Below are 60948 nucleotides of genomic sequence, written 5' to 3'. Positions count from 1 at the left end.
AGAGCATCTGTTCTCTCTACCAGAACAAAACTGTGATTGAGGAGGTGAATGTTCATTTATCTGTTCTTCCAGGTAAGAGTAGAGGGTGGGGAAGGAGAACATGGGAGCCTGGGCAGGAGAGGGTCAGAGCTGCATCTACAGAGAGACACCAGTTTGTAGTTACTCTGATAATGTATTAGTTTCCCAGGGCTGCTCTAATAAAGTACCACAGACTGGGTGGCTTAAACAACATACATTTATTGTCTTACAGTTTTGGTGGCTAGAAGTCTAAAGTCAAGGTGTCAGCAGAGCCAGTTCCTTCTGAGGACTCTCTCTTTGACGTGTAGATGGCCATCTTCTCTCTCTGTCTCTTCAGATCATCTTTCTGTATTCATGTCTGTGTTCAGATTTCCTCTTCTTATGAGGACACCAGCCATATTGATTAGTGACCACCCTAACAACCTCATTTTAACTTGATCACCTCTGCAGTAACCACATCTCCATATAAGGCCTCGTTCTGAGGTACTGAAGGTTAGGACTCCAACATATGAATTTTGGAGGGGACACAATTCAGACCACAGCAGATGGGTTATCGTGCTGGGCTTTAGTGCTTTTCAAGACCCACCCTGTGCCAGTATGCCCACTCACCAACTGCGTCTGCCAAAATGTAGGCTCCTTAAAGAAATGCAAGCGCTAAAAATCATGTGTGGTGATTGCCATTTATCCTCTTATTGACAACCTAGTTCATTTCCCCGACAGAGTGTTTTGTGTGGTCTGAAGCACCTGCCAGTCTATCTCTGCTGTACCCTCCCAAGACAAAAACACAGGAAGCCGAGCCATAGGTGACTACTGGCATCCACTGCCTTTGTGATTTTCTCTTTGGTTTCTTCTATTTTGTTCCCTTCCTTCACTCTGTGGCTTTTCTGGACATTCACTCTTTGACCCTTGTGGATAGTCCCTCCCCTTCTTCTTTATTGCCCTGAGTTATCTCCCTATTCCCATAACTCTAATCACATTTTTCACGTTCTCCTTCAGTGAAGGATGAGGAAATTGAAAGCAGAGTATGCCCCTTTTATTAGGAGATTCAAACTGCATCCTACTGGATTAGCCTCAAAAGTCCTAAAATATAAAGACATCCGTCTGACAGATCACTGAGGGGAGGACTTGTTTTTTTGTTTTAGAATAGTTTCTGATTAAACTTATTAGCTCAAGAAGAAAAGAAGCTAGTTGTTTCTCACCTAGGAGTGGATTTGTGGTTTGGCTTCACCATGGCTTCCTGCCGTGCCTGGAACTTTAGGGTGCTGGTGGCTGTCGTGTGTGGACTACTGACTGGCATCATTTTGGGACTGGGCATCTGGAGGATTGTGGTCAGGATCCAAAGAGGTAATGTTGTCCTGCTATGTTTAACTCAGAGTAAGAGAAGGTGTGGGACCTCTGTCCCTGCCACCTGATGCACGAGTACTGGGAGGTACCTTGTCCAGTCTGAGGCATTCCACCAAGATGCCATTTATGGGATATAAAAGACCAAGTCAGTTAAGCCTAGCAGATGGTTGAATAGAAATGAATGGGTGTGGGTGTGAGTGGGCAGGGGGAAGAGTGATCTAATTGAATTGGCCTCTTTATGCTCTTTTAACTCCAGACTGAATTGGTAGAAGAGTAATAATTAAAACAATTAGTAACACATGTTTAGGTCTGTTTGGCTAAATTCAGGAAAGGGTAAATTGTTATGAACAAGGACACACACATGCATCAAACACATACACACACATGCATAACACACACACACAATCAAACATACACAGAATGGAATTTCGTTTTAAGAGAGAAGTTAAAGAAACTCATCACTAAGGTTTAAGTGAAATGATCTCATGGTTGCACACAAATTTCCCACTTTCCAGATGTAGGAAACTAATCAAAACTTTAAAAACCATTTTTAAATGACTTTCCCGATTATTCAACAAACATTTGTTAGTCCCCTGCTGTGTGCCAGAGCTGGCCTGGAAAAGGAGGACGTGGGAGGGGAAGTAGTGAGTAAAACAATGATGTTAAAGAAAAGCCCGCTGGAACTCAGAACGCAAAATTTCAATGATCCTAATGTGGGATCCCTTGGGTTGTAGAGCTTCTCCATAAAAGAATTCAATGCTGGATGGGCTACATACTCCCTTTCGTGAAAACCAGAGAAAGCTTCTAATGAAACAATAAATAAGGGTAAATAATGCTGATCGGGAAAGGCAGCAGGAGAGGCAGTATGCCCTCTGAGCAGGTAACTGGGGGAGGACCGAAGGTTGGGGAGCTAGCAGGAGCATGGAGCATGGCTGCAAAGATCCCCTGTTGAAGACCAACAGAGGGATCTGACATACTGGCTGCTGATGGAGTGGTAGCTGGGGATGGATCTGTCCTCCCCCTACCCCATTGCCCTAACCAGTATTTAGAGAATACTGTATCAATAGTATTTAGAGAACTAGAATGAGAAAATTTACCAGAACAAAAATAGTAAAATTTAAACTTGGAGCAAATGTGTTTTTGTTTGTTTGTTTAAGGTTGTAAAATAGTTTCATTCAGGTTAAAAAATTATGAACTATGGATTTTACCCCATTAAGGCTGTCAAATTTATAAGACCTCATTTAAAGGGCATACTTCACGAAGTTTTGTTTGTCCGTCCTTCCTTCCTTCCTTCCTTCCTTCCTTCCTTCCTTCCTTCCTTCCTTCCTTCCTTCCCTCCCTCCTTCCTTCCTTCCTTCCCTCCCTCCCTTTTTTCTTTATGTAAGCGACATCTATTTTTAAAGGGAAATTTATGGTGACTTATAAAGGACACAGTTGTAGCAAAACCATTAGGAACAAGGATCAAAGTACAAAAACAACATGAGAAAGAGTGCAGGGTGGGGGACAAAATATGAAAGTTCAAGGCTTGGGGGGAATTGCTTAAAATAAATACAAAATATATTCCTGAACTTTCTGAGTACTAAAATCCAAAAGGAGGTGTAATAAACAATAAAGATCCCATGTCTAACAGTAGAGGTATACCAGCTCCTCAAAAAGACAAACTTTTCTCTTGTTCTGAGCAGCATTTTTCAATTGGCTGTTTATATAAGGGATATCTCTTAGCTTTGGGGTAAACCCAATGGGAAAGGAGAAGGTTCTCACTATCATTTAAAGAAAAAGAGTGAAAGACTGGTACCGTTTGCTGTTACTATTTTGCCTTGTACATTTTATTGAGAGTGCATTTGAGTTGGTAAATTCTGTTTCTTTTCACTTCACTCCACTCCACTCTACTCCATTTCTTTTTATCCTATCCCATCCCATTCTATGTAATTGTTGAATATCCTTGCTTGGGGTCCTTTATTCAGGTATAGACATAAATTGTTTTTACATTTTTTAAGGGGGAGAGAGATCATACATATCTCTGAGAAACTGATGAAAGCTATAAATGTCTTAGTAGGGAAAATACATATAAACACAAAATTTTGCATAAATTAATTTTATTGCATTCAAAATTTATTTTGAATAATTACTCCAGGCTGGAGTAACATATATATAAATTAAGAGAACATATAATTAAGTCTCTTTCACTTTTATTTTTCTTCAAAAAGTATTGGCCTCGTTGTGAAAAATAAAAAAAAAATTCAAATTCTTCTCTGAGTAAATTTCAATAGGAAGTTACTCTGATTTGGCAGTAAACACTGATGTACAACAATATTTATGCTATTTATGCATTTAATTATTATAATGCCTATAGTTTTAAAAATTCTTACTATGTTCTAGGTACTATGCTAAAAACTTAGAGCAAATCCCAGTTTTGCCAGAACTCAAGCCTTTTCACATTGGGCATTCTTCATAGAAAAACACAAGAAGCAGTGTAGCTTTTGGGCCCCTTCACGCTTGATGATGAAAGTAAAATGAAAACATAATTAAGCTTTATTATATTTCTTCCCATTGGCATTTTCCAACTTGTGCTAAGCCTGATATAATCACAGACGGATGTCCACAATCATAATGGTAGAAAATGTTTTCTTTAACTCCTCTCAAAGGGAGAGTATCTTAAACTCAAAACACATGAGTAGTGCCTTACTTGACCATATGCTACACCTCTCCTGGTTCATAGAATTTCCTGCTCTTTGCCACTAGGACTGTTTTTTTTCTTTATCCCCACTTATCTCCAGATATTCTAGCCTTCATTCTCTACCACAGGATACACCTGTTCTTCAGTCCTGCAAGAGATTTCAGGATGTTGAAATATTCCCAATCCCCAAGGTCCGACTTCATAGCATTGATAATTTTTGTTGTTGTTGTTTTGTTTTTGTTCTGAGATGGAGTCTCATTCTGTCTCCAGGCAAGAGTGTGGTGGCGTGATCTCGGCTCACTGCAACCTCTGCCTCCTGAGTTCAAGCAATTCTCCTGCCTCAGCCTCCCGAGTAGCTGGGACTACAGGCACCCGCCACCATGATTGGCTAATGTTTGTATTTTTAGTAGAGATGGGGTTTCACCATGCTGACCATGCTGGTCTCGAACTCCTGACCTCAAGTGATCTGCTCACCTCGGCCTCCCAATGTGCTGGGATTACAGGCGTGAGCCACCGCACCCGGCTTGATGATTCTTACACTGTGGAAAATACGGTTGTTGTGAAAGGTCAATGAGAGTTTATTGTTTGTCAAAAAATAATCTGACCATAGATACTTGGCTTTAATTTCACTCAATTGTGGTAATTCTTTCAGAGGCAAACTCAATAAATCTAACTCATGTGACTGTTTCTGGAGGATATTTGCATTTGGGGGTTAAAAAAAAAAAAAGAGTCCAGAGTAGTGTTTTCTGGAGGGAGAAAGTTGGTTTTAGGCAGCTATAGTGTCCTTTTGTCTTAATCCTGGTGTTGTAAATCTTTCTTCTGCCCCTTAACCAGTCTTCCTTCTTGCTTCCTCACATAACCACCCCTAAATTAAAAAAACAAATGTCTGTTAAAGGGAAGGGATTTGAAAAATAAATTTATTCCAGTTTGGCTATGTAATTGGCCGAGGGGCATGGATTATTTTAACATCGGAATCAGTGATGTTTAAAGTGTTGATTCCATTTTAAAAGTTACTTTCTTAAACTAAGGGGCCAGAATCTTGGCTTAGTGGATTATTCCTGGATTTCCAGGTATTAGATATTTTTACTCGAAATTCTGGGTATGTCTGCCACTTGTTGTTCTTTGATGACACAAATGTTGATGATCTAACATGGAATATAGTGGTTAAAAAGGATACTTGAGAGTATCGGGGAAAAATGTACAAGAGTAGGGGGAAAGAAAACTCTGGGGCCAAACTGCCTGAGTTTAGATCCCAATAATGCCCCTCACTAGCTTTGAGCAAATTATTAACTTTGAGCAAATTATTCAACATTTTTGAGTCTCAGTTTTCCTACCTATTATGTGCATAGCAGTAAACCCATGAGGCTTAAATGAGTCAATGCATTAAAAAGTTTCAGATGATGTCTAGGACATTGTAAGTACTCAATAATTGTTGGCTGCTCTCCTCTGGGTATTTTTAGATAAGTCAGTGCAGAGCACAGTTTTCTCCACTCCCTGGTTTATACCTTGAATAGATACCATTGACCTAGATTGGACCTTTGGATTGAGACTCAAATTACCAATCCAAAAGTTTACAATAGGTTTAATCATTAAGTTCAATTGACTAGCTCAAAACAGAAACAGAAACAGTTGTAAGAACTGGCACATCTTCCTGCATTTGCCTTTCAATACTTATGCTACCCTGTACCATCAGGAAAAATGTTTATTAAAATATTTAGCCATGCATACCAAAGTATAATAAGAATTAAAAAAGGAAAAATTATTTAACCAGCTTATTGAAATATTTAAACAGGTAGTTAATACCGGACAAACTTTACCTTAAATAAAGACTGTATGTATTTTATTTGCATAAATCTTTCAGGGTTTTTTCTTTACAACCAGAATAAACTATCCTAAACATTGTCCTCTCATTTAAGAGTTAACTTTATTGTCACCAAACTATTTCAAATTAGGACAAATGAGAGATGCCTGGATTTTAAACCCCAAAAGACTAAGCTAGGCACTAGAAAGGATCTGCAGATGAAATTTCTTAGACTAAGGAAATATATTTTTATTTCCCTACTTATTAAAATCAAACTTTTCAAAACAGACTCTAATTTTGTCTAGGAGAAGAAATTAACATTTTTTATTTGGAATCTTTAATATTATTTTATGCTACTTTCTCAAGCAGCATGTGTGTGTTGTATATGTTCTGTACTTAAACTTCCAAGATGTGTATTAAAAGCATTGAAAATGTGTAGTAAAAGCATTGAAAATAGGGCTAATAATTCTAGAAATACTACTTTGTACAATTTAAAAGAATATAGGAAAATTATTGTTATCATACTGGTGTTATAAAAGAAAAATATTGCTATTTAATATATATTTCAAAATATGGAGCCTCAAATAAAAGGAAGCTGATGCTGCCTGTTGCAATCAATGGTAAAGGCAGGCACTGTGAGGAAGCAGCAGAAGCACTTGATCAGTTACATGGAGATCTGGGTCTAGTACCTGCTCTGCTACCACTTAATTACTGATCTGGAACTAATCACTCAGCCTTTATGTAGCATGAGGGGGTTGGGTTGATGAATAATTAATGTCACTTTTTTTCAAGATCATAATTCTAAAACTGGTTAGATGATATGAACAAGCCACTTCATCTTTCTGAGTCTGACTTTCTTTACGTAAAAATACAGTCTTAAAGATACCAGTACTATTTTTGCTGTATTTTGTGGGTAATTTAGGTATTTCAGAGACTAGTGTCTTGAAGGGCGTAGCACAAGGTGTTAAACAGGTGATTGTGACAGAGGAATTGTTAGTTCAGCTTGGACTAGATATCCTCAACCAAGATGCAAATGGCAAAGAAGCCAGTCAGCAAATGTTTGTTGGGTACCTTCTATTCAGTGGCATTGTGCTAGGATTTGAAGATATGGACCAAGACCCTTGTTCTAAAAATTGGCAAATTACTCCTTAACTTTAAGAAATGACTCTTGACTTACAGCAAAAAGACAGAAGGAGTAGACATGGATGGATCTCCTTCTTGTTTACAAACATAGAAATTATAAATAAAATATGACAATAATTCAAATATGCAAGCAGGCTTTCTTTCTTGAAGAAAAATCACAAGTGGCAGAAATAAAGAGTAAAGTCAATACTATGAGGGGGAGCAAGCACTGGTGCAATTTCAGTGCATTCAGGCAGACAGGAGGCATGATTTCTATGCTGTGTGAAGCAAGGGAGCTGGACCTGAGCCACCAGCATAATATCTAAGCTAGTAGGATCAACCAAGAAAAGAAGATTAGAAAAATTTTACTCACTAGCCCAAAGAAGCATTAAATAACACTGTCACCTGTTCAGAGCCATAAGTAAGGAAAAAAAAGTCACTACCAGTAATTGAAACTCCAGGCTTTACAATCTAAATCTGTCCTACCAGTACAGTATTGAAATCTCCAAAAATAATCCTAATACTAGTTCAAGACTACTACTGATGGTGCCCCAGGATCATAAAAGAAGTAATCATGAAATTTTCCTGTAGAAATATTTCCACAAACAAGACCCATAAAACTCTCATGGAAGAATAATAAATAAGATAAAGATGAGTTTACAATACAAAGTTACATGCGAACCATGATGCTGGAGAGACATCAGATGTCATCAAAAGGATTAACCCTCCCAGAATTGGATATAACCAAACAATCTGAGAGAGAATATAAAATATGTTTAACAAGATTAAACCTTTAAAATATAGGAGAAAAATAAAAAAAGAAAAATACAGTATTTTAAAAAGAATAGGAGAATTTGAAAAAGAACCAAATAATACTTTTAAAATGGAAAATATAGTAATGATAAAAATATTAATGAGTGATTTAAAAGGAGGTTAGAAATCATTAGGTGCTGAGCATGGTGATTCATGCCTGTATTCCCAGCATTTGGGGGCTCAGGCTGGAGTGCCACTTGAAGCCAAGAGTTTGAGAGCAGCCTTGGCAATGTAGCAAGACCTCATCTCTGCAAAACACAAAATATTATTTAAAAAATAGCCAGGCATGGTGGCGCCTGCCTGTAGTCTCAGCTACTCGGGAGACTGTGGCAGGAGGATTCCTTGAGCCCAGGAGATGGAGGCTGCAGTGAGCTATGATTACACCTCTGCACTCCAGCCTGGGTGACAGAGGGAGATCCCGTCTCTACAAAACAAACAAATAAAGTCCCCCCTCCACACCCTAATAATTAAAGAGAAAACTAGGGAATGGAAAAGAAAGCTAGGAAACTCTAATTCAACATAGTAATATAAAGAGATGTTAACAATAATGAGATTAAAAAATTTGATGTATAGAAGGCTAAAGTTCAACAGGGTCTATGAGACATTTCAGAAGAGAATAGAAAATATGGGAGAAACAACTCTTTTTTTTTTTTTTTTTTTAGACGGAGTCTTACTATGTCACCCAGGCTGGAGTGCAGTGGTGTGATCTCATCTCACTGCAACCTCCGCCTCCCAGGTTCAAGTGATTCTCGTGCCTCAGCCTCCCGAGTAACTGGGACTACAGGCAGGCACCACCACATCAGGCTAATTGTTGTATTTTAGTAGAGATGGGGTTTCACCATATTGCTCAGGCTGGTCTCGAACTCCTGACCTCAAGTGATCCGCCCACCTTGGCCTCCCAAAGTGTCGGGATTAGAGGTGTGAGCCACTGCACACAACCCTGTATTCTTCCACTTAATTTGTTCACATTTCACTCTGTTTTACAATTTAGAAACCCTGCTATCCCCAACTCAAAATAACTAGCCATTAGATCCTAACAATTCTTTCTCAGTTATGCTTCCTGAATCTAGTGACACCTAACTTTCTTAGAGTCACTGCTTGAGTTCTAGTTCTCATTTAACTGGTTTTCCTTGCCCCTTAGCCTCAGTCATTTCCCATACTCCTTCACTTATCCTCCTAAAAAAAATTCCTTAATATGTTACTCCTTTGTTTTATGACCCCTCTAAGGTTCCTTCAAGATTAAATCTTCTTGGTTTGGTTTATAAAGTCCCTTCCAATCGAATCTATGTCCTGATGTTGTTCCACACAGAACCAATGCTAGATGTTAAATTCTTCTCTGTTCCTTAGACACATCAGAACTTTCCATGTTTTTGTGAATTTTGCACTTTGTATCCTGCCTACTTGGGTCACCCATTTTCATCTGGTTTTTCAAGATGTAATTTTAAAATCCAGTCCACATACTATCTCTTCCCGGGTCTTCTTGGCTAGGTAACCTCTGTTGTCAACCTTTCTCCTATGTGTTTTTACTGTACTTATAAGTCTCCATGTTGACTCTGTCTGTCTGTCTATCTATCTATCTATCTATCTATCTATCTATCTATCTATCTATCTACTATCTATCTATCTATCTATCTATCTATCTATCTATCTATCTATCTACTTACCATCTATATAATTTCTGATTTCTCAGGGGATTCTAATCTCCTTGGTCAAAACATTATGTCTTTCAACTATGTCTTTTTGGTATCCATAGCATCTAGTAAGCATTGTACATCTGGTGTAGATTCTCAGTGTATATTTTATTAATGATGATATTACAAAGAATATTTATCAGCAATGATACTCAAAGCAGTGGTTTTACGTGTAGAAATTAAGTGGCCACAGGCATGAAAGGAGAAATGAATCAGCCAGTTCATGACTATTCTGTTATTTATTGTTTCTTTAGGAAAATCTTCTTCCTCATCAAGCACCCCTACAGAGTTCTGCAGGAATGGTGGAACCTGGGAAGATGGCAGATGTATTTGTACAGAAGAGTGGAAAGGACTGAGATGTACAATTGGTAAATTACTTGGGATAATGGTAAAGTGTAAGGTTTACGTCACTCTTGTGTTAATAAGAATAGCAATAAAGCTTCTAGAAGCTTCAGTTAATGGTTACAGAAACAATGGACATAATGATGATGGCTTTAGGATGTATTTATCAGCTCAATAGTAAAAGTTGAGTTTTCTTCTTGGGCAATTTATCAGTATATTCAATGCACCTTATCTGTTTCCTGACTGCTAAGTTTTTCTGCAAACTCACGGTTGTGTTTCCTGGCTGCAATGACTAATCTAGGGCAATGAATGACATGATTCTCTCAGGTCCTTTCAATTGGTAATATGCCATAATACCCCATTTCAAATATCACCACTCTAATATATTTAACTTTTCTGAAATCAAGATGCATCTTCTTAAGTACATACTTATATTAAATTTTTATCTTTTCTTCCTTTACCTTGAAGAGTTGTTATTAAGTTAGTGGTTTGATTTCAATCGTGTCTCAGAATCAAAGTTCAAGGCCATTTTAAAATTTGAGGTGTGCTTCCCAACACTGCACACTTCATGCTGTCTGCTTAGGGTTCAGAGCCCTAGATATCCACTGCCATCATTTCCTATACTCCTACCCATCAACATATCCCACAGACCCCATGAATTTGCCTTTTTGCTTTGCCCACATCCTCATGATACCGTTGGCCACTATAGGCTCTATATTTTTAGTTCTGAAGATTCCAACTAATCTGTTGCAGTATCCTAGCTCGCATTCCCTCTCTACCCAGGTTTATATTGTGCACATTTTAACTGGAAGCTGTTATCTAACATACTAGTTATTCTAATGGCAGTAACTTAACCAGATAGGGAAGTATAGAAGTTCCTCACAGGCCAGTGGGTTCTATAAGCCTTCTATTGCCTTTCAAATTTCACTGCATAGGTTCTGACCTTTGACTTTCATCTGGTTTCAATTTTTTTAAAGTATGATTTACAATAAAGAATTTTTTCTCTTTATTACAGCTAATTTTTGTGAAAATAGTACCTATATGGGTTTTACTTTTGCCAGAATCCCAGTGGGCAGATATGGACCATCCTTGCAAACATGTGGCAAAGATACTCCAAATGGTATGTGTTTTCCCAAACATTTACTCTGTTTACGCATAAGAATTACTATGCTGAGTCATACCTCTCATACCTCCTACTAGTGTTAGGTCCCTGAAGGGCATCAGGAAAGGTTTTGTGGAAGGACTTAACTCCCTTTCATGATGCTGACTTTCAAAACTTAAGGTAGTATCTCACGAAATCTTAAATTTCCCCACAGTTTCGTATGAATCAGTTGTTTGTGAATTTCTCTGAATATTTCCTTAATTGGTTTATTTTTCCAGCTTTTGCTTTCTCCTGGAGTTCAATTAAATTGACATTTGCTCCTTTAGTTATATAATTTTAAAAAAAGTTCTAATCAGCCAAAATTATGGACTTGTATCGTATCTATTTTCAGATTTCATCTTTCCAGGTAGAGACACATGGTTAAGTCTGTTCGTAGTTGGTAGTCCTTCACCTTTTGTCACTTTAGTTATCCATCTTGGAACATTCTCTAGCTTCATTCTACTCTTCTTAACATGACTACCTTACTTGTATAGAGGCATTCAGAGAGCGAAAGCGTAAATAGTATTTTCTATTTCTAATATGGTCCCTGATAATATCCAATATTTTGATGCTTCATTTCAGTGCCACGTTGGGTAATATCTTCTGAGTGTAGGCTTTAGGAATTCCTAGATTCTATCCTGATAACCAGAGCCTATTATGCCATATAATTTCCACTAATGTTTTACCTGTCCCTTGTCTGCCTTGACTTGCATCTGCGCAATCCTACTTCTCACATCTTCCTGCAGGTAATTCGCTACTTCCTATGGAACTAGATATCTCAAGAATACAGCCAATTCTAGATCATTCACAAAAATGTTTGATAAAACTACTGCCAGCAATGGCCCCGAAGAGAATGTGGCATTTTATTTAGATATTTATTTTTGTATGTGTCAAGGGAACTCTGAAACACTAAATAAATTAAATGAATTGCTCTTTTTAAATTACTTTTTTTTTTTTTCTTTTGAGACGGAGTCTCGCTCTGTCGCCCAGGCTGGAGTGCAGTGGCGCGATCTCGGCTCACTGCAAGCTCCGCCTCCCGGGTTCACGCCATTCTCCTGCCTCAGCCTCTCCGAGTAGCTGGGACTACAGGCGCCCACCACCACGCCCGGCTAATTTTTTGTATTTTTAGTAGAGACGGGGTTTCACCGTGGTCTCGATCTTCTGACCTCGTGATCCGCCCGCCTCGGCCTCCCAAAGTGCTGGGATTACAAGCGTGAGCCACCGCGCCCGGCTTTAAATTACTTTTTATCTTATTATTATGAGAAATTATGCAGATCTGTATTTGATTTGTGGAATTCAAATTGCTTCCACCCATATATGTATATACATCATTGTGTTAGTCCATTCTTGCATTGCTATAAAGAAATACCTGAAATGCCATATCAGTAATGCTTACTCAAGTATTCATGATCCTACTCTATCCATAAGTCCTCCTGAATTTTTCACTCAGAGAGTAAAAGGGGCTTCTACCATGTTGACACTATACATACTATATATACCATACTATACTATATGGTATGCTATTGGTACCTATTGTCTTGATTTTACATGTTTTGTGTGTCCTAAATATTTCATAATGGTTTATAAAACAGATATAACTTACAAAACATAACTGGGCTACTGAATTAGGAAGAGTAAAAGTGTCAGTAACATATCCATGAAGAGTCATCACACTTGTTTAATATATATTAATTCTTTGGGACAAGAGACTCAACATTTTTAATTTGGTTATTAATTTTTCTTTTCTGAGCACCTATTATGAAAACATGTTTATAATATTTACCTTCAAATTTCAGATTGAGCCTATAATTTTACAGATTTGGATTCTAACTGTTGGCAATTTTGCTTTTAGTTTTATATTAATAATTACTCCCAATTACTCAGTATTATATACCAAATGATCAAAATACTTTTCAATGATTTTTGAGTGGGGATATTTACACTTTTAGGTAACATTGAGGAAAAGATGCATCTGACATGTGTCCACTTAAAAGTTATTTATAGCCCATAAATATGTTAGAAATTTTCTTTATGTCATGGTGTAGAGGTGAAGCCTTCATATAAATTAAGAGTGACTCCAACTTTGTGCTTTACAAGTTATTGAAGCAATCTCTAATTTCAGTGTTTCTAGTTGTCGTCCCAAGAAAGAGCTGCCCAAAGCTGGTCCTGAGGAAACATCTACCTTTTGGTCAGCTGTCCCTCTAATTATGATTTTTTTCTATAGCAGCTACTTAAGTATTAACTACAGGAAGGCAGTGAGGTAGGGAGGCTTAAGTGATAATCCTAGAAAATAAACCAAATGACCCAGCAAACACTTATTGAGAGGCAACCAAACATCTAATAAATACAATAGAATATAACAGAACTCTTTGCCTTTCAGCTGTTATGCAGATTTGCATAAAGCAGTCAAGATCAACATATAATTCAATATCTATTAGGAATTTTTCATATTGTTTCTAGTCTGTCAGCCTAGTATTCTCTCATCATATCCACTTCAAAGCCATTATGTACCTTATTGTTGAAAGGTAAATCTTACTTGAAGACATCAAAGGAGGGAAATAGTCAGCTGGTCTTTTGAAGTCCAGATTCAAAAATCAAGACAATAAGAGGTATCTGCCTAAAAATAATAGGCAATGATTTTTAATAAATTATAACTTTTAATAAAAATTAGTTATTGCCTAAAAATAATAGGCAATAATTTTAATAAATACTTATTTTTAATAAAAAATTTCTTTTTATTAAAGCGGGCAATCCAATGGCAATCCGGTTGTGCAGTCTCTCTCTATATGGAGAGATAGAATTACAAAATGTGACAATAGGAAATTGCAATGAAAATCTGGAAACCCTGGAAAAGCAGGTATGCCATATGACTCACTAATGGGCAACTGGAAGAAGTTCTGATTCTGTGTAGTTTCTGTTCTTCAGATACCTGATGGTCAAATCAATGCTTTTAAAACTCTCAAATTAGCAATAACAAAAACTAGTGACTAAAGCCACTCTTATTTATTATTTATTTATTTATTTATTTATTTATTTATTTTGAGACCTTGTTTTGCTCGTGTCACCCAGGCTGCAGTGCAATGGCACCGTCTCAGCTCACTGTAACCTCTGCCTCCCAGGTTGAAGCAATCCTCCTGCGTCAGCCTTCCGAGTTAGCTGGGATTACTCATGCCACCATGCCCGACTAATTTTTTTTTAGTTTTAGTAGAGACGGGGTTTCACCATGTTGGCTAGGCTGGTCTCAAACTTCTGACCACAGGTGATCTGCCTGCCTCAGCCTCCCAAAGTGCTGGGGTTGCAGGCGTATAAGCCACCGCACCTGGCTGCCACTCTTATTTTTAAAAGTTGACATCTGTTTGTGAAAAAGGACAGTTGTTTCATCAAATTTCAGCAAACGATAATCAATAGCACATTAAAAATGGCTTCATCTTTGTAGACCAGTGAAGTTTTGACTGGATATATATCCCTGACATTTGAGACCAAAGGAAAGCCTCTTGATGGTGTAATTGGACCAGAATGAAGAGAAAGAAACTATTATCAAAGACCCTTTGAAACAGGAAACTCCAAACCTGATGCGGGTCTCAGGGCAGTATCTATGAGCAGGTGAAATAGAAAGTACATCTAACTAGATGTTTTTTCTTGCAGATTAAACTATTTTGACCAAAGTTGTACCCAAATTCACATGCATGGAAGAGCTAACACTAGGGCACAGCAAGGGGAGGAAGAGGAAACCAACCTTTATGTACAGCCTTTCATGTGCCTGGCATGTTGCATATGTTATCATATTTAATCCTTATAAAACTTCTGTGAGTTGAATGTTAGTCCCATATTATAAATAACTATAGCCAATAACACTTACTAATTGTTGAGCACCTACTGCATGCCAAATATTGTGTCAAATATTAATGTATTTATTAGTTTATCATATTTATTTTTTATAACACCATAAATAAGTATTAATGTACACATTTTATAGATGAGGAAAATGTGGTTCTGAGAGGTGAAGCATTTTGCCTAGTGACTACAGCCAAAAAGTGATAGAGCTGTTCTTTATTTTAAAGTTTACATTGTACTACCCTGGCTCCCTAATCACAGATGGGCAGGGTAGGGGTTGGGTAGGGACAGAAGTTGGAGAGTGGAGGTGGCTGCCAACCACACAAGTTGTGCCAACCCACAGAGTGAGGAAAGATGCTAAATTTGGAATCTGACAAACCAGTGTTTGGTTCTCAGTTCTGCCGCTTCTAAGCTGTGTGAAACTTGGTTGAGCTCCCTAACTTCTCTTGAGGGTGCACAACTCATAAAGTTGTTTTGCTTATTAAATGTGATAACACCTGTAAACATCTAACAGAGTGCCCAGTACATAGCAGGGATCTAGCAATTGAATTAGAGTTATTTGTTTCTGTCTACTGATTGGATATTGTTTCTGACACTTACCCAAGTGTGAATAGCCTGTAACATTGGTATAATTTGTGAAATGATGCTGCCATCTAGTGAAAACCAAGACGCGTGCGCGCGCGCACACACACACACACATACACACACACGCGCGCGCGCACGGACACCCAGCTTCACCAATGACAATATGGATTGGCATGTTTTAGCCTCACAACACAGAGCCCTGGGGCTAACTGGCACCTAGAGAGTTCGTCTCAGCCAGTGCCTCCCACACTACCAGTGCTGAAAAGCCAGTTTAAAAAATTTTGAACCCATTGCACACCAATATTTTTGTGAAATACAATAAAAATAAGTTACTGGAAAAATGAAATGAAAAATATGCATAAAATACAAACCAAAATTTTAGAACTATTAGATTCAACAGCAAAAAATTGCTATATACATCTCTGACCAATTACTTTCAGCTTCTGTGCTTATCTCTCTACGACCTTTGTAACACACAGTGAACCAACGCTGGCCCATGGATACACTCTAGTAGCTCCAATCTAGCTAAGGCAGCCCCTTATAGTTAATCAATCCTGTCAAACAGGAAAGGCTGGGAAAACCACTGGTCTGCATGTACTTTGTCCTTTACACAAGGAAGGATGCAAACATGGAAAACTGAGTGGACATGGTGTTCAGGAGATTGAGGCTCAGCTAAATTCCAGCTTATTTACCTGCAGTTGCTTACAAAGTGTTTGGACGTAATTGTGTAAAGCTAGGGTTTTTTTTTTTTCTGGTTTTTAAAACAGGTAAATGATGTCACAGCACCGCTTAATAACATTTCTTCTGAAGTCCAGATTTTAACATCTGATGCCAATAAATTAACTGCTGAGAACATCACGAGTGCTACACGAGTGGTTGGACAGATCTTCAACACTTCCAGAAATGCTTCACCTGAGGTAAAACTCACAAAGCTTTTTAAAAATTTTTTAATTTTTATTTTTAGAGGGGGTGTTGGGAAAGAAAGAGAGATGTCCTGAATTCCACTCCTTATTCCACAATATGGTTTGAGCATGGTTTAGGTTGCTTAAAGGCATTTTGCATAGCATTCCTGAGAGATGCCCAAAGATATTTAAAAAAGGGCCTCTTGTCTAAATATTTTCTTTTAGGATATTCATAATGATCATTATTATGTTGTCTTTTTTTTTGAGACAGAGTCTCATTCTGTCACCCAGGCTGGATTGCAGTGGCATTATCTCAGGTCACTGCAACCTCTGCTTTCCGGATTCACGGGTTCAAGTGATTCTCAGGTCTCAGCCTCCCAAGCAGCCGGGACTACAGGCACACACCACCACACCTGGCTATCATGTTAAGTCTTTTAGGAAGTCCTGGAATGCATAAGTCTACTTCACCTTATGAATATGTTTACCAACTACATTTGACCTTACCATCCCTAGTGCATTCCAAGTAAATAGTGTTTCAAGAATTTAATTTGGAATGTGATTTTAAACTGTGATGCATTTCTATTAAGAATATTTACATTTTAGTCTTGGCTTTCTGAAAACTTTAAGCCTAGTTTACATTCCTGATATTTGAACTTGCCAAACCCTGGTACTTGAAAACAAGTATATTCAACATTTACTAATTGGTATAGCTGGATAGTGATCAAACAGGGCAACAGACCACCAATATGGACTCACCTGTATACAGGTTGAATATCAGCATGCCCTGAAAATAGCTACTCCTTTCTTCCATTCCCTTTAAATGTTTTATTTCAGAAAAAAAAATTTGAAATATTTTTCCTACTAAAAAGTAACTGGGATTCAAGTTAATAAAAATGGAATTGAAAGAGAAAATATTGACCTCCAAATGTAGAATTAATGGAGGGATTAACTAGTAGGCAGAAGGGCTTCAACACTCCCAAAGAGGGAAGATAAATAGTAATCAAATGCCAAAAGATCATCTCTCTGAAATGCTTCTGAGTTATTGATTGAAATAAAACTACAAATAATTTTACTAAGTTTAACAGGTATACTAAGTATAACTTAGTTATGCTAAGTATTATGAGCTGTAATTTTTAACAACCAGAATACTGCACTCTTCTTACTTTGTTTCTGTTTTTGTATCCAAGCATTTGATTTTGTGTTCTTGGAGTTTGGTGGGGAGTCTGTGAAAGATCTTGCTATGAGGTCAAATTCAGAGACTTAAACCTCCTAATTCACTACCTTAATTTATATTTTCACTTTGCCTTATCTTGATTCTCTCTGTCATCTTATGTGGATCAAAGAATAAACCTTTAATTTTGTAAAATGCTTGCCTCTACATTATCATATCAGTGATGCCACTTGCTACTACAATGATTCATGATGATAATGATGGTGATGATAATATATGATATATGCTTCTCTGATGATCAGTATCTTCTCTCTGGCAGGCAAAGAAAGTTGCCGTAGTAACAGTGAGTCAACTCCTAGATGCCAGTGAAGATGCTTTTCAAAGAGTTGCTGCTACTGCTAATGATGATGCCCTTACAACGTAAGCACAAATTCAATTTGGAAAGAAAACTTGACTAAGTGCTGTTTACTTTCCTAGGCTAAAGTATTAACAGAGATATCTTTATTTCTCTCATGGATGCAGTAACTGACTGATTCCTCTGGAATGCAGATAAGAGCTGTGACTTTCCACTTGACCTTCAGTTACTAGATGGAGTGGTATATGTTACCTCCTGCATCCAGGGGTGCTGGCCATGGCCTGGGAGATAGGGAGTAACTGGGCTGATTTAGATTAGAACTTGTTTTCCTCACCTTAGTTTGGCATGACCAAGGGGCAACTTCCATGCACGGCAAGACCTCTTCCAACTTCTTTTGCAACACATAGAGCTACAGAGAACAGCTCACTTTGCAGGACATACTGCCATCCCCCAAGCTGCACCTCACTTCTCTCTTTCCAAGGCCCTGGTGTATTTTGATTATTTTCCTTAGCTTTCCTCTTGATCCCTTCGTGGGACTTGTGATAGGGGTGCCCCATTTACTCAGCCCACCTCACTCAATCCCTGGCGGGAGGGAATGTGTAGATGAGCAAGTGTGGGAATCAGCCAGTCACTTCTCCACTGGCAGGAGCAAACTCTGTGCAGGCCCCACGGCAGCATCCAGATGGGGTGCCTGCAACCCCAAGGCCCCAGAGAGCGTGTTACAATGCTCTCTTAGCTCCAGCATCCATGGACAGCATTGCATTATCAGCCCAGTGGTCCCTTTACCTTGTCCAATGGGGTGGCTGCCCTCTGCCAGTGAAGGCAAACGGCCAGTGTAACAGCCTTTTTGGGTACCTGCACTTGATGGGTCCCAAATTCTTGTCCAGTGCCCAGGAAGAATTAGGTCACCTGGACAAATTGAAGGATGGTGAATGCAGAGAATTTTATTAAGTGATGAGGGCAGGTCTCAGTGGAGAGGGGAGCTGGAAAGCCGGTGGGAAGGGCAGGTTGCTCTCCCCTGAAGTCAAGTCACCTCTCAGCCTCTCTCCTCCGAAGTCAGGTTGCCTCTCACTGTCTCTGAAGTCAAGACACCTCTTCCTGACATCCAGCCACTTCTCTTCTCTACCAGCTGAGTCTGGGGTCTTTTTAGGCACAGGATGGGGGAGTGGGGCAGGCTGTAGTTTTGGAAAAGGCAACATTTGATTGGTAAAAAGACATTATTCAGAAAGAACCAACCAATGGGAAAGAGTGGGTAAACAGGGATTGAAGTTCTCACTTTGGGTTTCAGACTACTTTTGGCATGAAGGTTTACCCCTGGGATCCACCCTTGTCTGCTTAGAGTTTCTCTGCCTCCTCCCTTTCTGACCAACACTATGTTGAAAAAAAAAAAAAGAGAACTCTACCTGCTTTCTCTCTTTTTTCTTCCTTTATTCTGGATTACTGTTGGTTGAATATTTGTATTAAAACTCATGTACTTTATTCGTAGTGGCCCCTTGTTGGTATTCACTGTATTTTTACCTTATGTACACTTGTCAAAACCTTTTTAAAACTTACATCAGCATGCATGCTTATTGTAGAAAAATAAGAAAATATGTAGCTTAGCAAAATTTGAAAAATTATCTTACCTTTATTAACCTGTTGGTATATATTCCAGGTTTTTTTCCTCTGTTTCTCTGTGCGTGTGTGTATGTATATATATGTATATTACATACTATATTGATTCATAACTTGCTTTTGTCACTTAATACCTTACAAACTTTTTTTCTATAAACATCTTTTATATAAATATATACACATCCACGTCATAATTTTAGTTTACTGCATTGTATGCGCAAACGTTTATTGAACTAGTTCTCTGTTCAGCAGCTGGACATTTACATCGCTGGAAGTCTTTTAATGTTCTAAGTAATTAGCATTCTGATACATAATCTTTATTTACACGACCCATTATTTCCTCAGGAGAAATTCCTAGAAGTAGTTCTTAGTTTTCTAATGATTATGACCAGTACCTACTTAGTGTTGAATTTTCAAAGTAGAAAAAGCACAAAGGCACAAAATAGAGCATTCAAAGATTATAATTCTGAGAGGTGGTCGTAGAGGTTGAGTGAACGGTTTTCCTGGCATACTTTGTGACTTCAGATTTCAACAGGAGTGTGGGCCCTTCTCATGGAGAATGTGAATGTCTCTCATTTTTCTTGACATATGAGAAGGAAGTGGCTGTGGTGTCCAGAGGCCAAGAGCCAGAGTGGGCTCCCTTCAGAGCTGAAAGCTTTGTGTTTGCAGAGTCTTGCTAGACGGGAGGAATGAAAGTTTTTGGTGAGAAAGCTGAGAAAAGAGAAGTTGTGGGATTTGAACATCACAAGTCACGAAAAAGATAGGAACATTTTCCTAAAAATAAACAATTATGAATTTTACTGGCTTAATATATAAAGGAAAATACAATTTTGTGTGATTTTTACGCAATATCTAAATAGTTTTAAAGGAGGTGGTTAGAGGATAAATAAAAATTTAAAGTATAGGATACATTGAACCTTAAAATGGTGTAAGCATGCTCAATTTCTCCTTTTATCACTCTGAATTTCTAGTCCAATTATTTTCTAATAATGTTCTATCAGTTTGTCCTCTACCAACGTGATTTTTTGCATAAGCTCTTGTGGACTCGGATCCTTCCTTCATTCACTTAGATAAAGCTTCCTCCTCTGCCTCTAGCCCCAAGGTCAGGTCAACAACCCTTTAGCTCTCTTTAGGAGAATACTCTTGATGAGCTTCCAACAGAGGTCATCTCTCCACAAGAAGGAAATCAATTGCTGTTCAGGACAACATTTGCTTTCCAAACTCTATCTTCCGAACCTAGGCCAGATGCCGGGTTCCCTGACAGACATCAGGCCTTAGTCATCCATTTCACTTTTACTTCTTCCTTCTTTCATTCCAGTTTTCTCTTGGTATCTCTTAGCTACTGAATTCCCTTTCTATAGTATAGCGAGAAGAGGAGAGGGTGAGAATAAAAGGGAGGAGAGTGACAGGGAAGAAAGACTCTTTGACTCTGTCAAAGTGGGCAGAGCTCTGGAGGTGTAGGGTTTCTGCTGGTGAGGGCATCATAGTACAATCAATGAGTTTAGGACTTCACCTCACCATTTTTTTTTCCTTTTTTTTTGAGACGGAGTCTTGCTCTGTCACCCAGACTGGAGTACAGTGGCACGATCTCAGGTCACCGCAACCTCTACGTCGCAGGTTCAAGCAATTCTCCTGTCTCAGCCTCCCTAGTAGTTGGGATTACAGGCATGCACAACCCCGCCCAGCTAATTTTTGAATTTTTGGTAAAGGCAGGGTTTCACCATGTTGATCAGGCTAATCTCGAACTTCTGACCTCAGGTGATCCACCCGCCTTGGCCTCCTAGACTGTTGAGGTTATAGGCGTGAGCCACCGCGACTGCTGACCTCACCACTGTAGACACTGGTTGCAAAGTCTGATCTGTAACCTTAGACCTTTGATCTCATATTGAAGGTCGTAATTACCCTGGTTTACCTGACTTTGGGAATGCAAAATGCCTCCCTAGCACTGACCACCTGTGCATTTACATTTCACTTTTCTTTTTGTATTTCTGTTCCAGCTAGCCTGGCACCCACTCAAATATCTTGACCAAATAGAGATTTATTGTAAATAGGCATATGGGGTCTCATTGAAGCCCAAGAACTAGATCATAATATAGTGGGCCTTGTCAACCCAAAATAATCAAAAAGGTCAGAATCTAGTTTAAAGAGAGTTCATTCAAGTGCAAAGTTTAAGGACGGCTGCCTGGGAAGCACAAATTCCAAAAAATGGAAGTCAATGTTTTGAAGTATATAAGTTTGGGATCATTTATATAAACAAAGTTTAGGGAAGCTTAAGAGAGTTTTAACATCTTTCTATGTAAGGCTTGATGCATGGTTATAGTAATCTGATTAACTGAGGTGGTCTTTTTCTTTTGGGAAAGGTGTATTTAACATTCCACACTGAAGGTGTAACAATTACACTGAAGACGTAACAATCATGAGCCAACTGGTCTGAGTTAGGTACAGGACAAAAAAGGAGGCAATTAATCTGTAACATAGATCAGTCATTAGAAAGGGGAAAGGTCTGGCCTCTCCTAGTCATTTACAGAATAAGAATAATGAGGAAGAGAGTTAATCTATAATCTAATAAGCAGAAGTTGCAAACACGCTACATGTGATTCAGTCTCCAGGGCTTAACTTCCTTTTTGACATAATAAATTTAGAGGGTCTTGAAATTTTATTTTCTTTTATTGCCGTATGGACCCTGGAGCAGGAAGATGACTGAGGATCCAAGGCAGCCTTGGAAGCCTTAGTAGAGGAGTTTACAGGTCTTTTCTTATTTCCAACAGGAAGAATTAGCCTCTTATTTTTAATTTGTGGTTTTTCTCACAATGATGTAATGACCTCTCTGGCTCCCTTTAAATTATGACTTTCCTGATATAACTACAGCACTAATAAAAAAAAAATCCTGTTTCCAAGAATCTGATGACTTATTTTAGTCAATTGTGCCAGGTGGATGATCACTTTCTGGATTGGCTTCTCCGGGGCAGGTGCCCATCTGTAATCTTATCAGTTATGACAAGAGGAGGAAAGAATTACAAGAAAGAAAAAATGACCTTAGAAGTAGCTATGGTTAGAGCAACCCTGTAAAAGTGGGAACATGAAAAACACCTCCTGTATATCTACCACATCTTTCCTTTTAGCCTGCAAATGCCTGAGGGCGCAGCTCCTGGTACTCCCACTGTTTCACAGAGTGCTGACCTCTACGTAGATACTCAACAGATACTGTTTGGTAGAATGATATTCTTAGCAGGTTGGAGTTTTGTTAGGTATTCCTCCCATTGAAAGCAGCTCTGGGGTATGTGTGAATTGCTGAAAATGGTTTTATAAAAGGAAAACATTTCAATCAGAGGATCTAACCTGAATGTTTCCATACGAATGATGATTACATTCTCTTTATAAAGCAATCCTCAATTATTGTAAACTTTCTCTTTATCTCATTTGGAGGTAGAGAAAAGATATTTTAGTGTCAGAAATAAAAATTTGGCATATAGAACAACTACATTTTGATGAAATCCTTTCATTTCTGGAAAAACTAGACTGATTATTTTACATACAGATGTTTTGTTTGGTCAAGTACAGAAATAGTTCAAATATTTCTATGAGAAACAAGAAAAAGAAAAGGTCTTATGACTTTTCTTTGGAGAATGCCAAATTGACAGGTTGCCCCCACTTCCTCCCACCTTCCATCTAATCTATCTTTGAACTTAGCCAAAGTAGAAAAGAATGTTGTAAAAACCTTCAGGGTTTAGTTCATAGCTGAGGCAATGAGCTCAGAGCTCTGCTCTTTGGTGGTTCCATCTGAACTGTCACCTCAGGAACGAACAACTTACAAAACATGCTTTGGATCCTAAGGGGTTTGGGTGAGAGGAAGAAGATGAATAAATGGAAATAGATTCTCACCACTGGAGAAAAAATTAGAAGTGCATGCCTTGCCAATGGTGGGTGGCAACACCATCCTTCTATGTGAAGAGCATCATAATAAAGACTATTTCTTTTGGGAATTCTATAATTCTTGAGTTCTACCTTTTTGCCATCTATGTTCAAGGTAGCCTTCAGTAAGGACTGTCCACCAGAACTGTTTTATTTAAGTACATATAACACAACACAACTCTAGAAAAGAAAACCAATTATTCTTAGGCAATTGTCAATGTTGTCATGACCACACAATTCTATGCTCGTGTCTTTCTGCTGTAGTGTAAGACAGAACACATACCTTTCATTTTATGACAAAATCTTGAGTATTAAGTTGTGTTTTATTATATGCAGGCTTATTGAGCAAATGGAGACTTATTCCTTGTCTTTGGGTAATCAATCAGTGGTGGAACCTAACATAGCAATCCAGTCAGCAAATTTCTCTTCAGAAAATGCGGTGGGGCCTTCAAATGTTCGCTTCTCTGTGCAGAAAGGTAAGCTGTTAATCTTACGTGCTTGTAACAGCAAAGAGCATTCTGCTACCGATGATGAATAATAATGCTCTACTCATGATAATGTAGACTTTTACAATTCTACTCTTTCCCTTCTCATAGGAGCTAGCAGTTCTCTAGTTTCTAGTTCAACATTTATACACACAAACGTGGATGGCCTTAACCCAGATGGACAGACTGAACTTCAGGTCTTGCTTAATATGACGAAAAGTAAGTCTCAAACTCTGTGACATTTAAAAAAATGGACTCGAATTCATAGAACTAATAACTTCTAATTTACTGAAGCAGAAATAATGTCTACTTAGTTTCATACTGAGTAATTTGCATTTGAGTATGTTTGAGCTCTGACATATTATGGTAATCTCAACTCTACTATTCTAAGTCAAAAAGATAATTTCTTTGTTTTTTCTTTTTTTCAACAGCCTTTTGGAAGGTAGCAGAATTGAAATGTTCAGGCCATGTACACAAATATGTTTTCTTACAAAAATCTTGCTAAGGTGGTTCTGTTTTACACTTACACATTTAAAACATATTCAATCACAAGCTCTGACCATGTTTACTAGTGGCATGACACTCTCAGGCTCAGATGCATCCTGCAGACCTAACACTGGAGAAGTCTATGTAATTGGCACAGTCATCATTTAGTAGTATCAATTTTAGGTTATCTCCACTCTATGGTGCCCACCATGTGCTCACTATCATCCTGCATATAACCTTTCAGAAATTCTTACATGTAACTTGAAGTGGTTGTATTTTTCAGTCTAAAAAAAATAAGTAAATCAAACACACACACTTACTTTTCATTTCTCCCCAAACAAAAAAACCCGATGTCAGAAAGTATATGTGTTAGATAGAATACATTTATAATAGCACTAAAAAAGAAGAGAGTATTATTCGTGAATCTGGCACTCTGGAATTTTGCTCTCATTTGCTTTGGCCACTTGCTTTGTGATGGTAAAGAATAAATCTAAGTCTTCTATGTTCTTGTGCATTTTTTCTTTTAATTTAAAAATACTTCATGCATACAGAAAAGTACAGAAAGTAATGCGAGCAGTACCTATGTAACTATCAGCCAGGTAAACAAATATCAATTTTTCCTATATTTGCTTCAGATCTCTTTAAAAAAGAGAGACACGATATTACAGTTGCACCTGAAGCTCTCTACCTCACAAATCACTGCAGCCTCAACCTCCCAGGAGGAAGCAATCCTCCAGCCTCAGCCTCCCAAGTAGGTGGGACTATAGGTGTGCCCTGCTAATTTTTTAAAAAACATTTAAATTTTTTTGTAGAGACAGAATCTCGCTATATTGCTCAGGCTGGTCTCAAAGTCCTGGGCTCAAGTGATCCTCCTGCCTCAGCCTCTTAAAGTGTTGGAATTATAGCCATAAGCCGCTGTGCCTAGTCTCATTCTTTTATTTTTAAAGAAAGAATAAAAAGAAACCTTGCTCCATTTTTAGGGTTAACTTTTCATTTAGTGTCCAGGAGAAACAATTTGGTGATGTCAATGTACTGTGAACAAAAGCCAGCAACCCATCCCTTTCTCTCCAGGTGGAGGCTCCAACAATGGCCACAGAGGAGGACAATTTGGGGGCTGTCGGGGCCTTGCCTGTCTCCCTCTCAAATCAGATGACTGAATACTCTGGTCTCACACCACAACGTTTTCCTTTTATCACTTGTGAAAGACAACAGAGTTTAGGAAATTAATTCAGTTAAAATGTATACTGTTGATGCTTCTGCTGTTTTAAATATGCCAACAGTTGTATAGGGTGTTAGGAGGCAGTCCTGGTTCTCTTTGACTGCTGCCACCAACAGGCTGGGTGCAAAACCCTCCGCAGCAGCGATGGTCTTTCAGGATCTTTGATGAACAGCTGATTCCTTTTTCCAATGTCCAGAAGATGTTTCACAGTAGCCAGCTAGCCTTGGGAGAAGCCCATGATTGTCATGACACACAGCAGGGGACAATAGTTGAAGAGATGGTGAAGAGTGCCTGCCTCAAAAACTCCACAGAAAAAGTGACTTGCACTCCTTGCTCAGTGACTTAAACCACTCGTCACCTTTGAACAGGAGACCGACCTCATCTGGGCTCAGCCATCCTGGTGTCCCAAGCTTTGCTATTTCCTGTCTCATATTTTATCGCTGCAGGAGGCAACATGGGCTGGGGCTACCCATATGTTGTGTTCACTCTCTCCATCTCTCATGTATAAAGCAAGACGTTTACTTTATACATGAGATCTTTGCAATACCTTTTTGAGGTGGATTAGTCAGAAATTCTCATTCCTGTGTAGAAGGTAAGGAAACTGAAGCTCAGAAAAAAAAAAATTAATATGGGTGGAATGGCCCGCCATGGGTTATATGTGTTATTTACATATTGCAATTAAGTAAAGGTTCAACCAGTAAACCATTTTTACTGTACTTTACTCAAATATTAAGAAGCCATGTACTTCTACAATAACGTGACATATTGTTTTTTGTTTACCCTACAGTTCACTTATTGATTTTAATGTCTTTTTCTCCCTATAGATTACACCAAGACATGTGGCTTTGTAGTTTATCAAAATGACAAGCTTTTCCAATCAAAAACTTTTACAGCTACATCAGATTTTAGTCAAAAAATTATCTCAAGCAAAACTGATGAAAGTGAGCAAGATCAGAGTGCTTCTGTTGACATGGTCTTTAGTCCAAAGGTGAGTTTTTCATTGCAGATGCAAGAAAAAAGTGTCCTCATGCTTTCTGTCTTTCTGATGGTGGCAGCTGAGACTGAGTAGAGTAACACAGGAGAAGAAGAGAGTAGGAGGAAAGGGGGTGTTTTCCATGAACAGAAATAATAAAAATTCAGACCACTCTTGAACACCAAAAGCAGGGATATGTTGAATAAAAGAAATCTACAGCAAAACTCTTCAAAAGGTTCTTTGATGTATCCATTTAAATATTCCTCCCAACCGTATCTATTGTCAAACTAACTAAATGCAAAGTTAACTAATTTAAATTTTATCTCCTTTTTTCCCTCTCCTTAATCATAATGAATATGCTAATGCTTAGTATATATTTAATTCATTTCTCAGATGACTGTCTTATACTACTTGATTTTTGTTTACCCAATTAAGTATTTAGAAATAATAATTGTAATTGTCTTATCAATTCACAGTACAACCAAAAAGAATTTCAACTCTATTCCTATGCCTGTGTCTACTGGAATTTGTCAACAAAGGACTGGGACACATATGGCTGTCAAAAAGACAAGAGCACTGATGGATTCCTGCGCTGCCGCTGCAACCATACTACTAATTTTGCTGTATTAATGGTAAGGATGTACATAGCAATCTCTTTCCAGATGAGAATTTTCCTTATACACAATTCTAGTATGTGCTCCTTGGAGATAACTTTGGGATTTAATTTACATAGATTCTCAACTCAGATTAAATAGAAAAACAAGAAATAAAGTAATAGGACTTAAGGCCTGGCGCGATGGCTCACGCCTGTAACCCCAGCACTTTGGAAAGCTGAGGGGGGCAGATCACAAGGTCAGGAGTTCGAGACCAGCCTGACCAACATGGTGAAACCCCGTCTCTACTAAAAATACAGAAATTAGCTGGGCGTGGTGGTGCATGCCTGTAATCCCAGCTACTCAGGAAGCTGAGGCCGGAGAATCGCTTGAACCTGGGAGACAGAGGTTGCAGTGAGCCGAGATCACACCACTGCACTCCAACCTGGGTGACAGAGTGAGACTCCGTCTCAAAAACAAAACAAAACAAACAAACAAAAATAGGACTAAGGTAAAGGCAAGTAGAATAGAAGTTTTTGCTATGTGGTCTTAGGATAGAGAGGTCAGAACTATGTATTTGATCAGGGGAAGGGAGCCCATGTGTGAAAGAAAAGCTGGTGGGCTCCATTCAACTAACTCACATGTTCTGAAGCATAAAGTTGTTATAGCCAGAGGTAAAGCTGTATAGCTGTGTGTCAGAGACAGGTTCAATATTTACTTAGCTATATGTGGACAGTTTAAATCAATTACCCAAAACTTTTCCCATTGAAATTGCTCAAGTTACTAAGTTTTTGCTAGAAGATATAAAAGAAAAACTCTTTAATCCCTTCAATTTGTCCCCTAGTTTCTCCGTGTATTCCTTAAGTCTTTTACCTCTAAAGCTATACTGTGCAAGTAACTGATAATACTTAGCTCTGGTGTGCAGCTGTGCATGCATCTCTCAAGGTTCTTGTGCTGACCCTTGTAAGAAGAGGGGCTTCTGTATGTTCTATTTCCAGACATCTATTTTTCTGGTGAAACAAAAAAAAGTTAGTTTATATACTTCATGGAATGTTTTTCATTCACAATGGAATGGGGAGTTACGGAGAGCGTTCTTCTCCTTAGTAAGGGACTATTAATGCTATGAATCTCCCAAGGAGAAGCAGATGTTTTCATTCCCCAGTAGCTATAATATAGCCATTTTTGGGAAGCCAGTGGAGACTGGTGGAACATACTGGTATAGCTTGCATTATCAAAGCATAGAACCTTGCTTTTTAAAGCTTTTTGAGATAACTATAGTTTTCTCATTTTAATTATAAAAGCTCTCTTCTTTTAATTCATTTGGATTATTTCTTTTCTAACTTGCATTACAGAGAGATCTGCTTTCTTGATCAGGAGATACAGGAGAAAAATTTAACTTTTTGATATCTTAAAGTCATAGGATCATTGATGAGCTATGTAAAGCTCAGGTTGCTATACATGTTAAATGATACAGTTTACTTTATTATAGTTATCTTTTCCCTTTCTTGAGGTTAGGCTTTCAGCTATTTCTTCTCATTAGTATCTGACTGCCTCAATGCCTACGTACCTACATTTGTAATTAGTTTTGGTTTGCAATATTTTTTTAAATGGCTGATTAAAATTGCATGTAAAGTAACAGCAAATCGGCTCTGAGTGAAAAGATTATTTTTAAAATCTGAAGACCTATAAACCTTATGATTCTTTTTGCATCTACTTAGTACACTACACACAAGAAACAACATAAAATTTTTGTTTTATTATTTTTAAATGTGTATTTTGTTTTTATTTTATTTCTATAAATGCAATACACAGGCATTGCATAAAGTATGAAAGTATACACTAAACAAAAATATACTGATATGGAAAAATGTTTATGAAACAGTAAAATGGCAATTCGAGCATAATGCTATTGGGTTAACAAACCCCTGTATGTTTGTGTAAGAGACATAGATAGTATTTTTAAGCATGTAAGAACAAAAGATAGGCTCTCAAGAGGTAGGTATGGTGTGGGGTAGCAGGCAGTATAAAGGAACATATGCTTTTTCTATTATGCCTCTATATTCCTTTCATATTTTACAAATAAGTATACACTGCTTTTCTAATTTTAACAACTTAAAAAATCAGAAAGTACAGATAAGCAAAATGAATTATACATATCCAACCCACCCTGTGACCACCACCACTACCTCACCAGATTTCTAAGATTACATACTCATATGGTATGTATTTATATATATATATATATGTATATACACACACACAAACATGTCGAGAGATATATAGCTATATTACATAAAAATAAGGCTTCCTTTAAAAAATTAACAGGTATGAGCATCTTTTCATATTTATGAAAATATTTCTGCAACTTTATTTTTAGTGCATCCACTTAGATATACTTAGAGTCCAGTTACACATAAAAATAATGTCATGAATAAGTGAGGCAACTTTTGACAATTTAGATCTAATTCAAACAATTCTGATTTTAGACATCAAGGAAAAGTATAAATAGTTGACTTGTGAACCACATGGGACAGTATGGGTCCACTTAATATGTAGATTTTTTTCAATAAAAAAAGTCTGCCCTCCACATTGGCAGGTTCTGCATCCACAAGGAAACGTGGATGGAAAAATAACACAGTATTTTCAGAGTGTAAAACTGGTATATGGAGGTCAGCTTTCCACATCAGCAGGTTCCACAGGACCAACTGCAGGACTTCAATATGCATGGCTTTTGACATCTGCAAGTTGTCCTGAAACCAGTCCCCCTGGGCAAATACCAAGACATGACTGTATATTTTTCCTTAACTGAATTAGTTAGATAATTATTCTCAAGCCTGTATACTTCAGGTAAACTGCTCAGCAATAAGGGGTTGATGTATTTCACTTTTAAATATATCAAGAGCTTTACAAAAGGAAGATATATCTGGCAATTGTCTGGTTAATTTGACCCATGTAACTCTGTGATGTTGACTTTCATTAACATTTCAGGGATGATTATTTAAAAACATGAGTCTTCACTTGTTTTTCAGACTTTCAAAAAGGATTATCAATATCCCCAATCACTTGACATATTATCCAACGTTGGATGTGCACTGTCTATTACTGGTCTGGCTTTCACAATTATATTTCAGATTGTCACCAGGTAAGAGCAGAAGCAGGCTCTTTTCAGAAGAGACATTGCTATCTTGATATAATTTACTCTGAGAATTCTCATAAGTATATAGTGTCTTTGAACTAGACGAGAACTCAGAGAGGTACTTATTTTACAGAGGAGGACATTCAGGCCTGGAAAGGCTAAGAAATACACACAAATAAATATGTAATTACAAATTGTGGCAAGTGCCTTGAAAGAAAATTATATGCCACTTATTTACAAGTTTGTCACATAAAATTTATGTGGTCCTGCAGCTCATTAATGCTATAATTCCTTAGTGTTGAATAGAACCATGCCTATCAATTTGTATTTGTAAAGGAGACATTGCAAACAGCAATTTTTTAAAAAAGTAATTTAAAAAATATATCAAGCTTTCAAATGGTGAAACGTTTTTCAAAAATATATAGAGTTTTCAAATGGTGAAAGTTTTTGAATCCCACACATTAAAGTCTAATTTTAAATAATGACCTATAAACAAACACTTCTCTCCACCTTGATCCCTTCATTCGAGGTCCAATTTTGTATCCCATTCATTATTTTTTGTCACATGTTACATTTGTTTAACTGCCTGTGGTCTTTCAGAAGCTTGTTCATTTATTACTTTATTCTGTTTACTGTGTGTTTCCTCTGTCAGCTTCACACTTCATGTTCATTTTGTCTTTCATGACATTGAAATTTTCAAGCATCCAGGCCAGTTACTTTGAAAAATGTTCCACAATGAAGATTTGTCTGAAATTTTCCTCATGAAGAGATGCAGGTTAATTATTTTTGGTGGGAATACTGCAATCATGGAATTTTTTTTTAGTGTGACTCAACAAGAAGTGCAGATCAGTTTGTCCCATTATTGTTGGCTAAAGTTTGATTCCCCATTTAAAGTGGTGTCTGCCAGATTTCCACATTTTTTCCCTGTGTAAATAATAGATGACTCGTGGGGTGCCACTTTGAGGCTGCATGATATCCTGTTTCCCAAAAATCTTTTACTTAATGATCTTGTTACTCATCCTTACTGGAACAAATTATTACATTAGTGGTTGAAAAATGGTGATTCTTCTAGGCTATCATTCTTTCTATATTTGTTTGCTATACTCTTTTGTAAAAAGCATACTTCCCAGTGTAGCCCCAGAGCTTTTTTATGTAAGAAGCATACTTCCCAACAGAGGGAGCCCCTTCATGTTGTTTTGTCATGTTTCAGTCTTTAGTCACTTCCTTATTTCAATCACAGCAAAACGATCATCTTTCACTTTCTCTGCCTCATACCTGAACGAGCCATTTCTCCAAAGAGCCAGAATTGTTTTCGATTCCTTTTCTCCCCTTTTTCACATTAAATGAGTCTCTTGCCATTCATTTAAAAGTTTTATAGTGAGTGCTTATGTTGTAAGGAGCTGAATACAAAACTATGAACAGACAGATAATCTCCCATCTCTCATGAAATATACACTGTTGGGGGGAGAAGGCAGACATTATAAAAATATCTACACAACTGAATATATAGTTACAAATTGTGGTAAGTGCCTTGAAGGAAAATTACATGTTTGTCATGTAAAATTAAATGCCTCTTAAATTTGTCTCATTATTTGTATTTCTATCATCACCACAGTTGTACTGACAATTATTTGGTCCCATAGGGATGAGTAATAGTTGCTGCATAACTAGTTTATTTGCCCAAACCTCACTCTTTTCATTTGTCATCAGATTTTTTTCCTCCTTCATCAATATGTTTTCTAGCACAATTATGCAACCATAGATGCCACTAAAATTCATCAGGAAACAGAAATAAAAATAAACGCCAGGCATGGAGGCTCACACCTGTAATTCCAGCACTTTGAGAGGCCAAGGCAAGAGGATTGCTTGAGCCCAGGAGTTTGAGACGAGCCTGGGCAATACAGCAAGATCACATCTCAAACAAATTTTTTTTTTTAAAAATAGAGAAAAAACAAAAAGACAAAATTTTATTGATTTTAAAATCCTGAATTACAAAATTTTCTTTGTTCTTGGACAGGTTCCCGTATAATAATAATGCACAGAATACAGACAGTCCCCTACTGACCATGGTTCAACTTACGATTTTTCAGCTTTAAGATGGTGCAAAAGTGACAGCATTCAGGATGTTTCTTGATTTATGATAGGGTTACATCCCAATAAACCCATTGTAAATTGAAAATATGGTAAGTTGAAATGATATTTTTAGTTTTCGATGGGTTTATTGGGATGCAATCTCATTGTAAGTTGAGGAGCATCTATATAGTAATAATCTATAAGAAGGGCCAGGCTATTTGAAAATCACCTCTTCTTCCTGTGGATTATAAATGATAAAATTAGATAAAAACTAGAATCTAATCTTACTTTTTTTTTTTTTTTTTTGAGACGGAGTCTTGCTCTGTCTCCCGGACTGGAGTGCAGTGGCGGGATCTCGGCTCACTGCAAGCTCCGTCTCCCGGGTTCACGCCATTCTCCTGCCTCAGCCTCTCCGAGTAGCTGGGACTACAGGCGCCCGCCACCACGCCCGGCTAATTTTTTTTGTATTTTTAGTAGAGACGGGGTTTCACCGTGGTCTCGATCTCCTGACCTCGTGATCTGCCCGCCTCGGCCTCCCAAAGTGCTGGGATTACAAGCGTGAGCCACCGCGCCCAGCCTAATCTTACTTTTATGTAAAAAGATTCTTTTGAGTACTTTTTGCAGTTCTGGTCATTAAACCTCTCAATAGATTTAATGAAATTTTGAATTGTCCAGAAATCTCAACTAAAATGTCAAGCAGATGGACTGAGTTCTGTTTGAATGAAAGCTTTTTTATTCAGTGTGGGAATCCAAAGATCAAGAGAGGTCATGATGAAACATCATAAAAACATAAAGAATATATAATGGGCAAATAGACTTCATCAAATTATGAGTTATTAAGAATAGAGAGGTACTTGAAGGTTAGAACTTTAGGCACAGTAATAGACCTGGGAAATGGTATTCCAAGAGATCTTGAAGTCTGAAAAATCCAGAAGGCTTTAGATGGTAGTGAGTAGAGATTTTATCTTTATTGGTGTAGAACTGTCTGCCATAGTATACATGAAAGTGTAACATGCCTTTAAGGGGATATAAGGATATATCTGCCTTTAAGCAATAAGGAAAATAATACATGTACAAAAAAGAATATCATATTTTACTTTTGAGATAAACTTTATTAAGAGAAATCTTGCATTCTCTGCCAATCTGAAGATACACATGTGGGCTAGCACAGAATATATACACGAACTACACACACCACACCATACATACACACACTCCACACCACACACACACACACACACACACACTCATACACACTCAAACTCTCATACTGCCTTCTGAAGATTACTGGTAAACAAGGCTGGCCTGCAGACAAAATCAGAGAAACGGCTGCTCTTTCAGAGCAAAGACATTAGGTAAGCACGAGAAGGGGAAAAAAAAAAGAAATTTTAAAGGGCACTTGGTTGTACACCCAGAAATTATATCTTCCAATAAAGGGACAGTCCTTGGGGATGATTTACATTCAAAGTGTGGTTCAGGACATCTTGACCATCTGACAATCAGCAAGCATTTCCCAAAATGTAGTCCTTGAAACATTAGTCCTGGGGAGATTCTTGATGAAAATAAGGTTCTGAAAAGTCTTGCGGAAAAGATATGTGAAATTTTGTTGTGTATAAACCATTTAAAAAAACAGTAATCATTAGTCTACTTAAATTATAAAGAATAGCATCAATAACAATAGGCCATGAAACAAATTAAAAATATTTTTACCTAATTTAAATCTTCGTGGAAGCTTCACTCTTTAAACGTAAAGTAAGCTGAATTTCACCTAATTTTGTTTTAAAGCTATTACACTGTTATGGGAAATTCTTAAAAAATTGTATTTGGCCTTATTTTAAAAATTTTAAGTGAGTTTTAAAGATAAATTACATTTTAAAACTCAAGAGACTTTTTCTCTACATTTAAACATGAGTTCATCTACTAATGTGCAGAGTTTTCTATTATAAAAATGTTAAAACTCCACATAGGGCCTCTTCTACAGATGGCCTTCACATAAGCTTGTAAATCTAGAGTAGAACTTATTACCTAGCGTTATATTAAAAAGCTGCCCCAAAACTCAGTGGATAGAAACACATATTATTTCTAATGATTTTGTGGCTTGTCTGGGTTCAGCTGGGTAATTTTTCTACTGGTCTTGCTGGAGTCTTGCAGTCAGATGGCGGCTGGGCCAGAGTCATCTGGAGGTTCACCTAAGATGCTGGGGCAGCTGCGTCTTTCTCCCTCTCCATACAGTCTCAGAGGACTTCCATGCAGTTTTTTTTTTTTCAGCAAGGTGGCTGGGCTTTTTACACAGTGACTCAGAACTCCAGGAGCACAAAAGGAAAAGCTGTCAGTGTTGTAGGACTTTCTCCTTTGTGCAGCTAAAAGCTGAGTTCTTGTGTCACACGACCATGGAAGATTAGGCTCGCAGACACTTTGAAGGGTGAAAAAGACAGGGTTAATCGGGTGAAAAGGAAAAAAAGGGAAACAGGGACTCTCAGCAAAGTGAGAGTCCTGCTACTAGGCTTCCCTCCGTGCAGACTGAATCCACGGATACCTCCTCGGAAGAGGAGAGGCCAGGCTCCTCCCCTCTGCAAAGGGCGGGAACTTCCCACAGCTCCACCCCGTTCTCCCAGTGCGCAGGTCAGTTGGAGGTTCTCCCGGTACACCTTTATACTAGGTTGTCTCACCTGGAGGGCCATGTTATGACTTTTATGTTCCTCAGGCACTTGTGCCTTTGTGGAAACTTTCATTCATTAAAGAAAGATTAAAAATTATATTTTATGATTGCATTGGTACAAAGATGAATATATTAATATTCTTTGAGCTAAGAGTTCTCTCTTTTCTTCTACATCTAAAAGAAGTTAAAACATTACTATGGGATATGAACACTAAGCACTATTGTGTCTAATGGATAAGTCGGCCTTGGCTGCCAGGCCTTCTGTTGCATCCCATCAGTTACATCAAGGTACAGGCCAGGCTACTGTGAAGGGACTATGCAGGGCTACCTACCAGGAAGTAGCATTCACTGGGGGCCATCTTTGGAGATTAGCTATCACTTTTGATCAGAACACAGTTTCAAGAAAAGATACGTCAACCTGTATCTTTTAACTCATGACTTTTTGGAAATGATAAGAGGAGAGTATAGTTTTCTGATGTAATCGAGAATGTAGATTTACCAGCTGTCCCCACTGGGCTTTGAACTGAACTTATATTGGGCAATAATATCTTTGTTCCCAGAAATTTCACTGCAGTTTGTTTTGTGCAGTTGTTTTGTTTCATCTAATTTTTTATATTAATTTACTTATTTTCAGGAAAGTCAGAAAAACCTCAGTGACCTGGGTTTTGGTCAATCTGTGCATATCAATGTTGATTTTCAACCTCCTCTTTGTGTTTGGAATTGAAAACTCCAATAAGAACTTGAAGGCAAGTGATGGTGACATCAATAATATTGACTTTGACAATAATGACATACCCAGGACAGACACTATTAACATCCCGAATCCCACGTGCACTGCGATTGCCGCCTTACTACACTATTTTCTGTTAGTGACATTTACCTGGAATGCACTCAGCGCTGCACAGCTCTATTTCCTTCTAATAAGGACCATGAAGCCTCTTCCTCGGCATTTCATTCTTTTCATCTCATTAATTGGGTGGGGTAAGTGTTTGCATCTCCCCTTTCTCAGGAATTTAATTTTGTGGAAATCATTTAATTTAAACACTTACTGGAGGCCTAATAGTCCAAGGCCTTGACGTAATTAAGAGGAGATAGAAAATGTAGTGATTGCTGAGAATACTTTCTGTCTAGTAGCTTATATTCCAGTGAAGGAGGCAGACACGATCAAGGCAAGAATACGAGATACATGATAAACTAACTTAACTAACTTAAAAATGTTAATTTCCTTTAACATCTCTTTTTATTAATTTTATTTGAGATTTAGGCCACAAATAATTAACTTCCAGCTACTTTAAAAGAAATGTTTCAAGAAAGACAATCAGAGTGACTCTTTAAGCAAAAATATTTGAAAAATTTATTGGGTTCCAGCAAAGGAAGACTTGTTTCAGGATATCTAAATTTAAATGTATTCAAGTGATGGAGGAATTATGCTACTGAAACATGACAATTCTGGTTAGAGTTACAAAGAAACCAGAAATAGGATTGATATGTAGAGCCATCTCTAAAAGGGAAGGGAAAACACTTGGAGAAAAATTATATCCACTGTCAACCCACAGCTGTGGGATCACTTTGTATATTGTCCATCGTGAAAACAACATACATCCTGAAGAGGGTCAGATGTATAATTCATGTATGGTCTTTTATAATTAATCCAAGTCTGGATAAATCATTAATTCTGTGCCTCTCTTTATCACATAGGAGTCCCAGCTATAGTAGTGGCTATAACAGTGGGAGTTATTTATTCTCAGAATGGAAAGAATCCACAATGGGAATTAGACTACCGGCAAGAGAAAATGTGAGTTTATATATTTTTAAATGTCCAATTGTTTGACCTAAGAGTGTAACTGTTCAGTGCTATTGACTCCAAGTATCACTGTAATTTGCATTTCACTTTATAATTGTCATGTTTAGTGGTAGACATTTGAAATTCTCAAAGAACACATTATATTTTAAATGTGATGACATGGAAATCTCCCATAAGTCCTTTTGTAAAGCAAGTCATCAACTTTGAAATTTATAAATGTGAACTTTCTTATGTTAAATTTGTCTTCTTTCATTAAATCTGAAAATCATGATACAATAGGTATTATCCTTAGTAATCCTATATCTTAGTTTTCTCATCCAGAAAATGGGAATAACAATAATAGTAATTCCTGTTCTGGGGTTACTTCAGGGGATCAATCAAGTGTGAAAACATTTAATAACTTGAACACTCTCCATATGTCTCACTCATATAAACCAATTCTATGTTGATATGATTTTAATGGATATTTCATGATGATTTATCATACATAACAAATTCTTACTGTGATTCCAGTGTGAATAATTAACTGTTGTAACAGAAGCATCTGACTGTATGACATTTGCTTTTTTTGTGTGGGGGAGAAAAGAAAGTGGAGCTGAACTGAGACTCAACTCTTTATATGCGTTTCTGCTACCAAATGGCAACTGCTCTTCAATTTGTCTTCCCTTCTCATTTTATAAATCTAATTATTCTTATCTCCAAATTCCACCTGCAGTCCCAAACCAACACAAATGAAAGCAAAACTTTTGGAAATGGGCAAGTACACCAAGGGAAGGCTGTGGTGTCAGGGAACTCACCTCTTTCTCAGGGGCTGATCATGCCCAGCTGTAGGCTGGGGAGCTGACCGCCCGGCCTTATTTCATGCTCCCAGACACTACGTTTGATTATGGTTAAATATCGTTTTAGGTTTTAAAATTTTAACACCACGAGAAGAAATATCTAATTAGAGATACCCAAGGTGCAAATATCTCACAGGGGAGGTAATTCACTTCAAATTGCTTTATTAATTGGTGTTAACCAAGGCACAGGGCTAGACTCACTCTTTTAAAAGTCTTCAGAAGAAAGAAGCCAACTGACTTAAATTTATTCACACTGAGCTATAAATAATTAAGGGCAGCTCCTTTCCTGATTACGTGTTAGTTTTTGGGGAAGATACGAGGCAACTGATAATAAGAGAAGCTGGGGAGAGAGGAAAGGATGTGTGACATAAGCCTCTACCTCCTCCCGGACTTTCTCCCCCACCTTCCACCCTACACACATGCCATCAAGGGCCACATTTCTTCAGGATGTATTGAGACTCAGGAGGGATTATTTTTGGTTTTCCTGAGTTATTCTCCTAGCAGTTGCTCCTCAAGAGCCTGTGCACTCCCCTGTTGCTCCAGTTCTGCCAATCATCCTGAAATCCCTGACCTAGTTACCTGAAGTACTGCTGTCTCTGCATAGACCCAGTTACAGGGTGAATGTAGGGCAGGCCACATTCCTCTTTAATGTTCTACCCCCAGTTCTTTGTACCACTACCACGTAGGCTGTTTCAGACATTCCCGAAGGGTTGAGGTTAACATGGGAAATTATAATTGGGGGGAAATTTTTCAAGTATTGCTTTTACGCTGAAGCTGTTTTTCCCTATGTTCCATGGCAAACCTAGGAGTTAAACACTTCATCTGCATCCAATTATAATGCTCTCCAGACCTCAAGTCCATAGCTATTTGTCAGATCAACCTCCACCATCCTGAAGATAAACTTGGCACTATTTTATTTATGGATGGACTTATTATTGTATCTGTTAGAGGCAAGAATGCCTTTGCATTTTTAAATTCATTATAGAGAATGGAACATCATCTCAGGTTCCTCCTAGGTCATTCAGATTAGAAATATGATTTGTAATAATTTAAATTAAAACTATTCCAATGCAAAAAAATTTAGAAATCCTTTTGAGTGTAGAATAATGGTGTTTTACAAAACTCCAGGGGAAAGAAAATAAAATTAATTGAATGCCAAATATGTGCCATAGCTTCTCACATCACTGTAATACCTAATGGCCTATCTGACACCTCCACTTGACTGTGTAATAGACATCTCCTCAACTTCCCTCCCATACCTGCTCATCTCATCATCTTCCCCAGGTAATAGTAATTCTATCCTTCTAGGTGCTCAGATTTTGGAGTCATTCTTAATTCCCCTACATACCACATCCAACCCATCAATGGATTATTTTGCTTTACTTTTAAATGTATCAGGAATCAGACTATTTCTTAACATCTCCTCTCCTGGTCCAAACTACCCATATTATTGCAATAGACTACTAGCTATTAGGTTGGTGCAAAAGTAATTGCAGTTTTTGCCATTACTTTTGTACCAACCTGATATTTCCTACTATTGCTCATGCTGTTCTCTCAGCACTCTACCTGGAGTAATGCTTTTAAAACTCAAGACAGATCATGTCATGTCTCTCCGTCTTGTCTAGGGTACAAGCAATCACCCACAAAGCTCCTACATAATTTGTATCTTTCCACTAATCTTATCCATTTACTGTGGTTCAGCCACACTAGCCTTTTTTTCTTTCTTAAGCTGTCACCTCAGGGCCTTTGCATTTGATGTGATTTCTGCCTGGAACACCCTTCCCCATCATCTACTTCAGGTCTTTGCTCAAATGCAGCTTTTTTCCATGAGGTTTTCCCTGACCACTCTATTTAAAATGAAACATCCCTCCCCTCCACACACATATACACAGTAATTTCTACTCTCATTACCTGATTTACTATTTCTCCATGGCATTGGTCACCATCTGACATATTGTGTATTTTATTTACTTTGTTTTATCTATTTCTCTGCACTAGAATGTAACCTCACTAAAGAAGGGATTTTTGTTTTGTCCACTGCTGATACCTTGGTGTCTAAAACAGTGTCTAGCACATAATATGTACTCTGTAAATATTTGTTAAATGAATTAATTAATTCTTTCAACAATGCCAGTAGGTGGTTACTATTATTCTCACCTCAGATGAGAAAAAAACACCACTACAACCACCACCACCAAAAAACAAAACAAAACAAACGCCACAAAACAAACACAAAACAGGTACAATGAGGTTAAATAACTTTTTCAAACTTTTTTTAAACATTAATATTTAAAAAATGCCCATCAAGGCCGGGCACAGTGGCTCACGCCTGTAATCCTAGCACTTTGGGAGGCTGAGGCGGGTGGATCATGAGGTCAGGAGATCAAGACCATCCTGGCTAACACGGTGAAACTCCATCTCTACAAAAAAAAAAATACAAAAAAATTAGCTGAGGCCGGGCGCGGTGGCTCACGCTTGTAATCCCAGCACTTTGGGAGGCCGAGGAGGGCGGATCACGAGGTCAGGAGATCGAGACCATGGTGAAACCCCGTCTCTACTAAAAATACAAAAAAATTAGCCGGGCGTGGTGGCGGGCTCCTGTAGTCCCAGCTACTCGGAGAGGCTGAGGCAGGAGAATGGCGTGAACCCAGGAGGTGGAGCTTGCAGTGAGCCGAGATTGCGCCACTGCACTCCAGCCTAGGCGACAGAGCGAGACTCGGTCTCAAAAAAAAAAAAAAAATGCCCATCAGTAGGAGACAGTTTAAAGTTATAGTATATTATTTCACTTTTCTAGTGGGTAGAATTCTTGAAAGTCATAAGTCCTCTCAAATGTATAAAATGCAGAGGGATGTTAACGTTTAGCAGATCTTTCAGTTGAGTGAATGTCAATATGTCAATAGTGTTAATAGCACAAAGAACCAGTATGTACACCTTTCTTAGTCGGCTGAAGTAATTTTTTTTTTCCTCCACAGCTGCTGGCTGGCAATTCCAGAACCCAATGGTGTTATAAAAAGTCCACTGTTGTGGTCATTCATCATACCTATAACCATTATCCTCATCAGCAATGTTGTTATATTTATTATAATCTCGATCAAAGTGCTGTGGAAGAATAACCAGAACCTGACAAGGTAAGATTCCCAATGAATGGGAAGCTGCCAGGCAAGGCTCATCCAGCACTTAACACAGCACCATAACACATCCACAGTTCCAGGAGCTTTCAAACTCAGACAATGGCAGGGCTATGTGGTTTGCAGGAGAAATTTTTCTCTTATACTTTGACCCAGAAAGTGGATCTTCTCGTCTTCTCACATCAGTACAGTCTGCTCTCAATATCCTGGGTTTCCACATCTGTGGATTCAACAAAGCGAGGATCAACTAAAAACTAAACCTAGACTTCAAGAAAAAAAATTTTCTTCCCTTATCCTAAATATTCAAGAAATCATATTTGGATAATTAAGGAAATGAGAGGGTTGTGGGGAAATGCTGGTACCTGGATTTTCATTTTATTAATACAATCCAGTACCTGTTGGCTATATTTTACATGTATTGCTTGAATTACACAATAGCACTAAAATTTCTTGTTTATTTTATTTTATTATTATTTTTTGAGACAGGGTCTTGATCTGCCATCCAGGCTGGAGTGCAGTGGCATGATCACAGCTCACTACAGCCTCAACTTCCTGGGCTCAAGCGATCCTCTCCCCTCAGCCTCCAGAGTAGCTAGGACTACAGGCACACACTACCATGCCCGGCTAATCTTTTTCTATTTTTTATAGCGATGTAGTCTGTAAAAAAGAGGCTGGTCTTGAACTCCTGGGCTCAAGTGATCCTTCCCAGTTGGCCTCCCAAAGTGCTGAGATTACAGGCATGAGCCACTGTGCCCAGCCTTAAATTTTTTAAATTAGTGGCAAACATACAAAAATTTGGAGAGCTCACTTAAAAATTAAATTTTCAGCAGGGTACAGTGACTCATGCCTGTAATTCCAGAACTTTAGGAGGCTGAGGCAGGTGGATCACCGGAGCTTGGTAGTTTGAGACCAGCCTGACCAACATGGAGAAACCCCATCTCTACTAAAAATACAAAATTAGGCGGGTGTGGTGGCACATGCCTGTAATCCCAACTACTCGGGAGGCTGAGGCAGGAGAATCGCTTGAACCTGGGAGGTGGAGGTTGTGGTGAGCTGAGATTGCACCATTGCACTCCAGCCTGGGCAACAGGAGCAAAACTCCATCTCAAAAAAAAAAAAAAAAAATTGAATTTTCTCTTGGAAAAATTGGAATATCTGGCCACTCTAAGCTGACATTCCCTGGGGGGGGTCATGTGCTTTCTGATTTACCAGTTCCCATCCGTACTGCTTCTCTCCCTTCTACAATCTTTCTGGCTCCAGAAAGCATTTTCATTGTCATCCCTGATATACAACAAGAGCATTCGTTTGGAGAGACAAAAAACAGAAACTATTAAAAACATATACTCTACCCTTCCTGACCCCATCTCCATAGCATAAATTGATTGGAATATAGTGCTAATGAGACTATGAGTTCAGATTTAATTCTGTAAGATTTTGCTCATATAGTAAGTAGACTTAATAAAAGCAAGCACATCTGTGAGCTTATAGCAAGCTTACAAATAGATCCACTTAGTAATACCAGATAAGTAAAAGCCACCTTCTTTAGTGGGACTATATCTTTTTTTCCCTTTTAATGTTAACATTTTATTTAAACCAGTACAAGCACCATGCTTAACAAAAGACTGTCCAAAATAAACATGCAATATGAACTAGCAGAGACTGAAACCACAGCTTAAGAAGTTGTGCCAGTTGTTGTTGTTTTTAAATGATGGCAGAGAACTGTTAAAGACTAAACCATTAATGTTTCAAGCCTCCTGAATGAGATTATATTGGACCATCGAAATCAGTGGGAAGTGCCCTGGCATGTTAATGATCTCAAACAATATTCAAGTAATTATATTTATATGAATTACACTCCAAAAAGCAAGAAAATACAATTTCTATCACAAGATTACTGTTTATAAGCACTGATTTGAAATGTCAAATGGCATAATAAAAACAGATTTCTCAAGAATATTCAGCTTTGGACCATTGGTTTTAAGTGGCCTAGAAGATTATTACATTCTTTCAGAAATACAAAATAAGACTTGTCCAGAAATGTTTGAAACACATCCTCACAAAAGTTGTAATGGCTCAAACTCTATAGATTCTAGTATTATCAGTTTATTGAACAAATAGGGAAAGCAACCATAGTAAGAATACTTGAATTTATAGAATACAAGTTACCCTCTACTTCCACCAAATATCAGCATTTAAACTTTTATGAAAATATCTATTCATCACTAGTCCACATATGGATTAATGACATTGCTCAGGTTTTAAAAGTAGTTCAAACAGTTTTTAAGTACACCTTCCTTAATATCTATATGGGTTGGGGGGAAACAGCCAAATTTAATTTGGCAATAAACTCCCCTAACTGGAAATTTTTAGCTAAAGTGTTAGACAAGGATATAGTTTATGGCTACATTTGACTCCCGAAAATAGGAGATAAAAAGGGAGGGAAAAGTGCTGACACAAATTTTGCCACACAGATTATTCAGTAATGACAGTAAAAAAATTTAGCAACACGGTCTTAACAGTATGTTTAACTGCACTAGGCATTTAGTAAACTTTTAGAACTAGACAATTTGAACATTTATTTTAGAAGTCAATTAAACAAAAGCAGTCAACCAACTTTTTTCCTAATATAATTGCATCAATACCAGAACAAAGTGATCACTATTTAAAACTCAGACATTTTGGAATTTCAGCATAGTAACCTGAGAAGTTTTCTTCATGTGTGTTTTTGTTGTCATAGAAACCACACTAAATAATACTGTGATTGCCAGTTGATTTTATTTTGACATTAGATGCTATGCAGAACTTATGCAGGGCCAACAATTTCAAAACTAACGTTGACTTAGAAGATCATGAAGGAGGGTCCCAGGAAAAAAGCTGCTGCCAAAAAGGAAAGAATGATTAAGACTGAATGGGAATAGTTGTACCAGAAAGATACGGAATATAAAAACTGGAATTATGAAACCTGGAATTATTATTCGGGGGATGGTAGAAAAAAGACACTAAATAGGAAATATACTTGAAAAGAACAATGCAAAATTTAGTAAGATGAAAGGGAAATCTATACAAATGTTTGAGAACACTTTAGAGCATGGGATTTGTAAATCTCCCCATAGAACAGATAAAATAAAAATGTCCTACTGATCCTCTAGCCTCAATCTGTTGCGTTGCAAAAAACATGTTATTGACTAGGAGTCAGGCAAGCTCAGAAAAGCATGGTTTATCACAGCTCTTCGCTCCTGTTAAAGAGAGTAGGGGAAATAAGAGTTCTAATGTATAGCAGGTTAATATTATCTGACATTATGGAGGACCTCCAAATTTAAAAATAAAACTAAAACATGCAAGAAAAAATAAGGAACTTCATTTAAAAATACATTCTTGCAGCACTAGTTTCTCTTATTCCTGAAAACCAGGTGAAACAAAACGTCATTTCCTTCATCTAAAAACATTAAAAACACTCTCCACTCACTTGGATTACATTTGCATTTCTACAGAATTATATGCATGTTATTCTCCAATATCAAAATACCTGTTTAAAGAATTCTTAAACTTCTGGGTGGGTTTTCTCTCTCTCTGGAAATTGGAACAAAGATTCTTTTCCCTCCAAGAACCCAAACAAACACCTACTCTAGAACTTCCTCATCTCCAACTAACTTTCTATTGCTTCCTGACTTCTAAATTAGTGAAGCCAAGGTTGAGAACAGAAGATGTTCTATTCAATATCGTGAAAATTCCAACTATCTTTACTTCTCACAGAAACCTCAAAAATAAAATGCAAAGAACATATGAATGGAAAACATGCCAAAATTTAAATTTTGCTAGTTTTGAGATGACTAAGATGTTAATATAAGAATTCACTCACCAAATTTGGTTAGTCTCTAGACCTGTTATCAAATTAATGTTCAAAGGTTACTTATATATTTGTTTTTACAAGTATGCCAAATAACAGAATCCTTGCTTTATGCCAAGAATACCATCATCTAACAAGACTGGTTTAGTTAACTATTCAAGCATCCAGTTCAGAATATCTTCTGACAATTAGGATATAAGACCTGATACTGATAATGTTATTAACTATGGCCAAAGTTTTAAGTTAATTTTTTCCTATGGCACAAAACTAATCACAAAGTACACCCAAAGTTATAATTCTCGACTGCCATGTATTCACCAATGCAAGCAGATAGTCAGAATTTTAAAAATATGAAGTTGATTTTATTATAAATTTCAGATATACACATTAGAAAATTATTTTATTTGGACTCTTTAAAAAAGTATTAATTTCACCAAATCTGGAATACTGGCAGTGTAAAAGTCTTAAACTAACTTTAAAGCTAACAAATCAAAGGCACAGTATTAACACATTTAAAATAATTAGTGTTGACAGGACATTAAGCAGTGCTTTATAAATGAAATGTTATTAACCTAGACGCAAAACTGTTTAGAAATGACGTAAAAGGAATGAAGCCCTTGATTATTAAAACCCACCAATTTCTAAGACTAAGATGCTATTTTCCATAAGGAGAAAAGCTAACAGTCATAATTCTATCATCGAATCTAACTCCCTAACCTTAAAAATTAGTGATTGATGAACATAGTTTCTAGACTTGATTAAAAAGATACAGGAAACCAAACAAGATGCAGAACTGATCAATGTACTTGTAATGCAGGTTACACTACAGTAAATTATTCATGGCTTAATACTGGGTCACTCAAGTCTTTGACCCCAAATCAGTTTCAATGATTTGATAAGTGATAAAACGCTATTTTCATAAATAAACTGCTAATATCCAGTATTTGTCAAAAGGAGGCAACTCTTGTCTCTCACAATCTAATATATCCACATTCCAATGGAGTCTGTAAATAGTAACAAATTTATAGAAATTAGTCACAAGAGTGCAAAAAGTCCGTGGAGAAAAGTAATCCACCTAATAATTACTAATATAAGGAAACACTGTACAAAGTTTCATTACTATGAAGATGATTTCCTCTTTGATCAAACTTTGCACAAATGAAGAATTTTTCTTTACTGCAGAAAACAAACTGTAAGTAACAATGCATTTTTAGACACAAATAAGTATTTATGTCTGGTTCCAGTATGGTAGGGTTAATACATAAATACTTTAGAAACACAGAAGTTCACATTAGTGGAAAAATCCAAGTTTCTCACGTAACCATTCTTCAGTCAGTTCTTCTGTATTTCTTATTTCAAATACCTTGGTTAGTTCAGCTGTCTGGACTAGCTTATTCTTACTCCCAGCATATATCATCGTTGTTCAGGCTTACATCCAACAGGACTGGAGAAAATAAAGCACAGAGGATATGGAACTCTCCCATCCATTATGTTGATATTTATAACTATACACAATGAAACGAGGTTGTCGTTCAGGTAGTTCATCTCTAAGTTCATCTGGTGAAATACCCTTACTTTCCTCATCCAGTACCACCAGGCGTTTATCCTTGTCAATCTTCATTATAATAGCAACACTGTTCGTTTCTTTGTGAAAACGAGACTTTCTCAGCTTTTCCACTAAATCTTCAACAACATCAAAACCACCAAAGACCCACTCATTTCCTTTCTGCCGTCAGCGGCCTGTTGCCTTCACTTGGGCACCTTTTTCTGGTGGGGCTATATCTTAAATATGTACTTTACAGATCAAGGTTAAGTATCATTCTTCCTATATGAATGGTAGTTCATATTAAGGAGAAATACGGTAAAAATATTATCACTGATAAACATTAAAAGTATGTTTACTGAACATAAGTGGTGAGAGTGGAAAGAAAAAATAGTATGTTTAATAGCAATGCAGAAAAACCTTGGTAAAGGCTTCTTTGCCTAATTGCAAATTAGGATATATTTCCTTCATACAAAAATTATCATGTTTGGCCACAGATACCTTGTATTGCTAAATGTTGATTGATAGACTATGGTTCATAAATTGTCCTAGTTATAATGACAAGCAGACTGTGATTTAATTAAGTAACTTTCATGTGTTCAGTAGCTACATAACAAATTGCCCCAAAACTTAATCGTGAAAAATGACAAATGGTTATTATTTGCCATGAGTTGAGTGCTGGCTGGGTAGTTCTGTCTTGACTGGCTTGGATGCTTATTAATGATTGAGGATGACTCACTTTTTTTTTTTTTGACATGGAGTCTTGCTCTGTCGCCCAGGCTGGAGTGCAGTGGCGTGATCTCAGCCACTGCAACCTCTGCCTCCTGGGTTCAAGCAATTCTCTGCCACAGCCTCCCGAGTAGCTTGGATTACAGGCGTCCGCCACCACACCTGGTTAATTTTTTTTATTATTATTATACTTTAAGTTCTGGGTTACATGTGCAGAATGTGCAGGTTTGTTACATAGGTATACCTGTGCCATGGTGGTTTGCTGCACCCATTAATCCATCACCTACATTAGGTATTTCTCCTAATGTTATCCCTCCCCTAGCCGCCCACCACTGACAGGCCCCAGTGTGTGATGTTCCCTCCCTGTGTCCATGTGCTTCCATTGTTCAGCTCCCACCTATGAGTGAGAACATGCAGTATTTGGTTTTGTGATCTTGTGATAGCTTGCTGAAAATGATGGTTTCCAGCTTCATCCATGTCCATGCAAAGGACATGAACTCATCCTTTTTTATGGCTGCATAGTATTCTATGGTGTATATGTGCTGCATTTTCTTAATCCAGTCTATCATTGATGGACATTTGGGTTGGTTCCAAGTCTTTGCTATTGTGAATAGTGCTGCAGTAAACATACGTGTGCATATGTCTTTATCGTAGAATGATTTATAATCCTTTGGGCATATGCCCAGTAATGGGATTGCTGGGTCAAATTGTATTTCTAGTTCTAGATCCTTGAGGAATCGCCACACTATCTTTCACAATGGTTGAACTAATTTACACTCCCACCAACAGTGTAAAAGTGTTTCAGGTGCCACCAGGGTATGAAAAGAAAAAAAAAAAAGAGCTCCTGTAGTTAGTTTGGTGTCTGCCCAATTGGCCACTTGGTTTTGTGCTTGAAACCCAGGGCCCTGGTGGGGCAGGCACCATAGGGAATCTCCTGGTTTGCGGGTTTCAAAGACCGTGGGACAAGCACAGTATCTGTGTGGGAGTTCCTCAGGCTGGACCCTCACAGCTTTCCTTGGGTAGGGGAGAAAATTCCCCAACCCCTTGCACTTCCCAGGTGAGGTGACACCCCACCCTGCTTCGGCTCGCCCTCCATGAGCTGCACCCACTGTCCAATCAGTCCCAGTGAGATGAACCGCGTACCTAAGTTGAAAATGCAGAAATCACCTGCCTTTTGCGTTGATCTTGCTGGGAGCTGCAGACCGGTGCTGTTCCTATTCGGCCATCTTGAATCCTTCATGACTCACTTTTATGTCTGGTGGTTGGTGTTTGGTTGATTTTAGTAGCAACTGTTCAGTTGGGAAAGCTCATCTCTGCTCCACATAGTCTCTCATCTGCCATTAAACCAGCCCAGGCTTCTTAACATAGTGGTCTCTGGGTTCTAAAGAGGAGTGAGGGAAGGCAAATTAATAAACAGATGCTTTCAAGTCTCTGCTCGATAAATTTGCTAATGTCCCACTGGCCAAATAAGTCACATGGCCAAGCCCAGCATCCAAGGGCATAGACTTTCCACAAGAGGAAGGAGATCACTCTGCATCTAACTAATCTTTCTCTCCCTCATCAGCTTAAGGCTCAGGAAGGTCCCAGGTGCCAGAAAAGGGAATTCCTCCATTGGCTGATCTGTAGTAATACTCACAAAATGAAAATTCCATTTCAATGAGGAAGTTGGTTCTTGAAATTTGCCTGCTTTAGCATTAAGGAGCTGTGTTTGCCTGAGATTTTAAACAAGTATCAATGTATTCAAAATAAAGCTTGCTAAATCAGATTTTCTCCAGAATGATGTAAGACTTAGCATCATTTTTCCACCTGGAGCATAATACTGTTAAGTGAGCAATGTATATGGGCAGCTGAATATGCATTCTAAATAGGAGAGTAATAATGATGTTGATAAGTAAAACCCTAATGAACCACATTATTTTTCTTGTTTTCTTTCACCCAGCACAAAAAAAGTTTCATCCATGAAGAAGATTGTTAGCACATTATCTGTTGCAGTTGTTTTTGGAATTACCTGGATTCTGGCATACCTGATGCTAGTTAATGATGATACCATCAGGATAGTCTTCAGCTACGTATTCTGCCTTTTCAACACTACACAGGTATGGTGTGGATTAGTCTGAAAGTAGCAGAATATGCAGTGGTGGAGATATCATCTTGTTATCTTAGTTACCTTTAAGAGACTATTTTAAAAAAATCTAGGCCAGGTGCGGTGGCTCATGCCTGTAACCCCAGCTCTTTGGGAGGCCGAGGTGGGTGGATCATGAGGTTGGGAGATCAAGACCATCCTGGCTAACATGGTGAAACCCCATCTCTACTAAAAAAGATACAAAAAATTAGCCAGGTGTGGTGGCAGGCGCCTGTAGTCCCAGCTAGGCAGTAGTCTCCTGTAGTCTCCTCCTGCTGTAGTCTCCTCCTGTAGTCTCCTGCTGAGGCAGGAGAATGGCTTGAACCCGGGAGGCGGAGCTTGCAGTAAGCCGAGATCACGCTACCGCACTCCAGCCTGGGTGACAGAGCAAGACTCCATCTCAAAAAAAAAAAAAAAAAAATCTAGTGGGTACATAGTAGGTGTATATATTTATGGAGTACACGATATATTTTGATACTGGCATAAAATGTATAACAATCACTTAAGGGTAAATGAGGTACCCATATCCTCAAGCATTTACCCTTTCTTTGTGTTACAAACAATCAAATTATACTTAGTTATTTAAAAATATTCAATTAAATTATTATGGACTGGCCAGGCGTGGTGGCTCACAGCCTGTAATTCCAGCACTTTGGGAGGCTGAGACAGGTGGATTGTCTGAGGTCAGGAGTTCAAGACCAGTCTAGCCAACATGGTGAAACCCCATCTCTACTAAAAATACAAAAAAATTTAGCTGGGCATGGTGGCATGCACCTGTAATCGCAGCTGCTTGGGAGGCTGAGGCAGGGGAATTGCTTGAACCAGGGAGGTGGAGGTTGCAGTGAGCTGAGATCACACCACTGCACTTCAGCCTGGGTGACAGAGGGAGACTCCATCGCAAAAAAACAATTATTATTGACTATAATCACCCTGTTGTGCTGTCAAATACTAGATCTTATTCATTCTAACTATATTTTTGTACCCATACCCATTAACCATTCCCACTTTCCCCCCACTCCACTACCATTCCCAGCCTCTGGTAACAATCATTCTACTCTCTATCTCCAGGATTTCAATTTTTTAAACTCTTTAGATCCTAAATAATTGAGAACATGCAAAGTTTGACTTTCTGTGCCTGGTTTATTTCACTTAACATAATGATCTCCAGTTCCATCCATGTTGTTACAAATGACAGGATCTCTTTCTTTTTAATGGCTGAATAGTACTCCATTGTGTAGATGTGCTGCATTATCTTTATCCATTCGTCTGTTAATGGATACTTAGTTTGCTTCTAAGTCTTTGCTATTATGAATAGTGCTGTGAAAAACATGGGAGTGCAGATATTTCTTTCATATACTGATTTCTTTTGGATATTTATCTAGCAGTGGGATTGCTGGATCATATGGTGGTTCTATTTTTAGTTTTTTTTTATTATTAAACTTTAAGTTCTGGGGTACATATGCAGAACATGCCGGTTTGTTACATAGGTATACACATGCCATGGTGGTTTGCTGCACCCATCAACCCATCGTCTACATTAGGTATTTCTCCTAATGCTATCCCTCCCCTAGCCCCCCACCCCCCGACTGGCCTCAGTGTGTGATATTCCCCTCCCTGTGTCCATGTGTTCTCATTGTTCAACTGCCACTTATGAGTGAGAACATGCGGTGTTTGGTTTTCTGTCCTTGTGTTAGTTTGCTGAGAATGATGGTTTCCAGCTTCATCCATGTCCATGCAAAGGACATGAACTCATCTTTTTATGGCTGCATAGTATTCCATGGTATATATATGCCACATTTTCTTTATCCAATCTATCATTGATGGGCATTTGGGTTGGTTCCAAGTCTTTGCTATTGTGACTAGTGCCACAATAAACATACATGTGCAATGTCTTTATAGTAGAATAATTTATAATCCTTTGGGTATATACCCAGTAATGGGATGGCTGGGTCAAATGGTATTTCTTGTTCTAGATCCTGAGGAATCGCCACACTGTCTTCCACAATGGTTGAACTAATTTACACTCCCACCAACAGTGTAAAAGTGTTCCTATTTCTCCACATCCTCTCCAGCACCTGTTGTTTCCTGACTTTCTAATGGTCACCACTCTAACTAGTATGAGATGGTATCTCATTGTGGTTTTGATTTGCATTTCTCTAATGGCCAGTGATGATGAGCTTTTTTATAATATGTTGGGTTCATAAATGTCTTCCTTTGAGAAGTGTCTGTTCATATCCTTTGCCCACTTTTTGATGGCGCTGTTTGTTTTATTCTTGTAAATTTGTTTGAGTTCTTTCTAGATTCTGGATATTAGCCCTTTGTCAGATGGATAGATTACAAAAATTTTCTCCCATTCTGTAGGTTGCTGCCTGTTCACTGTGATGATAGTTTCTTTTGCTGTGCAGAAGCTCTTTAGTTTAATTAGATCTCATTTGTCAATTTTGGCTTTTGTTGCCATTGCTTTTGGTGTTTTAGTCATGAAGTCTTTGCACATGCCTTTGTCCTGAATGGTATTGCCTAGGTTTTCTTCTAGGATTTTTATGGTTTTAGGTCTTACATTTAAATCTTTAATCATCTTGAGTTAATTTTTTGTATAAGGTATAAAGAAGGGGTCCAGTTTCAGTTTTCTGCATATGGCTAGCCAGTTTTCCCAACACCATTCATTAAATAGGGAATCCTTTCTCCATTGCTTGTGTGTGTCAGATTTGTCAAAGGTCAGATGGTTATAGATGTGTGGTGTTATTTCTGAGGCCTCTATTCTGTTCCATTAGTCTATATATCTGTTTTGGTACCAGTACCATGCTGTTTTGGTTACTGTAGCCTTGTAGCATAGTTTGAAGTCAGGTAGCATGATGCCTCCAGCTTTGTTCTTTTTGCTTAGGATTGTCTTGGCTATGCGGGCTCTTTTTTGGTTCCATATGAAATTTAAAATAGTTTTTTCTAATTCTGTGAAGAATGTCAATGGTAGTTTGATGGGAATAGTATTGAATCTATAAATTACTTTGGGCAGTATGGCCATTTTCATGATATTAATTTTGCTCAGATCTATCCATGAGCATGGAATGTTTTTCCATTTATTTGTATCCTCTCTTATTTCCTTGAGCAGTAGCTTGTAGTTCTCCTTGAAGAGGTCCTTCACATACCTTGTAAGTTGTATTCCTAGATATTTTATTCTCTTTGTAGCAATTGTGAATGGAAGTTCACTCATGATTTTGCTCTGTGTTTGTCTGTTATTGGTGTATAGGAATGCTTGTTATTTTTACACAGTGATTTTGTATCCTGAGACATTGCTGAAGTTGCTTATCAGCTTAAGGAGATTTTGTGCTGAGATGATGGGGTTTTCTAAATATACCATCATGTCATCTGCAAACAGAGACATTTGGCTTCCTCTTTTCCTATTGAATACCCTTTATTTCTTTCTCTTGCCTGATTGCCCTGGCCAGAACTTCCAATACTATGTTGAATAGGAGTGGTGAGAGAGGGCCATCCTTGTCTTGTGCCAGTTTTCAAAGGGAATGCTTCCAGTTTTTGCCCATTCAGTATGATATTGGCTGTGGGTTTGTCATAAATAGCTCTCACTATTTTGAGATGTGTTTCATCAATACCTAGTTTATTGAGAGTTTTTAGCATGATGCGGTGTTGAATTTTGTCGAAGGCCTTTTCTACATCTACTGAGATAATCATGTGGTTTTTGTCATTGGTTCTGTTTATGTGATGGATTACATTTATTGATTTGTGTATGTTGAGCCAGCCTTGCATCCCAGGGATGAAGCCAAGTTGATCGTGGTGAATAAGCTTTTTGATGTGCTGCTGGATTCAGTTTGCCAGTATTTTATTGAAGATTTTCACATCGATGTTCATCAGGGATATTGGCCTGAAATTTTCTTTTTTTGTTGTGTCTCTGCTAGGTTTTGGAATCAAGATGATGTTGGCCTCCTAAAATGAGTTAGGGAGAATTCTTTCTCTTTCAATTGTTTGGAATAGTTTTAGAAGGAATGGTACTAGCTCCTCTTTGTACCTCCGGTAGAATTCAGCTGTGAATCCCTCTGGTCCTGGACTTTTACTTTTTTTGATTGGTAGGCTATTAATTACTGCCTCAATTTCAGAACTTGTTATTGGTCTATTCAGGGATTCAACTTCTTCCTGGTTTAGACTTGGGAGGGTGTATATGTCCAGGAATTTATCCATTTCTTCTCAATTTTCTAGTTTATTTTCATAGAGGTTTTTATAGTATTCTCTGATGGTAGTTTGTATGTTTGTGGGATCAGTGGTGATATCCCCTTTATCATTTTTTTTTACCATGTCTGTTTGATTCTTCTCTCTTTTCTTCTTCTTCTTTTTTTTTTTTTGACAGAGTCTTGGTCTGTCATGCAGACTGGAGTACAATGGTGTGATCTCAGCTCACTGCAACCTCTGCCTCCTGGGTTCAAGAGATTCTCCTGCCTCAGCCTACCAAGTAGCTGGGATTACAGGCATGCACCACCATGCCTGGCCAATTTTTGTATTTTTAGTAGAGATAGGGTTTCACCATGTTCAGGCTGCTCCCAAGCTCCTGACCTCGTGGTCCACCCGCCTTGGCCTCCCAAAGTGTTGGGATTACAGATGTGAGCCACTGTGCCTGGCCTCTTTTCTTCTTTATTTATCTATTATTCAAAATAGATAGACCACTGGCTAGTGGTCTATCTATTTTGTTGATCTTTTCAAAAAACCAGCTCCTGGATTCATTGATTTTTAAAAGGGTTTTTCGTGTCTCTGTCTCCTTCAGTTCTGGTCTGATCTTAGTTATTTCTTGTCTTCTGCTAGCTTTTGAATTTGTTTGCTCTTGCTTCTCTTAATTTTAATTTATAGTTTTTGTTTTTTTAATTTTGATGTTACAGTGTCAATCTTAGATGTTTCCTGCTTTCTCTTGTGGGCATTTAGTGCTATAAATTTCCCCTAAACGCTGCTTTAAATGTGTCCCAAAGATTTGGGTACATTGTGTCTTTGTTCTCATTGGTTTCAAAGGACATCTTTATTTCTGCCTGTTTTTATGTCTGCCTGTTTTGTTTCTGTTTTTATGCCAGTACCATGCTGTTTTCATTACTATAGCTCTGTAGTATAATTTGAAGTCAAGTAATGTGATTCTTCCAGTTTTGTTCTTTTTGCTCACGATAGCTTTGGCTATTCTAGATCTTTTGTGGTTCCATATAAATTTTAGGATCATTTTTTCTTTTCCTGTGAAGAATGCCATTGGTGTTTTGATAGAGATTGCATAGAATCTGTAGATTGCTTTGAGTAGTGTGGACAGTTTTAAAATATTGATTTTCCAATCCATGAACATGGAACCTCTTTCCATTTTTTGTATCCTCTTCAATTGGTTGCATGCAGGTTTTATAGTTTTCATTGTAGAGATCTTTCACTTTTTTGGTTAAGCTAATTCTAAGGTATTGCATTTTATTTGTAGCTTTTGTAAATAGGATTGCTTTCTTAATTCCTTTTTTTTTTGAGACAGAGTCTCACTCTCACTCTCAGGCTGGAGTGCAGTGGCGCAACCTCTGCTCACTGCAACCTCCGCCTCCCAGATTCAAGCAATTCTCCTGCCTCAGCCTCCTGAGTAGCTGGGACTATAGGCGTGTGCCCCACACCTAGCTAATTTTTTGTATTTTTAATAGAGATGGGGTTTCACCATGTTAACCAGGATGGTCTCAATCTCCTGACCTCGTGATCCACCTACCTCGGCCTCCCAAGTGCTGGGATTATAGGCGTGAGCCACTGCGCCCAGCCTTTAATTTCTTTTTCAGGTTGTTTGATGTTGGCATATAGAAATGCTACTAACTTATGTATGTTAATTTTGTATCCTGCAACTTTACTGAATTTATCAGTTCTAATCTTTTTTTTTTTCTTGTGGAGTCTAGTTTTTTCCAAATATAAGATCATATCATCCGCAAACGAGGATAATTTGATTTCTTCCTTTCCAATTTAGATTTTTTAAATTGCTTTCTCTTATCTAATTGATCTGGCTAGGACTTCCAGTACTATGTTGAATAACAGTGGTGAAAGTGGGCATCCTTGTTGTATTCCAGATCTTAGAGGAAAGGCTTTCAGTTTTTTTCCCATTCAGCATGATACTAACTGTGAGTCTGTCATATAAGGCTTTTATTGTGTTGAAGTATGTTCCTTCTATCCCCAGTTTTTAAGAGTTTTTACCATGAAGTGACGTTGAATTTTATAAAATTTTTTTAGCATCAATTGAAACAATCATGTGGCTTTTGTCCTTCATTTTGTTGATATGGTGTATCACATTGATTGATTTGCATATGTAGGACCATCCTTGCATTTCTGGGATAAATCCCTCTTTGTCATGATGAATGACCTTTTTAGTGTGTTGCTGAATTTGGTTTTTTAGAATTTTGTTGAGGATTTTTGCATCAATGTTCATCAGATATATTGGCCTGTAGTTTCTTTCTTTCTTTTTTGATGTGCCTTTTTCTGGTTTTGGCAGCAGGGTAATACTGGCCTCATGGAATGAGCTTAGAAGTATTCCCTCTGCCTCTATTTTTTGGAGTGGTTTGAGTAGGATTGGTGTTAGTTCTTCTTTAAATGTTTGATAAAATTCAGCAGTGAAACCACAGTTCCTGGACTTTTCTTTGCTAGGAAACTTTTTATTACAGCTTCTGTCTCATTACTTGTTACTGGTCTGATTAGGTTTTGTATTTCTTCATGATTCAATCTTGGTAGGTTGTTTGTGTGTAGAAATTTGTCCATTTCTTTTAGGTTTTCTAATTTATTGGCATATAGTTGCTCATAGTAGCCACTAATGATTCTTTGAATTTCTGTGGTATCAGTTGTTATGTCTCCTTTTTCATCTCTGATTTATTTATTTGGGTCTTCTGTCTTTTTTCTTAATCTGATTAAATGTCAATTTTTTTTATCTTTTAAAATAATCTTTTGTTTCATTGATCTTTTGTTTTCTTCATTTCAATTTCACTTATTTCTGCTCTGATCTTTATCATTTATTTTCTTCTACTAATTTTGGTTTTGATTTGCTCTTGCTTTTCTAGTTCCTTAAGATGCATCATTAGGTTGTTTATTTGAAGGTTTTCTATTTTTTTTTTTTTTGATGTGGGCACTTACTGCTATAAACTTTCCCCTTAGTACTACTTTCACTGTATCCCGTAATTTTCGGTATGTTGTGTTTCCATTTTTATTTGTTTCAAGACATTTTTCAACTTCCCTTTTAATTTCTTTCTTGACTCACCGGTAATTGAGGAGCATATTTTTAATTTCTATGTGTTTGTATAGTTTCCAAAATACCTCTCGTTATCGATTTCTAGTTTTATTGCATTGTGGTCAGAGAAGATACTTGATACAATTTCATTTTTTTGAATTTTTAAAGATTTGTTTTATGTTTTAACATATGGTCTATATTTGAGAATGATCCACATGCTGAGGAGAAGAATGTGTATTCTGCAGCCATTGGATGAAATGTTCTATAATTATCTATCAGGCCCATTTAGTATATAGCGCAGAGTAATTCTGATATTTCTTCATTGATTTTATGTCTGGAAGATCTATCCAATGCTGAAAATAAGATGCTGAAATCTCTAGCTATTGTCGTATTAGGGTATATATCTCTCATTAGCTCTAAGAATATTTTATTTATATATATGGGTGCTCCAGTATTGGGCATATATATATATATATATGTTTACAATTGTTATATCCTCTTGCTGAATTGACCTTTTTATCATTGTATAGTGACCTTTTTTCTTTCTTTTTATAGTTTTTGTCTTGAAATCTATTTTTTCTAAGTAGAGCTACTTCTGCTCTTTTTTGGTTTCTGTGGAGTATCTTTCTCCATCCATTTATTTTCAGTCTATGTGTGTCTTTATAGGTGGTTTGTTTTTTGTAGGCAACATATCATTGGGTCTTGTTTTTTCCTTCACTCAGCCACTCTATGTCTTGCAGAGTTTAGTTCATTTGTGTTATCATTGATACGTAATGACTTACTTCTGCCATTTTGTTACTTGTTTTCTGGTCTCCTCTTCCTTCTTTTCTGTCTTCCTTTTAGTGAAGATGATTTTCTCTGGTGACATGTTTTAACTCTTTGCTTTTTATTTTTTGTGTATCTATTGTATGTTTTTTGATTTGAGGTTACCACAAGGCTTGCAAATAATATTTTAATAATAACCCATTATTTTAAGCTGATGACAACACTGATTGCGTAAACTAACAAACAAGCAAAGAGAAAACTAATAAAAACTCTATAACTTTTTGTTTTTTCTGTTTATATCTTATACTGTCTTGAAAAGTTGTTATAGTTATTATTTTGATAGGTTCATCTTTTAATCTTTCTTCAAGATGTAAGTAGTTTATACACCACTATAGTGTTATAGTAGTCTATTTTTTTCTGTGTACTTACTAATACCGTGAGTTTTGTACTTTAAGATAATTTCTTATTGCTTATTTTCTTTCAGATTGAAGAACTCCTTTTAGCATTTCTTGTAGGTCAGGGCTGGTGTTGATGAAATCCCTCAGTTTTTGTTTGTCTGGGAAAATCTCTTTTTCTCTTTCATGTTTGAAGGATATTTTCACCAGATATGCTATTTTAGGCTAGAAGTTTTTTTCCTTCATCACTTTAAATATGTCATGTCACTCTCTCTTGGGCTATAAGGTTTCTACTGAGAAGGCTGCTGCCAGACAAATTGAAGCTCCGTTGTATATTATTTGTTTATCTTGCTGCTTTTAGGATCCTTTCTTTATCCTTGACCTTTGGGAATTTTATTATTATATCTTGAAGTTGTATTATTGGAGTCTAATCTGCTTGGTGTTCTATAATCTTCTTGTACTTGAGTATTGGTATCTTTCTCTAGGTTTGGGAAGTTCTCTGTTATTATTTCTTTGAATAAACTTTGTACACTGACCTCTTTCTACCTCATCTTTCAGGCTAATAGCTCTTAGATTTTTCCCTTAGGGGCTATTTTCTAGATCTTGTGGGCATGCATCATTAATTTTTATTCTTTTTTCTTCTGTCTCCTCTGACTGTGTATTTTCAAATAGCCTGTCTTTAAGCTCACTCATTCTTTCTTCTGCTTGATTAATTCTGTTAAGAGACTCTGATTCATTTTTAAGTATATGTCAGTTGCATTTTTCAGCTCCAGAATTTCTGCTTAATTCTTTTTAATTATTTCAATCTGTTTGTTAAATTTATTTGATAGGATTCTGAATTTTATCTCTGTGTTATCTTGAATTTTTGTTGTGCTTCCTCAAAATAGCTATTTTGAATTCTCTGTCTGAAAGGTGACATATCTCTGTATCTCTGGGATTGGTCACTGGTGCCTTATTTATTTATTTATTTTGGTGAGGCCATATTTTTCTGGATGTTTTTGATGCTTGGGTATGTTCATTAGTGTCTGGGCATTGAAGAGTTGGGTATTTACTGTAATCTTTACCGTCTAGGCTTGTTTGTACCTGTTCTTCTTCAGAAGGCTTTTTAGATATCTGAAGGGACTTGAGTGTTGTAATCTAAGTCTTTGGTCACTGCAGCCATATCTGCTTTAGGGGGCACCCCAAGCCTAGTAACCTTGTGGCTCTTTCAGACATACAGAGGAACTGCCTTGGCATCTTAGGTAAGATCTGGAAGAATTCCATGGATTATGAGGCAGAGACTGTTCTCTTCCCTTATTTTCCTCCAAGCAAACAGAGTGCCTCTCTCTCTCTGTCTCTCTCTCTGTGCTGAGCTAGCCGAGGGAGGGGGTGACACAAGTACCCTTGTGGCCACCACCACTGGGACTGCACTGAGTCAGAACTATAGCCAGAACAGCACTGGTTCTCCCCCAAGGCCTGTGGTGACCACTGTCTGGCTACCACCTATGCTACTCAAGGCTCAACAGCTCTACAATTAGCTGGTGGCAAATCTAGCCAGGCTTGTGTCCTTCCTTTCAGGGCAATGAGATCCCCCTGTCCCCAGGTGAGTCCAGAGGTGCCATCTGGGACCCAGGGCCTGTAGTTAGGAACGTCAGGAAACTACTTGGTGTTCTATTCTACTGTGGCTGAGCTGGCATTGAAACCACAAGACAAAGTCCTTCCCACTCTCCCCATCCCCCAAACTTTCCTCAAGCACAGGAGTCTCTTTCCATGGTCACCACCACCTCAGGCCTGTGACAAACATTGCCTGGCTACCACTGATGTTCACTCAAAGCCCAAGGGCTTTTCAGTCAGTTTGTGGTTAATGCTGCCAGTCAAGGCAGTGTACTCTCCTCAGGCCCAAGGCAGGTCCAGAAATCCTGTCCAGGAACCAAGGCCTGGAATCAGAGACCCCAAGAGCCTGCTTGGTATTCTACCCCACTGAGGCCAAGCTAGTACCCAAGCTGATTTTTGGTTCTTATGAAGGTGGTTTATCTTGTGTGAGTAGCTGTTAAATTTGATGTTCCCATGGGGGAATGATTGCTGGAGGGTTCTATTTGATCATCTTGCTCCACCTCTTTCCTCCTTACAGACTATTTTTAATACCATTTCTGGGAAGTGAAAGAAAAGCTGTTTATGACTTACTTACTATGTATTTTCCTGAGCTGGATATCATAGAATATAGTAGCAATAGAGTTGGACCACTTTAGTCCCTCTTCTCTGGGTAGGAGACATTTTTGTCAAGTAGCTGGATTGGGACACATCTTCTTTCCTTTTCTCCTATGTAAGGGGTTCATGGCAACTCCTTATCTTGATTGATACAGACAGTGTTACAGTTACTGCTGAAGCTTAGACTTCTGTGGGATTGGCTGAAGGTTTTCTTTCAATTCTTTTAAATTTATTGAGTCTGGTTTTATAGCCAAACATTTGGTCTATTTTGGTGAATAAAACATTTACTCTGGAAGAAAATGTGTATTCTGTAGTTGTTAAAGTGTTCTAAAAAAGGTTGTGTCAAAGTGATTGTTAAAGGTACACCTATCCTTACCAATATTTTTGCCTGATTCTCTCAATTGCCAGAAAGGGGCATTAAAAATCTCCACCTATGATTGTAAATTTGTGTATTTCCTTAATTCTGTCAACTTTCGCATCACATATTTTGGGGTTCTATTATTAGACGCATATACATTTATTATTGTTATATCTTCTGGATGAACTGATAATTTTATCATTTAGATAAAAAAGTTTCTTTACCTCCAATAATACTTTTTGTCATAAAGTCTACTTTATCTGATATCCAGCTTTATGCACATTGGTTGCATGATATATATGTTTTCATCCATTTACTCTCAATCTATTTGTGCCTTTATATTTGAAGTGTGTATCATGTAGACAGCAAATACAAGTCTTACCTTTTTATCCATTCTGGCAATCTCTTTTAATTGAGTGTTTAGTCCATTTAGATCTAATGTATTTTTTTATATGGGTTAATTTGTGTTTACCATTTTCTTATTTGTTTTCTGTGGCCATTCTATTTTTTATTCCTGTTTCTCCTTTTTTGCCTACTTTTGGATACATTTAATGTTATTTGGATTCTAATTTTAATTTATATTTCAGTTATTAAGCAATACTTCTTTGCGTTTCGGGGTCAATTTAGGGATACATTAAATTTCATTAACTTTTCATTGTCAACTTAGAGCTAATATTTTACTACTTTCCAGTAAAATCTAAGAATCTTATAACAACATAAGTCCTCTTGCCATCCTCCATTCTCTTGTATTATACATTTATGTATTACATCTGCATACATTATAAAACCTGCTATGCAATGTTCTTATTTTTGCTTTAGATATGTATTTTAAGGAAATTAAGAGAGAAGAGTTTTTATATTCAGTCATGTATCTATGATTTCTAGTATTCTTCATCCCTTTCTGAAAATCTGAACTTCATGAAATGTTTTGTGGCACAATTTTACATTGGACTGAAGATGCTTTTATTCCTTGAGTCTTATCTCAAGGACATACTTAACCATAAACCTTTAAAAAATTAAACTCACACTTTGTTTTAAAAATCTGAAAAGAAGTTATACATTTTTCCTTTGGAAATAA

General features: G+C 37.6%; 1 protein-coding gene and 1 pseudogene across 1 annotated transcript; one reads left to right on the top strand and one right to left on the bottom strand.

The window, feature by feature from the left end:
• The first annotated feature begins 991 nt into the window (after positions 1 to 991).
• Positions 992 to 48953, top strand: ADGRG7 (adhesion G protein-coupled receptor G7). Its single transcript, XM_032151196.2, has 15 exons — positions 992 to 1362; positions 9721 to 9834; positions 10824 to 10928; positions 13694 to 13806; positions 16136 to 16285; positions 17761 to 17861; positions 23659 to 23798; positions 23919 to 24026; positions 26337 to 26500; positions 26962 to 27117; positions 30108 to 30220; positions 35581 to 35927; positions 36645 to 36741; positions 40562 to 40717; positions 48776 to 48953. The coding sequence occupies exons 1-15, from the start codon at positions 1248 to 1250 to the stop codon at positions 48951 to 48953; spliced, it is 2157 nt and encodes a 718-aa protein (XP_032007087.2). The 5' UTR covers positions 992 to 1247.
• LOC116466343 (glia maturation factor beta-like) lies at positions 45856 to 46283 on the bottom strand (annotated as a pseudogene).
• Positions 48954 to 60948: the final 11995 nt, after the last annotated feature.

Source organism: Hylobates moloch, unplaced genomic scaffold (genome assembly GCF_009828535.3).
Source record: "Hylobates moloch isolate HMO894 unplaced genomic scaffold, HMol_V3 SCAFFOLD_4, whole genome shotgun sequence".
Classification (NCBI taxonomy): Eukaryota; Metazoa; Chordata; class Mammalia; order Primates; family Hylobatidae; genus Hylobates; species Hylobates moloch.
This window is presented reverse-complemented; position numbering and strand designations above follow the sequence as displayed.

Excerpts from the sequence above, each read along its gene's own strand:
- ADGRG7 (XM_032151196.2), top strand. The coding sequence starts at position 1,248 with ATGGCTTCCTGCCGTGCCTGGAACTTTAGGGTGCTGGTGGCTGTCGTG. Across the intron at positions 17,862-23,658 it reads AATGATGATGCCCTTACAAC|GCTTATTGAGCAAATGGAGA; the intron begins GTAAGCACAAAT and ends TATTATATGCAG. Across the intron at positions 36,742-40,561 it reads GACTACCGGCAAGAGAAAAT|CTGCTGGCTGGCAATTCCAG; the intron begins GTGAGTTTATAT and ends TTTCCTCCACAG.